The sequence below is a fragment of the Lottia gigantea genome, assembly GCF_000327385.1.
Source record: "Lottia gigantea unplaced genomic scaffold LOTGIsca_19, whole genome shotgun sequence".
NCBI classification, from domain to species: domain Eukaryota; kingdom Metazoa; phylum Mollusca; class Gastropoda; family Lottiidae; genus Lottia; species Lottia gigantea.
In genome coordinates this window covers 2,488,485-2,547,119 of record NW_008708358.1, presented here as the reverse complement: position 1 = coordinate 2,547,119, position 58,635 = coordinate 2,488,485, and the positions used below count along the sequence as shown (strand labels likewise).

The 58,635-nt window shown below is 36.0% G+C and overlaps 6 protein-coding genes across 6 annotated transcripts; all 6 read right to left on the bottom strand.

The window, feature by feature from the left end:
* Nucleotides 1-12,535: 12,535 nt before the first annotated feature.
* Nucleotides 12,536-13,717, bottom strand: LOTGIDRAFT_159197 (hypothetical protein; the record flags this gene model as incomplete). Its single annotated transcript, XM_009052837.1, has 4 exons — nt 12,536-13,005; nt 13,138-13,299; nt 13,502-13,590; nt 13,707-13,717. 4 exons carry the CDS (start codon nt 13,715-13,717, stop codon nt 12,536-12,538), a joined length of 732 nt encoding a protein of 243 aa, XP_009051085.1.
* A 13,591-nt stretch (nt 13,718-27,308) lies between these two features.
* On the bottom strand, nt 27,309-30,872 carry LOTGIDRAFT_231437 (hypothetical protein; the record flags this gene model as incomplete). The annotated part of the gene is made up of 6 exons (XM_009052836.1): nt 27,309-27,966; nt 29,303-29,373; nt 29,651-29,781; nt 30,062-30,124; nt 30,370-30,447; nt 30,714-30,872. The coding sequence occupies 6 exons, from the start codon at nt 30,870-30,872 to the stop codon at nt 27,761-27,763; spliced, it is 708 nt and encodes a 235-aa protein (XP_009051084.1). The 3' UTR covers nt 27,309-27,760.
* Nucleotides 30,873-31,183: 311 nt separating this feature from the next.
* LOTGIDRAFT_231436 (hypothetical protein) lies at nt 31,184-45,247 on the bottom strand. Its single transcript, XM_009052835.1, has 6 exons — nt 43,768-45,247; nt 43,192-43,404; nt 34,615-34,776; nt 33,242-33,393; nt 32,810-32,920; nt 31,184-32,532 (listed from the first exon to the last, which is right to left on the bottom strand). Exons 1-6 carry the CDS (start codon nt 44,399-44,401, stop codon nt 32,305-32,307), a joined length of 1,500 nt encoding a protein of 499 aa, XP_009051083.1. The 5' UTR covers nt 44,402-45,247; the 3' UTR covers nt 31,184-32,304.
* A 2,879-nt stretch (nt 45,248-48,126) lies between these two features.
* LOTGIDRAFT_187475 (hypothetical protein) lies at nt 48,127-48,834 on the bottom strand. Its single transcript, XM_009052834.1, has one exon. The coding sequence runs from the start codon at nt 48,760-48,762 to the stop codon at nt 48,208-48,210; it is 555 nt and encodes a 184-aa protein (XP_009051082.1). The 5' UTR covers nt 48,763-48,834; the 3' UTR covers nt 48,127-48,207.
* A 701-nt stretch (nt 48,835-49,535) lies between these two features.
* LOTGIDRAFT_231435 (hypothetical protein) lies at nt 49,536-55,956 on the bottom strand (the record flags this gene model as incomplete). The annotated part of the gene is made up of 13 exons (XM_009052833.1): nt 49,536-50,057; nt 50,582-50,731; nt 51,050-51,129; nt 51,466-51,568; nt 52,049-52,137; nt 52,429-52,553; nt 52,817-52,972; nt 53,339-53,500; nt 53,952-54,060; nt 54,324-54,392; nt 54,708-54,868; nt 55,294-55,412; nt 55,795-55,956. 13 exons carry the CDS (start codon nt 55,954-55,956, stop codon nt 49,908-49,910), a joined length of 1,635 nt encoding a protein of 544 aa, XP_009051081.1. The 3' UTR covers nt 49,536-49,907.
* Nucleotides 55,957-56,374: 418 nt separating this feature from the next.
* LOTGIDRAFT_231434 (hypothetical protein) lies at nt 56,375-58,083 on the bottom strand (the record flags this gene model as incomplete). The annotated part of the gene is made up of 3 exons (XM_009052832.1): nt 56,375-56,776; nt 57,178-57,291; nt 58,023-58,083. 3 exons carry the CDS (start codon nt 58,081-58,083, stop codon nt 56,409-56,411), a joined length of 543 nt encoding a protein of 180 aa, XP_009051080.1. The 3' UTR covers nt 56,375-56,408.
* Between the last annotated feature and the right edge of the window lie 552 nt (nt 58,084-58,635).

Here is a 58,635-nt window from a genome sequence, read left to right as displayed (position 1 = left end):
TATGGTATGGTATTGTATTGTATTGTATGGTGTAGTATTGTATGGAGTATTATTGTATGGTATGGTATGATTGGATTTGTATTGTATTGTATTGTATTGTATTGTATTGTATTGTATTGTATTGTATTGTATTGTTCAGTAGCGGTATTTATTCCAGCAGTACAGTATCGGGGGATCGAATCCGGGCAAGGGCGCCTAAGTCCATCCTAAGAGAGTTTCTGTTATAGCGGGGATGAAGATTAACAACATCGCAATCCCCTCCCTGGGGAAGTTATTGGTTTTGGGGGTAACAACTTATTTCTTACAGCGAATCTATTATTATTCAGTAGCAGTAGACGTCTACTTATTACAGCAGTACACGTTTTGGATCCAAATACCAAGGACATTACTATTCTCCAATTCTTCTTTTCCTTTTAGAGCAGTTATTGGTTTTGTGGGAGACGAAGGGTAACAACCGAACAAATGAATGTATTATTATTCAGTAGCGGTAGATATCTAGTTATTCCAATAGTACAGTATTGGAAAGGTCGTGATGATTTATATCAATAACCCTCCGAACCAATCAATACGAGCTAGTAGAGAGTTGAACTGATTTCAATCACTTGGACATAATGTTTATACACAACTCTTTTTAATTCCTTTTATAAACCAGTCCAAAGTGCCAGTGAAAAATCGATTTTTATCAAGTGCTTCTATCCTGTACGAGGTCGACGTACTCGGCGTTGCTGAGATAGCTGTTTGAAATCACCAAGAGAAAACCCATTTATATTGTCATCAGTTAATATATAATGATAATGATACTTTACCTCTGTCGCATTCCTATATAATGAATGGTGTTACAATAAGGACCAAGATATCATAAATACTTGACCAAAGCAGCCCGAAATGTCTAGAATGCTGTTAATGAATGATTTGGTAATGAAAAAGCTTAAAGAACCGAACACATAAAGTTTAATATACGTAATCCATTTTTGATAATTTCTTTTATCAAATACAAAAAACCTTTTTTGGCATTTGAAAGTTTTGAAAAGGGTAAAGGCTTTATGACGTTCTCCAATCAATACACCATCGTCTTCTCCAAGCTGCATGTGGTCCAAACACCCAGTCCCGATATACTCATGTGAACTAAATGCAATTGAACAAGTACGGCTGAAGATATCTTTTGACTCAAGTTCGTCTCAAAAAGAAATTCCCAGAAATTGAACAACATTCACACCAGTCTATTACCAATGGTCAAACCTTAGCCTTGTTGCAGTCTTAAATGGACAGTTGTGCGATTTTGGGGGTTGATTTTAGTCTTGAATATATGTAAATACTATTCAGAAGTACGAAAATCACACAATTCCTTTAAAAATACTTCAAACTAAGAATTTTACTCACTATTTCTATGTATATATCTTCTATATATCACAGAGTATCTTAAATTGACGAGTGATTTTAACATTCAAACACAGATATTTCTGGACACACACGTCGATGAGTTGTGAACACTAATAGCGGTAAGCTCAGATAACAAATTCCAGGCAAAAGTATGATTGGTCAAAAGAATGACCTACCTGTCCCTTTGAAATGAACATTCGTTAATGAACAATTGTTAATGAAATTCGTTTAATGAAATTAAAGTTTGATCAATCTACCCTGGTACATCCTTGGTCAATCTAACTAAAATTACTTTACAATTTCGTATCTTTTTTAGTTTTCAAATATTTTCAGTCTTGGGTTCTAGAAACTAAATTAAAGTAAAATGCACCCCTCAAAACATCAGGCATCACTGACCCCCAACCGCCTTTCCCTTCCAAACTGCGGATGGTCAAATTTAGTTATGTAGCATTGAAGTAAACTTCATGTAAATTAAAGGAACGTTTGGCCACTCGTTGATCAATAAATTCAATGCAACGAGTGTGACCCAGTCAAAGCCTGCAAACACAATTATTCACGGTGGAACTTGATCTTGGCGAATTTTTATTGACTTAGCACAAAAGGCTAAGTGAAGAAAATGGAATAAAATAATATAATTGAATCATATTCGACTCAATGGATAGCACGATCGTGTTAAATTGGGCTATATGTTGCTGATACATCACGTTTCAAAATGGTGAATATTGGTTCTATCTAATCCCTGAGACTAGGATATCGTAAAGTGATATATAATATTTCTATGCTTCCAGACAAATAATACATTAGCATCAGGGGTCGCGTCTTTACAATGTCAAGCTATTGCAACTTGCGATATAATACCTTGACTAAAATAACCTCTGTTCTTGCATCACGGAAGTTTGTAAATATACCGATTCCTAGATTATACAGCCAATCCAATTAAATCGCTTCTTATACAAACTTCTGAAATACAAGAATAGCGGCTTTTGCAGTCAAGGTATTAGACCAGTTCGTAATAGCTTGACACTGTGAAGAGGCACGACTCTCTACAGGTCATCATCTGGGTCAAGAGCCTTGGCGGGGGTTTTGGAGTCCTGAACTGACGCAGGTTGACCCTAATCAAACTGAAAGTTCTAAAAGTCCTTTCAAAACATGTTGGATTGATGATTTGAGACAGCGACACCCCCCCCCCCCCCATTCTCTCCCCAAAAACTCTATAAAAAGTCACTTTGCAAGACAAATTTAGATCCCATCAAAAGAGAGGGTCAAATCACTTGGTCTTAAAAACTTTAATTCGGGCTATTGTATGTGACATGTCTACCTCCTCCCGATTTCGTTTCTAGTGCGAAATTAGTGCGTGACATATTTGTACTCTGTGATAAAACCACAATGGACGGCATTTATCTCATTTTATACTGAGCTCAAGTATCTGCGTCAATAAGTAGGGTAAATTCCTTTTTCTGAATATAAAAAGTAAACAGTCTTTTAAAAACCATAGCCTAATTACTAATGTTTATAAATTCATCCGCACGTATACAGAAACACTATTGAATGGACATTTTTACATCCGGGTTGTATTCCTGCTTTGCTAGAAACGTCAATAGTTGATATAAGAGGTGAATGATTCCTTTAGGAGTATTCCATTTCCGCTTCCGGCTTAGTGAGAAAAAGTTTCCTACTTTGCCTACTCCGATTCAAGTCAAAGTCCAGACCAATTGAGAGCTTCACACCGAATGCCGCAATTGATTATGGAAACTCTACGAGAGCTAAAAGTCATTCTATTGCTGACAGTTATAAGGTGCAACCAATTAAATAGTTTAATTTATAATAAAGAAGGAAGTAAGAGTCCTCCAAGGTCAGCACATGTTTAGTAAGTCTAATAAAATGTCACAATATTATGCACCAGCAAAGCTGATTGGTTTTGGATACCTTTGGTGGAGTTCCAGGTCCTTTTCGCATATCAAATAATAGTCTCTGAGCGAAGTCGAGGTATACAGAAGAATCACAGCTAAATACACTGGTGTTTTCTTGAATCTTTTAAACCCTTTAAGACAGTATACTACCTACTATCCCAATTTGAATTCGAACCGACATCAGAAAATACTGAGTAAAGTTTTGATATAATAAGACATAGAATCAACGCCCTGTTCCAGTTTAACATTTCCAGTGAAGGTCGGGGGTTTTGTTGCCGATTAGAGTATTGAGTAAAATTTCGCGTGTGCCCATGCTTTCACGACATGATGATCGCGTCCCTTACAGGATTTATAATATCAAACAAGTTTGTCGCCGATTGTTTTATCGTCTGCAAGACAGGCCGTTATCATCCAATCAGTTTCATTTTCTTTTCAATTGCAATCTTCGCACGTGATTATCGACAATGTCGAAAACGTCAGAGTGGAGATCTTTGTCTCCTCGTGTGCCCGTGCCTGTCGTCGAAACTCCAGACAAGACTCTAGTACATGTAGTCTTTAAAAATCTCCGACCAAAACCACGAGCCAATATAAAAGAATATAGCCAGTAATTTAGTGATCAAGGACAAGCACAGGCTTCATATCAAGGTAATTGTCCAGCATAAAATTTGTCACGCCAGGAACATGCTAGGATCAAGCAGGATATAGCCAGTTATTTTTAGATATTCGGAGAAAGTCAAGGGGCTTTGCATCAACGAAATTTTCCAATGTAAATTTTGTCAACGAAATCACGCTTGGACCACGCTTACATCAAATTCCTGAGCGATATGTTCCAGAAAAAAACTGTCCATGATCAGGTTAGATAGAGTAGTTTTCTGATCAACGTAACTTTCCAGTGCAGCTTTCTCCAATGGAAGCACGCCAGGATTAACTTAAAATCCATTCCCCGAGCGATACATTTCAGAAAGCAATTTTCCAGGAAGATTGTCATTAATAACAGGATGTAGTCAGTACTTTTCTGATTTTCAAGGACTCAACGTAATTTTCCAACTTTCGTCAATGAGAGCACGCCAGGAACACGCCAGCATCAGAATATAATGGAGTAGTTTTCCATCTCATTCAATCAAAGAATAATGAGAACTAAATATGGGTTATTATATAACATACGATTACATCAGAACACACATTTCAATTATTCCATTTGACAATTAAACATTATCTTAATAGATCCATTCTTTGAGTTCTGGTAGAGCTGGAATTTCCGGGATATGTTGCTAGGTAACACTGTTTCGGATCCTTATCTACAACAACCCGCCAGGCATCCGGCTTCAATGGTGTACTTTTAAAGGTAATTCTAGTTTATACAACTCGCTACCGCTTGCTCTATAATAAACTATTCTGTGACATACGAATGTATAAGACAATAACGACACCTACAGGGGTTTTACTCGTTTTAAATTTCAATTCTCAATCAAACAAAAACTTTGTCACTTAGAGATACATCTGGTATATACTTTCAACCGCGACTTTCGACAGTTGGAAATAGAAAAATAGTGCACTAAAACTGGCAAAATTACACAATGCACGTTATAGCAAATCCTAAAATTGCCAGAATGGAAGCAGAAAAGATGCACGTAAATAACTAGCAATGCTTAAATTAGCAAGCCAATGTACAGAATTTAGGATTAATTCTGATCCATCTGTTAATCACAGCTTTAGAAGTATAACAGAAGGATAACAGCCGGATAACAGAAGGATAACAGCCTCATTGTTAAGGTAGAATTGAAGAGATTGTGGGAGGATTATCACACATGTTAATATATGTATTAGTTTAATTAAAAATAGCACCACAGCAATCATGCTGCACAATATAATATGTTCAGTATTATTATCATAAAAACATGTCGTCTTCAGCTTCCTGATGTTCTTTTGAGAATACACTTTAAGAACGTACTTCTGTGTCTTCCACTATCATTGAATTCGGTTATAAGTTTCGATTCATAGAACGAAATAATAAAGTTACTTTTCAGTGCGAAAGCGGTATAAGTCATTGGCGGTCAAGATTCCTGTGCACTTTATCCTGCCCTATATCCCCAAACACTAAGAACACTAAGACACAGGCACACTAAATCCTACTCTTTAACTATCTGAAGTCAATGCCCTCAGTCATTACCACTACATATCACTAATTGTCCTATTACCCCAGTTTCAGCCATTATAGCACTATCATTGGTATTATATACATTCGCCAAAGTCACAACCACAAAGCATTAAGCCCTTAAACCTCAGCACACCACATCCTGCCCTTTGACCCTCCGAATCCGGGGTAGGTCATTAGGTTCCCGTCATTACCACTATAGTCTCCACTAATTGTCGTGTTACCCCAGATTCAGTCATTACAGCCGTGGCAATATTATTGGTAGCAGTCAGAAATCGATTTGAAAATGTCACTAGACCATTCTACTTTAATAATTAATATCAGAAATGGTAAAATATAAATTGACTGTCCCAAGTTCTAATTTTCCCACTAACTCAATTTCAGTCTGTAGGCTTCTCTTTCTCATAGTTTGCGGTTTACAGAGTATACGGTCACTAGGTTCTCGTCTTACGTTCGACATGGTTTTAAATATCAATTGACTGTCCAAACAAGTCATATGCAGTCTGGAGTATTTCCCTGTTCATTTGTCATAAAATATTCGACATCGTTTTCATGTCTCTTGCCAGAGTTGAACACGAGAGTTTAAATTTGCTATGGAACTTCTCAGTAGAGATCTTAAGGTGCCCTAGGACCATAGCGATTGCCAGTTGCGAATAGTGAAAGTGATCATGAGTGCCGAAAGGCAACTCACAACTTAATTGGGATCTAAACTGATGGCCCATATTCCTTTCTGCCACCTTGCACACTAGTGATCGCTATGGTGTTAGGGTCCATTTTTTGTTATATACTGTCATTCGCCACCATAGGTGAGCAGAGTTTATGAGCATTGCAATCGGGGCTATCCTTAGTAAAGCAATCTAACCAATTGTGCTTCGTTGTTGGTAAAACTGTTCGATCCCTGCAAGCTCGAATACCCTACAAAAATGAATGCATGGTATCAAACACACTGTTTCTTGAATTAAACCCACGACACGATACATTGTGGTCCTTCAGGAGTCATTTTAAACTCAATGGCCGCGGATTATCATGCGCCAATTTAATTAACGGTTTAAGATGTCCCTGGACACCAATCGTGAGTGGACAATGTGATGACCTATAGACCGGTATTTAATACAACTGGCTTTCCTTATAGTTGGTTTATGATCGTCTTGAGAGTAAAGTGCTTCAAACAATATTCACTGCTATCATGCAATCTTCTTTACTATACCGTATATACTCAGCTAGAAAAGAAACGTCTAAGTTTCATACTGCCTTTAATTGGTATGAATAATTCTAGACGTTTATAATAATAAGTTTAGTATTTTAGCATGAATTACTCACATGAAATGACATATCTTCCTCTTGTAGTTTCAAAAACACCTCTAGCTATCACGATTTTGTGCGAAGAAGTATCGAGTATGGAGTATTCTTGTCTATTCTACCAATACTTATTACTTAAAGATGAAGAATCGGCAAATTTACTTGTATTTTTTTTATATATCTATAAGTGCAATTATTATTCATTCTGATTAAAAAATGAGTAGATTAATCTTGATTATGTTTTAATCGGACCCGGAAGTGCATAATAACTATCCGGCTGTACTTCTAGCGCTATGTTTATCATATCCTGTCTTAAGTTTATTCTTGTTACAATTTTTAAGTCAAATGTCAGGGAATATCGATTCAGTTTATTTATAAATGTATATAATATGCAGATTGTAAACATCGGTCATGATGGTTTTTTTTGGAGCCGTGATGGCTCAGTAAGTTATTCGCTTGCTCGCTAACATGCATGCCCAGGGTTAAATTTCGGCATAGGTCGAGATAATTCCTCGATATTTATACCCCGTTTCCCCTTGCAGGTCTAAAAGAAAACAATAAATCGAGCCCCCGTGTGCTACAGACTGTTCACGTTAAAAATCCCTCGAAATCGAAAAGGGGAAGCTTATCTCGCTGCCCTGGCAAAATTTCCATCATTGCACACTGCATGGCGTTGTCCGTCTTTATTATCTCAGGTGCAGAAACGAAGGAACTCCTTTCATTTTATGAAACTTCTTTGTAAATCTAAATCAGACACGTTAAGTGACGAAGACAAACCAACATATAAATCACAAATATCCCTGACCGTATGGGTTGGATTATTCGACGAATTCAATGGAAACTCAGTCTGTTGAGTGTCATTCAATACCACCCACGCACATTCAAATCAATTTTATTTTCATCAGTCAAACGTTCTTATGATCTTTGAATTATTTCTAACCATAAAGCACATGCTTTTAATTCATTATTAGACGCAGATCGAGTGGAAATTTTCCTGGAAATTGCGTCAAATAAGAGCCGAGGAGGATGTTTTGTGTAGGATTGGTATCAAAAGAAACATTATTATGTATGTGAACACTCTGAAGAGATGAAAAGTTCAACCCAGAGTGCTAATCAGTCAAACCATAAAAATAATTCATTGTACAAATAACAAATTATGGTGGACACAGAAGTTATGTGGTTTCATTCACTGGTCAGAAAGAAACGACCATACTTTGATGACAAGGTTATAAGGAGGATCCTGTATACCAGATGCTCCTGGCCAAACCTTAGCATTGATCTCTCCCTGATTGACCCCATTGTCAACTTTTCAAGAACAGTGGGAAAGACATCTTCCTTTAGCAAGGGTAGAAGACCAGAAGTAGGAATATACAAGTCTCCTGTGTAGCATCCCCTCAATTTTAAGTCCCATGTATGTTCCAGATAATTCACACAGGCCTGAAAGATATAAGTCGTAGATATCAACTATGGACGAAGGCCTCAAGGCAATCATTGGAATCATAGGTCCAAGCCTATAGCAAAAACGTGCACTTGAAATTGACTTTTCAGCTGAAACGATGCAGTGTTTCCCAGTACAATGCCAGTACATGAAAAACGTGTTCTATGTTTGTCTTTAATATAAAAAACTGAGTCAAAAAGAAAATGTAAGGCAAGCAAAAAGTACATAAAGATAATACATGTAATTGTGAAAACACGTCTTGAAATTGCTTCCTTAGCAACGGTTGATTGTAGATGGAAGCTAAACACGTTTTCTCTCGGCAACACGACTATACTGTGTAGTTTGATAATAATGACATATATTAACAATAAAAGAATTGAGGGCTTCCTTTTCACTGTTTCTAGCCGTACAGTGTGAAGTACGTCATCATCTTTACATCGTGCCCTAGTCCGGAAAGCTTGCTATCCAGGCAGTGATGCAAGTGGGTCATAATCTGTAGCCTTCATGAGCTCTGGTCCGGGGAGCTTTCAATCTGGTGTTTGAAGTTGGGGCTAACATGGAAAAGTTGACATGGGAAATCTTCAAATACAGCGTAAATTTCGTCATCATCAGACCTTCAAGTCTAATCCGATAACTTTCAATTTGGTTTTTCGTTTGATGATGCAGGTCGGAGATGATGACAAAGAGATGGTAAATGCTTTGGATGGACAAATCTACAGTAGTTAATAATACTGGTCAGGGATTCCGACACTGAAAACAAGGGTTAGGCTGTTTCGCGACTCTGGCAGAATAGGCAAGGCTGAAAAAGCTTGCAGTTGTATGATGTTGGTGGTCGGGGATCATCGTGGAAATAATCCTAATGATTAGTTATGCAATTCAAACAACTTATTAAATTATTTATCAGTAACATAACTTTTGTACTATATGACTAACAGAATCAAAACCAAATATAAAGTCAAAGACTTGGACTTATCAGATGACTATATTGCATAAAAACCAGGAGTAAAATATAAAGTCAAAGACTTGGACTTATCAGATGACTATATTGCATAAACACCAGGAGTAAAATATAAAGTCAAAGACTTGGACTTATCAGATGACTATATTGCATAAACACCAGGAGTAAAATATAAAGTCAAAGACTTGGACTTATCAGATGACTATATTGCATAAAAACCAGGAGTAAAATATAAAGTCAGAGACTTGGACTACACAAGCAAGAAAAACTCTTGAAAAAATCACAGCAATATTTCAGGATAAAAAATCTAATCAATTTATTACCATCATGTAGTATAGAAGCAGCGATTCTATAAATAGACTAATACCACAGGCCAGATCATGACGTCATTGACATTATTATTAGAATCGTCCTTGAGAATGACATCGATATATGGACAGGGCAATTGAATAACAACTTTCAGGTCGTAGTTTTATATTTGTATAAAATCTGTGAGGAAAAATAATACTTGTCTCGAATAAATTCATCACAAGGTTTTGAATTGAATCTGACTGTTTCATTAAGTGCATAAAAGTACAACAATGAACATGTCTCTGAATAAATGCACTAGATAGTTTGACGTTGCCCGATTTTCTACCAGAATGCACGAAATTCACCACAAACGTATTCAACAAGAAAATGACAGAATTGACATCCACAATACGTCGTAAGATCAAGCCCGTATTATCAAACAATTTAAACTCAATATTCTCTTGGTATTCTTTTATTTTCTTTACTGGTCAGACTTGAACCCACTGGCTATAAAGGAATACAATCTCGCGTTTGATTTCCGCGTTGCTTTAGAAAGGTTCTTTAGTAAGCCGATTTCTTGCTTCTGACGTCATTGACCCAGTTCCATGACTTGCCTTGGAGGAGGACTCCAAATTAGACGAGAATGATCTTTAATTAACAGGCTTGTTTCGGCATAACCGATATAGATTCCATTCACTCATGCCATTCACGGAATATGGAATTGGGTATAATATTATGGAAAGAAATACAGGAGGCGTGGAGGATAGGTGTAGCGGGGGAGTTGGATGGCATTGTCCTGATCGTGTCATCAGTCATTTTAGATAGTAGTGTTGGAATAATATGGTCTGGATTATATATGATCGAGAAGTGTAAGAGCGGCTTTTTATTTTTGGAGGTGGGATGAGTGGGGAGGAGATGATAGGCATTAAAAAGGTGATGAAGGTATGCAAGAGTGGCTGAAGGTTTGTTAGAAACTCTAGCAGTGGCATCAAAAGTTTCCTTATTGCTGTTAGTGATGGGGTATCATCTTTTATATTATAATTTGATCCGGTGAAAAAGGTATGAGTAAAGCGTGGCAGGTTGATAGCCATTAAAAAGGTGATGAAGGTATGTGAGAGCAATGTGTGACATTGACATCAAAAGCTTGCTGATTGCTTGTAGCGATGTGATGCGGTCTTGGGCAGATGGCACAAGCCGTTTCTTCATACATTTGATTTTGGAGGGTTCCAATTGATACAGCATTGACATTTACTGTTATTTAATGCAACAAAAAGCGGAAGATAGCAGCATTCATGAAATCAAACAGAAACCGTGCACAATGTTTACGTTTCCGTTTAATTTTCAATTAACGATATTAAAATCTAAAGGCTGAGTTAATTAATTGCAACGAAGGTATGGTCTATTGGTTTGTATGACGTCATCAATCTAGTCATTAAGAAAGATGAAAGAGACTTAATGAATGAATGACGTGAACGTAATGACATGATCGTCATTGACATGATATCGATAAATTCATGATGGTACATTCCATAAACCACGAGGCGAATACGATAAACTTAAAGTACATTAGCTGGAAAAGGACCTTAACCTGCCATGCGACAACAACTACCTGGTCTACGATATCAGTTAGCTGCAAGCGGACGTTCACTTGTTATCTACGAATCGACCGGCTAAAGGTTCATTGTACTTTACAGACGACCCTCAGTTCTCAAAATCTTTGGTGCAAACGACTGTCCATTACGTGGATCAAACAAACGGAGTTGGCTCTGATCCTGTATCCTGTCACTGGCAGTGCGAGTATGACAATTTACCTGCTTAAACCATATTCAATATGAAATTATTGGACTTAAATATTGCTGGAATGGTCGAATGTTATTGTCTGGCTTGCAGCTATTCTTGACAGACATTCTTGTAGCAAGTATAAGAGCATGCGATTCGATGTAAAGCCTACAGGCGGAAATTTGTAACTTTTCTGCAGGTATGAGCATGACGAAATAAGGAAATGAGACCATAATGCATCACTCGATATGTCATTTCCGATACTGCTTATATAAGTAACTTCAAGCTCTAGAACGTCTTTGCAAAAATCTCCAATGGAGAATAACATTGGCCTCGGGACTGGCAGATGAACTAATGGGATTCAAATGTTCTAATTGAACAGCGATAGAACTAAAGGACATTATATAACCGATTCGTTCAAGATCTTGTTAAAATTATAGTCGTCTACTTCCTTCAATAAAAGGCCAACAAATATGTGACAATTATATTCTGGTGTTGTATTTGCATAGAGAGATTATAATAACACTATTTAGCTCTGGAAGAATTATTTTTATCTCATCATTAAAGACGACGGTCAGTCTCTCTCACTCACATTGTCGCTAAATTTAGTTCAGATGACGTGCGTTCGATTGGTCTCCCTGACAAGTTAATGATAAAGCACAAAAGAATTATCCCTTTTCACGGCTTATTGTATTTGGAGAACCATCATTTCATTCATTATGTTTACTCCAGATCGAATTTTCTCAAATTGGTTATTATGAAACAACACATAAGAATTTTGACAGGATGAGATTTGGATTGTTGGGGATTGGTCATAATAAAATCGAATCAGAAGCGTGCTGGGATTTCGAATTTGGAAATTGTATTGAAAAGTTTCCACAAAGTTTTCCAAAGATCTTTATGACCTCTGTATATGTAAAATTGTCATTCTTTTGTGCATATATAGTGAAATAGGGAGCACCCTCAGTTGCTCAAGTGTGGGTATTGTAATAAATGAATAAGCCATCCTTCGCCATTATCATCCTGAAATCCACACAAACCCATTCTGTCCTCATTTGTATGTAGTTCAGATGCGAATTAGGCAAGTTGTGTTTTGTGTCAAAGTGTTGGATAAAAACAACAATTAGTATGTATGCCAATATAAATATATTTTAATATATTACCCCAAAATAGAATAATATAAACATTCAAAAGATAAACATGATAGCTTCTGTTAAATGTATGATATAAATATACTGTATAACGTGAAAGACAATGTTCCAAAATAGTTTCAAAATTGGACTACTTTTGACCAAATGTAAAATGATAAATATAGTAAAAGTTTTTTAAAATCTGTGATTTCTTCTCTGAAAATTTCCAGGTACACACAGCTTGGACTGTCCATTGTTGTTATACAAAATCCGTTCCTCTCTTAACGTTGGTAATTGTCTGGCAAACATTTTCTTTCCAAACTCTCGTCTTGAACTGTTGTATTGGTTCAATTTATACGTCCAGTAGGGGCTGTTATATCCATGACGAACTGGATAGTCAATACCGGGGAGCAGGGCCCAAATTGGCACATCTAGAGGTGACTGGAAATAAGGTTCGTCACTCCAGTTGGCAATATCTATACCAGATGCTAAAAATGCAGCATCATCTTCGCCATTGTCTGGAGTATATACCACGGGTTCTTCTGTTTCTACAGGGTAGTCGATCCCTGGAAGCAACATCCAAGATGGAAGACCAACGAGTGGTACCTGGGTCCATGGGTCCTCTGCCCATATCAACTCCGATTGGAAGTCGTCAGTCGTCAGATCTGAAAAAAAATAAAGGTAATTTAAGAAACCTTTAATTAAATGTAAGTTTCTTGAGATCGAATCCGTTTGGCTGAATTTCAAGGTGAGGAGGGGGGGGGGGGGATGGCAAAATTCCATATAACTGGACCTACCTTCCATCTTGGCCCAGTCAGGAACCTCAACATCATCACAGGGAGTCCATGGTTCATCAGCCCAGTTGAATACATCTTCTTTAAACTCATCCTGGGAGGATTTCTTGTTGTTGTTATTGTCGTCTTTGTTGTTGTTGTTATTGTTTTGGTTTGCACCAAGATCTGAAAAGATAAAATATTTTATTGTTTACTACAATAGTATGATTGACAAAATCTTTTATTGCGAAAATAAGTTTCTTTCCAACCTTCAAAGTGGATAATCGGTAACTAATACCAAAGTTTGACCAGCAGACGCAGAAACAAAATATTGTTACTAAATCGGTTACTGATATTTTAAAAATTTAACCATAAAATTTACACGTACCATTACTAGCGGAGAGTTGGTCTCCATATTGGCTCTTTGATAGAAACTCCAATAAGATCTCATCCACTACGTAGCTTATAACTGGTAATCTGAAAATTACAAATAGAAACATTAAATTTCAAACTTAAATCAAGAATTCTTCCATTGATGATTTTAAGAATGAAATAACGATGTCTGGGAATGGCAGTGCTGTTGATTTACTTACATGATCGCCATTGTTTATCTGCCACACAGAAATATAACTTGTAAAATATTTCAGAGCAGTGTTAAAACGCTTCTTTTCACTTTGAAAATCCAAAAGCTAATGACTTTTAGTCCGATTTGACGTTAGGTTCATTATGACGTCATAATAGATATAAGTGAACAGGACACAGTGGATTTCCCCAAGGAAACCCCAAGATCGTCCAAGTCCATCTTTCTACGAAAAGTAACTCATTTTGTCCAAATAAGAAATGAAAAACGTGTCATTCTTATTATCAAAAAGACGCATTAACCCTAACGACGGATTAGAATAGACGCAAGCTTGATACTATACGTGGTTTTTGAAAATATATCTGGAATTTAGGCCCGTTTGGCCGGAATAAAAGTTTCAATTTACTTCAATATTGTGCATTAGCTTTGATTCACTCTGATTATGTATTGGGATGAATTGAGAATATAGCATCCTATTTGTAATTTGAGAAAGGATATCAATCGCATTGTTTTTTTTGTTTTTTTTACATTCTGTACGCTTGATGTATGGTCTGTACCCCTTCTTAAGGCTAGGTCAATGTTATATCTTCAATTCAATTTTTAAAAGAATTTTCAAGATCAACAAATCGACCATTCTTTTCAGATGTTGTTTCAGATGCACTGGTCTAATAATAGTATCTGAAAGTGAAGGACAGAGTCATAACTGAAATCACCCCATGTTGGTTTTCGTTTGCAATTACAACACCGATGGTTTGGGGGGAAGATTAAGAATAAAAAATACTTACAGAATAGTCATCTTTTTCTTTCAGAATATGTTGAAATTGCTAAAATTTCAGTGATTTTTCTCTGAAGACTAGCAGCGTGACTTTCACTTTGAAAAGTAAAATCTGCGAGTGTGACGTTATTATACTTGTAACGTCATAATAAGATATCATGCCTAAATGCCGATATTACTTCGCAAAATTCTTAAGATACAGACTTGAAATTCAGCTAAAAAGTCTTTGGATTATCTTGTTTCTTAAAATGTTGAATATATCTTAGTTAAGATTTAATGAAACAAGCCCCCAAGTGTCATGGCAAGAGAAAAATCTCTCTATCCAATGCAATATACTTGCAAATAACTTTCTAATTGTGGTTGCGAAATACCTTAAAAATTACAGAACAGAAAGGTAATTATAAAACGTGCGAAAATTTTCCACAGCAGAATTGATGGTAATCTACACAAAACCCTAATTGATGAATTGTATTTTAAACATTTATCTATGTTTCTACGTTAAAAAGTCATTATTGCGTTAAAGCGAAATAACGGAAGAAGCAAATAAATGTATTTTACAATTAGAAATGACAGCATTGTGTTTTGAACAGAACAATAATAGAACATAGAATTGTCGGCGTTCAATTTATCGATCCGTGTTTCCGTAACAGTGGGAATTCTGTAAAATAGGTGTTTATTTCTGGCATATTACACTCAAAAATGATATACACGTACAAGATATATCATTAGTTAGTAAATGAACGGTTGCTATATTGATATATAGGTTGGCTGGGGTTAGGTATTGGCTAAATAAGCATCACACGCTATGTGAACTCTCTCAAATGGATGCTGAATTGATGGACGAATTCAGAGAGTAGAAGTACAACGGCAAATGTTCCATTAAAACGTGGTATTCATATTCAAGATTAATTATCATTCAGTTATCGAACGAACTATACAAACACAAAAAACGAAAAACTATTATTAGGTGGACTTTCAGTCAAACGGCTAAGAAAACGGTTTACGTATGTAATAGTCGGTTTGTTTTTTTCTGAAGCAAAATTTGAGGTGAATTCTGTATACCATTCATTACAAAAGCGGAAAAATGGAAACTTATACTGATGAAGTTTTGTAGCCTACATATTTTCATCAGGTCAAATAACCGCCATTGTCTGAACTTTGAAATTAAAATCATTATTGGTTCAATCGCCAAAGATGGAAATTGTTATAACGTCTCTGACACACTTATAAATGACATTTTTATTGAAGTTCTGAGTTTTATGTTAGAAGACAGTTATAAATAATTCAACTCAGAAAATATCATATCACATAGTAACAGCTGCCTTTTTTCGTTACGTTCATAACGCTTCGTTTGGTTCACTTCATTCATAACGCTACGTCTATAACGCTACATCCGTAATGATACGTCTATAATGCAGTGCTTATAACGCTACGTCCATAGCCTGCATCCATAATGCTACGTTCATAATGGCACGTTCATAACACTATGGTGCCTATAACGCTACGTCCATAACACTACGTCCATAACGTTACGTTCATAATGATTCACCCATAAGGCTACGTCAATAACGCTACGTTCTGAATGCTTCACCCATAACGCTTCACCTTTACCGCTACGTCCATAACGCTATGACTTATGTACTCACATTGTTGATGTAGGAATATATCTTCGAGGGTAGAGGGTATCAGTTCATTTTCTTCTTCAAAATAGCTAAACCTGATTTAAACGATGGAGATGGCCATCTCACACTCCATTATTTCCGCTTCCTTCCATCGATAACATCCGGAAACATCTTTTCAGGACTGTAAAGATCTTTAAGATTTGTTGGACTAGTAAATGTATCATATTTATCTACTCATGCAGATAGCTAAATACGTGGTTGTATAATCTGTTTTGTTGGAATTTATATAACTACGTCTCCCTAATGACAGCCAAATATGGATCATAGACGAGTTTCACGAGCAAATATTCTCATATCGGTGTACCGTATTAGTGTTAAGGAATTTAATTTATACTGAATGTCCTCAGGGATTGGCTAAAAATCAAATTGTTCCATCTCTTAGTCTAATAATCTTTTATATTGGCGTAAAAATATCGAACTGTATTCATTACAAGGTGAAGGTCGTTTAATATTGGAAACCAAGATGGCGGCTAATAGAACGTATCGATATGTGTGAAAGCTGTTAACAAATCAAATTTTGTCCTTCACATTTTTTCTGAGACTTTGTCAGGCTATTTTTCCATTTATAATAGAAACCATATTTTATGGTTATCTATATATAGCCATCCGACGGTGTTAACTTCAACACCATTTTCATTCATATATATGAAAAACGTTTTACAGTGTTAATGGAATCGCTCCATGATCTGTTAATTCGAAAACTAATTTTAGCACAGGTCCTATTTTTATTCCATATATTTCATTGCCCAGAGGAAAAAAGATAACAAAAGATACGGAACCCAGATTTCAAACTTTAATGAAAACTGTAAAATGTTTGCTAATCAATTAGGTTGATTAAAATGATATACAACCTTCTGATTTCTTTCGTTTTTTGTTGACGTTGTGCAAAGGACAATTTTGTGAAATCAAACTTTTTCAATCCAAGACAATAAAGCACACCAAGAGTTGTTGTTCGGTAGTGTAAAGTCATCACACGACTGACATGTGAGGAATTCGCTTCTTTTTGTTCATTGACTTAAAACATAATCAATTATTCGGTTTAACAATTTATACAGCTAATATTTTCTTCCATGCAGTAAGTTGTAACTGTTATTCTGTTCGAACATAGAGAGTTTCAAGCCACGACAGTAAAATGCAACAAAGGGTTGTTGTTCGGTAGTGAAAAGTCGATGACACGATTAATTACCAGTTAACTTTATGCTGTACAAATAAGATAAAACTAATTAGCAAAACGATAATTTGATTGATTTTACGAATACTTTATGTGAAAGGCCATGAAAGTTCAACCAAAGATTGTTGCTCGGTAGTGAAAAGGCGATCACTGACTTGATAGGAATTACCAGTACACGTGTCAACTGTCATGGCTGAAAATGTCCGAGCTAATCTTAAACTCTTATACAATCGGGCATTGACCATGTAAAACATTAATGTCGGTGCTAATAGGATCGCGGCTACTGACAAATTCGATTCGTCAATAACAACGTCTGACAGATATTAGGGTAAAGAAAGATGGCGATTGAAGTAGGTAATCTCGTTTTAAGAAGTAGGAAGTTACAGGCTGATCTTTTCAGTATTAAATGGTATTAAGCAGCGTCTCGAGGACAGATGAAGTAATGGTCTGATGTCGGTTCACCCGGTTGCGCAAGATGGCACATTTTCAAATAATCTACAGTATACATGAACTTTTATGGTAAACCTTGGAACGTGTTCTTATGGCCGCGCACCTTACAATCTCCTTAAAACTAGCCATCCAGAGAAGAAAGGCCAATGCAATTGTCCTAGCAACAGTGGTGACGCCAGCCTTCCGAGACTGGGGGTATAAATAGGGCTCAGACTAACTCAATGGGATAACAGATAATCTAACCAAACCAAACCAACGACTACCATTCGACTACCAATCAACAAGAAATACCATGATCAGAACGAGTTTGGAAGAATGAAGGAGACCGAGTAACTCACGCCACACCATCCAGGGCCGAGTTTCACCGCCATGTCAGTCGACCCGACCAGATCTAACGAAGAATCAACAACCAAACCAACAACACCGAATCATCCAATTTGATCCAATCCAACTACCAACTACTACGACAACCAACAACTACCTAGTTTGCGATATCAGCACCCGCTGGAAGCGAACGTTAACTTGTCATCTACCTACCTACTCAATGGGGGGACAACTGTTGAGGCTTAATTCAAATTTTGGCTACTCTGTGGTGACGTCATAGTCGAAAGCGTCTTAGAGAGTTCTCTCAAGACAATTTTAGAAAAATGAATTGATTTGGTGCACTCTGACATACATAAAAAGGTAGACTTTTCTAAAAGGGGGGGGGGGGGGCATATGCCTCCACCCAGCCGGTGCCTAACAATAGTTCCTTCACTACACAGCATTGCTTACCTTTATTAACCTGTACAACCCCAGTCTATTCCATTTTAGGAACGCAAAAATGCAGAATAAACAGTGTTTGTTTGTCATGTACCTTTTTAATCTTTTTGGGTGAAAATACCACAAATACTCATGATTTATGATTTATGATTTATAAGGTATATCCGGATGTGTCATGTCGGAATTGCTGAAATTAGTTTATACAAGATTTGCAATAGAAGCTACATAGGTCATCAATTCACATAAAAAGCCAACAAAACATCTTAACAATCCCTTTAATGGTATATAAGATTATAATGTACTGGTTTCATGAAAATACAAAAGAAACCCCTGATAAAGGGATTAAAGGTATAGTGATGGCAAAAGACAAGTACACTGATGAATACACATTGTATATTCTTTTAAAGGTCTTGTTCGAGAATCTCAATTTTATTTGTAATTTAAGTGTTAGTGTTCCTTTAATGACACTGTATTGCTTCATCGTCCAGTACTTCCTCATTGAAAATAAATTGACAACTACCAGGCTATGTGTTTAATTTGAAAAGAAAGTCAATATATTATGTTATTATATACATAATGATACAAACAAACCAGACATGTTTTTAATATGACATTTTACAGATCTGACCTATTTTTTCTTTCTCTTCCAGACAATTTGTTATGAGTAAGTAAATAAATTTCGAAGAATGTGTCAAAAGACGAAACCTTACGTAAACTGACGAAAAATGGCGAATACTGTTAGTGAACATCAATAGGATTGTCTACGATATTAACGAATTCAATCGGAAATTAACAAAAATCAACGAAATATTCCGAATAAAGATTGAAAGTAACGATCATCATTCTTATCAGGGAACAGAGTTGTTTTGTCAGTTACGTTTACAAAAATATATTCAATCAATCTAATGAATTGAGTACGATATTATCGGAACCGAACGGAAATCAACGAAATCTTTCGAATATAAACAGAAAGTGTCGAACATCATTCCAATCAAGTAAAAGATTTGTTTTGTCAGATTGTTTGCTAAAAATAAAAAATATCTTCAATTAATCTATTGAATTGTCTACGATATCAAGAGAATGGATAGGAAAAATTACGGAGATCAACGAAATATTCCGAATATAAACGGAAAGTAACGAACAGCATTCCAATCAAGTACAAGATTTCTTTTGTCAGTTTAATTGATAAAGACAAGAATATATATTCAATAGTCTGTGATATTAACGGAATCAACCGGAAATTAACGGAAATCAACGATATATTCCGAACAAAGACGGAAAGTAACGAACATCATTGCAATCAAGTAAAAGATTTGTTTTGTCAGTTTAGTTGATAAAGACAAGAATATAAAATTGTGTTATTGATTTATAAGACAGACGATATGTAGTAACATGTTTCTACTGTATACACTACACTGGTTTCTTTCAAACTCTAGATCTTTACACTTGAGATGCCGATGCCGAGTCTACATACGGTTGGTTGATAGATGACAGGTTAACGTTCGCTTCGAATTGCTGTCGGTAATGCAGACGATGCTGTAAACAAGATAGTTTTTGGTAGTATCAAGTTAACGTTCGCTTCAAGTGGAGATGCTGATATCACAGATTGGGTAGTCGTAGTAGTTGTTATGTGGATTGGAGTATACAATAAGATACCCATTATATACCTATGTGTTTTGTACCATTTGACCATAAGAAAAAGAGTTGATGACATTCAATATGTTTTCGAGACCACAAACATGGCGAGACATAAACATTGCAATCGCGCAGATATCCACAAAAACAGTCAATCCCCTACGCCTATGCGAAAGCTGAAGCATATTGGGGTGTTTGGCAGCTTCATTCACAATTGTGACTATCCCCAGTGTTCAACCGTATTAATATTTATTTTTTAATATTATGAAATATGTTTTGGTTTTTCCGTTAATAACATTAGAGGGAGTAATCCTTGTTTCGTGGTCTTCACTTTGTTTTAAGATAGAATAAAATTCTGATTTTCGAACTTATTTTATCATAAGCTATTTTTCAAAATATCCTCTATACTATATTGCTTTGAGAAGCTGAAAACGCAAATTCTTCAGATGATTCCATTATGAGGTCTGAGACAAGATGTATCAACTCGGCTTCGTTTCCTCATAACTTTTAACGCTAACTGGATGATTTTATTACAAAACGACTCGTTACTGATGCAGTGAGAGTAAATCAAAACGCAATAACTGGTAGCTGTTTGATGAAGCAATCAATGGTCGACTGAATTATTTGGAAGTAGAGAATCTATCAGGTTTTTTGTTCAGTCGAGCAGAAGTCGATAGTAGAAGCTGAGTTTCCGCCTACTCGCCACCTACTTCCGGTTACTGATTAACCGTGAAAAGTCCCCAGATTTGAACTTGAATGTCATGGTAACTTTCGGCAGTGGCTCAACTACCACAGGGACTAAGGGACCCCCACTCCCTGGAACAAATACAGGATCATACCATATTCTTGGGTAGGGGCCCGAACCCACTTAGGTCCTCAGGACCCCACTCATCATAGCCACTGACTTCCGGTTAACGAGGACTAAGAAATATAGGATACCCACAATGCATTACTTCTTGTTTGTCTAAAAACTATAATGAAGCAATTCACATGCAGTTGAACAGCATTGAAGGCCATGACCTTGCCATTGATTCCTCCCCAGTAACTTCCTGTTATAGCAAACTGTGAAATATATGCATTACTTCTTGGTGATGTGGAGATTATAATTCCACCACTAACAGTTTTGCAATCCTGGACGTGGCCTTGTCAAAGCTTCCTGTGAAAATATACCCATCCCACAATGCATTGCTTGTTGTTTGTCTGAAAATAGTAACAAGAACATTCCAGACAAAATAAAGTTGATGTTGTTAAAAGTTTGACTGTACCGATACGCCTAATTTTACCCAGAGGTATATTTAAATCCGTGGCTAGAATGATATATGTGGAATCACCAAGTTTGTTCTGGAATTACAGGAATCACAGAAGCTATACGCCGATCTAATTTATAACAAATAGAATCTATAAGTGTACACTATACACACGAATACATCTGTAGGTAAAGCTATAATTTAGACGACCTATATGCCTTTAACTGCATATATAATACAGCCTCATACAATGTAAAAAGTAAGGTTTTTTGTGAAATTAATTTGTGTTTTTGTGGTAAAAAACAGATATTTGCTTTATGAGAACAACCAGACCTACAACCTACACATTATCATGTTTTTCATTTCTTTGTTCTGATGCCTTCGAGCTGGAATCTGCACAAGTTGCACTTTAATATCTAAGTTTAAGCTCCACTACCACAATAACTCTGGTGGGGTATCCAGAAAAGCTTGACTAGTCAATATTCCAAGATCCTCTGATGGTATATTGCTGTAGGTTTATTCTGTGACAATCAAATTGGACATGGCACCATTTTCAGGACATGGCAATGTTGAGCTTCAGTGTTCAAACCCAATGAGTTGCTGCTGGACGTAATTGATGTAAACAATATTTCAAATGAATCGGCTCTGTATGGAAAATGAGTTGGCGGAAGGAGTTCCAGTGTTACATCGAATACAATGTCTGGAAAGGGAGGTGTGGTATCATGAATTTGAAATTCCTGAACTACTCACTTTTATAGACAAATATGATCCATTTCAGGAAGTTGAGAGTGGTTAGTTCTCAGGAGGGCTTGAGGTAGGACTTCAAAAGATGTAATCCGTGGAACTTCTTAAATTACTGATTCGATTTGGAGAAAATTGTAGAAATGTATAATCTAAATTCATGTTATTACGATGATTGCCTATCAAGATGATTTCTTAGTTGGCAGTGGCGCTTCTATTAATTATTGGAAATGGCCACAGAATTGACAAAGGGGAAAGGGGGAGGCTTGGAGATGAGGGGAGCGTTCAATGTATAAGGTACGTAAAATAAAATAGAGAAAAGGGAAGATAACCCTGACTTACCAGTGAGGCGTCGCTGTCGTGATCCTCAATAACCACTGAAGACGTCTGGCGTTTCTTGACCCCCTTACCCGAGCCGCTAGAGGATGTCCTGTCCCTCATATTAGCAGCGGAAATGATTTAATCCACACCACAATGACGATAATCCATCTTTAAAACACAAAATATCACTATCAAGGAGGAATAATCCAAAAACTCATTCCAGAAAAACGTTCATTAGATTCTAAAAGGGGATATACTCCGTTGGCGTATAATCCATGTTCACCACAGTTACTGAAATCACAATGCGACGAAGCCAATAGTTATTCCAATGATACTATTCGTAAAGCGAATCACAGCCTTTCTGTCTGAGACTCGAAGAAGCGACTAATATACACGAATATCTGGTTAAAATTATTCCACCTTCGCTCGACACAAGTTTGTTTTATTCCTATTCTGCCTAGATCGTTGAATTTATTGAATAATGTAAGATGTAGTACGACGCGGATGTCTGTCAGCAATGATCTCTTCACATTGGTTTAGACTAGGAATTAACGACAATATATTCTTCTTGTCTTCAGACTTGTGACACCACGATGTTAACTGTGGCACAATCAGAAAATTCACATCATATCACATGATTCCTTGACATTCTGTTGATCCCATCAGCGTTACGGAATATATGTTATACACTGAATCCTGATGAATATTGACATGTAGAATAATGAACACAATCACATTGCAATCATACACTTGTAAAACATGTAAAAACTGGTCGAATGGCTCAATAATATTCAGATCGAGTTGTGCTAGTACAACTCCGGGTATTATCAACTGTTGATTTCAAATACATGTGATAGAAGGCTGTGAATGGAGTTAGTTATTGACGACGTATCAAAGCAGTGAAGTTAGTTCTATGTCTCTGTAGCACCGATATTGATTTGTGACAATTCGCTGGAGATCTGGTGAGTTTAAATACAGCTAAATCGATAAGAGTAGTGAAAAACTTACACTAGTAAATACTGGTAAATATTATTCACTCAAATTCTATCAACGGGTCGGAGATATAAAAATGAAAGAAAATGACATGACATAGAGTTTTACGTCTTACTTCTCTGTCGTTGAAGAGGCTGAAATAATATGAAATTAATTGGAACTTTAAGTCTTCTATGACTTCCCTAGATTGGGTTTGTGTACTGTACACTGTCTGATTAGATAACACCATGCAGTGTACAATGAAGAGAATTTGTCCAGGAAAACGACATGGGCTCGAAATAATACGGCATTTTACATCCTCTGTATCCTTTCCTGCTTGGACTTAAAAAGATGGGGTGTTCAACGCCATGTGCAGTGGACAATTGGAAGAATTTTTCCAAGACAGCAATATTGACCCATTCTTTGAACTATCAACTGATCTTAAATGCACTCTGTCTCATACTTTTGTGTAAATGTTCTTTGTCCAAACAAAAGTGAAGTAGGCAAAATGTTCAGGACATGCAGTGGAGCATTTCTTCTTAACATTCGGTTCTCCCATTGACTCGTGTTTGCTGTTCTTACAACAGAATGAGCATACCTGATTTTTGATGAAATTTCGGGACAATCATCCTTGAATCATCAGATACAAAATTCATACACGTGTCATGTTGAGTTTCATTAACTTAAAATTTAATTTAATGGCACTGTAATTATCCACAATTTTTATATAACGTTTCTTTAGAAACAGGGGTCGGTCAAACCTATGATAATTCAAGGTTTTTTTTTAGTTTAATAACTTCTATCTGTTTTATGGAAATGGGAATTATGGTTCGAAGTTTCTGGGGTAACTGAAAATAGATTCCTTCATCCCAAATTAGAAATATTCCAAATTAAAACATTTTCTATTTTCATTTTCCCAGAAAGGAAATACTTTTGATGTGGAACCATTTCTTACGTTTTTCCTTTTAAAATTGAGATTGAACCTTTTAATTACTATTTCTGTACGATGCCGACGTAATGCTGACGTATTTCAGATAATAGAAGATAGAAGACCAGCGTGATATTGAGACTCGAAATGAAATGTAATGAACTGTGTGTAAATATGGGTTGATCTTGATTTAGAAAAATTCCGTGACATTGAAATAAAAAGTAACTAGTTGAAGAATAAGTGGTTAAAAGAGGGTCTTTGTGCAAGTTTGAATGGAGACGGGAGTAAGAGGTCATATTATGACAGATTTTTCAGGGTTTAGATTATGGGACCCAGAATATGTAGACCACAGAAACACTGTGCTTTGTTTGAACGCTTTATAACTATACTGTCATGATATCGCTAATAAGAAATAACTACACGTGCGAAAGTTAAGAACCTTGAAGTGACAATATTCCATATTCTTATAAGAAATTGTAACGGAACCGTAAGGCAGATTTAAATGCTGCAAAATGGTATGGATGATATTGAACTTTCACCTAAAAAACACACAGGTGCGGTACGGTGAACGGTGCGGGATTAGAAATACATTAGAATACATTAGAAAACAGAAGAAACGTGTGCGGACCCGTACCTCGTGTGTTCACTTCTTCATTTTTCGTTTGTATCGATTATTCCGCATTCCGAAAACAGAAGAAACGTGTGCGGACACCGTACCTCGTCTATTCGTGGCTTAATACGTCTTCAGTAATGTTAAAGCATGTTTCCACAAATGATATCCGAGTATCAATATTCCTGGAGATTTATGTCAGGATTATGCTGCAACAAACACTGTTAAAAGATCATCAGCTGAATGAAAGGATATGTCCAATTTCATTCCTAGCTTTATACAGAGGTAAGTCTATCTTAACATTGGCACTATTATACCCTGACTGCAATAGACACCTTTCTTGTAGTAGAAACTTCTTATTGCAGTCAAGGTATAAGTATAATAAGTTCGCTATAACTTGATAAATGAAGCGTTTTGATTGGATTATGCGCTAGCGAATACAGCCAATCAGAGGCCTCGATAGAAAGTCTGTGCACACAAAGCCATAGCCTAATGTTTACAGTCTTTCTATCGAGGGCTATGATTGGCCGTATTCGCTGTAGTACAATCCAATCAAATCACTGCACAGCCCGATACAAGATAGTGGCTATTGTAGTCTAGGCATAAGTAGTCTTCGAAGATATCAACAGTTGTAATTGTGAAGATGAGGTCAGTCAAGAGAACTGTAGCAAAGAATTTATAAAGCCTGTAACCAAAGGATTCCAGGTGGTTAAACGTCCTTAGATGATATTTGTCTTTTCTTAATTAAACATTACAGATCACCTCACTGCAATCGGTGGTATTATGATGTATAGGTTAGTCAAGAGAACTGTAGCAAAGGATTTATAAAACCTGTAACCAAAGGATTCCAGGTGGTTAACCGTGATATTTGTGTTTTCTTAATTAAACATTACAGATCACCTCACTGCAATCGGTGGTATAATGATGTATAATTCGATTGACTGGTTGAATCCAAGTTCCCGCCCCTCATGATACATTGGGCTATCTATGAGAAAAGATACATTCGCCTTTAAATGATCCAATACCAACTTACGGTCATAAGCAATTTATTACCATTTCGTTTCATCACCAAGTAATACACAATTCCCGAATTTGTACGATCAATGATGAGGTACTCGTGACACGAGAAAGCATCCCCTTATCAAAGGTTATAAGAAAATGATAATTTTATAAGACCAAGCTATTATGTAGGAAATATTATGACGTTAGAGTCCTATGGGAACCTAATTCAATTACAGAACATACAGTCTTCATCGATTTTCTTACTCAAGGCTCCTTCACATGGACTTGGATCGAAGAAGGTGTATTTTTATACGGCAATATAGTATAACGGTTGCAGAGGAAATCACGATTTCAAATTGATCTATTTATTTACACGTTTAATCGAATGAATAAGCTTTAAACAAGTGACAAAAAGATAATTTGAAATATTATGGGTAAAACCGTGTTTATCTTAAGTGGAGTTGGAGTATTAATAGTATGGGCGCAGAAATCAAAAAACTCTAAAATGCTAGAATTGAGTGTCGGGAACAGATGACTACCACGACTCTGATTCAAGCCTTATATTTATATGTGACTTATGAACTGTAACACGCAATATTCCGATGCTCGTGTGAAAGGGCCTTAAGTCTTAATAGAGCAGCGAGCTGGATAGTCCGTTAATGATAATAGACAATCAGATTGACCTTTGACCCGACATGACAAATAATCTATCAGGCTGATTAATTAAGAGAGAATACAGAGTATGGAATTAGATATTGACTTGTAATTGAAATCAGAACAAGTGTATATGTATCAGTGATAATAGTTCAATCAAGCAAAAAATGAAATCAATCGGAGTTTTAAACCTTTTTTGCACCTGGTTGGGCACTGATGTTTTACACCATGTAAGTATTAGAAATCAGAAATGGTGTATCTGTACTAATGAGTTCAATCAAGTTTCTGTGTTCAGATTGCCGCAAGCATTAATGAAATGAGATCAATCGTCCTTCTTTACAGCACCTGATTGGGTATTCCTTACAGCACCTGATTGGGTATTCCTTACAGCACCTGATTGGGCATTCTTTCCAGCACCTGATTGGGCATTCTTTACGTCATCTGATTGGGCATTCTTTACAGCACCTGATTAGGCAATTCTTACGGCACCTTTACAGCACCTGATTAGGCATTCCTTACGGCACCTTTACAGCACCTGATTGGGCATTCTTTAAAGCACCTGGTTGGACACTGACACGACGTCATAGAGTGTATAATGAACAATTAAATGACTCAGAAGCTTACATTCTGCGTTTCTGCATAAAGAGCAAATGAAAACAGTCCCAGAACAAAACACACTTTAATTCTTCAAAAACAAAACCCGTAATTATAATACAGTAAAGACAATAGGCCCTACTAGGGGTTCAGTGAAATGCACATCCAGGACGTTTCGCAACCTTGAGCATACCCGAACGATGTTTTTAATCATCAATGTTTAACCGTAGACGTTTCCGAACCTGAACAAACGCAGTCTATTTTGTTTAAGGGTAGAATAAATAATATTCGCAAATATGAAACCCAGAATATCTAGTGTTTATTATCACCTAAACTACCTTAAACAAAATAAGTATGTTTTTATGCATTTATCTTCCATGTGCATATCCGCCCTACAGATCCTGCATCCAACCACGTAACTTTTCAGGTTAATGCAAGTGACGCTCACAAAGGTACAAACCATATTAAACTGAGCGTGCAATTAAATGCAACGAGACAATTGTCCTCTACGGCTTTCTATCAGCTATCGTTTAGGTAGAGCTTTAGCCTTGGTTTTCTTGCCTTCCATCATCTTCGCGATGTACAGTTCTTGTTGTTTCTCTACGTCGATTTCACCAACTTTTTGTTTGAATTTGGACTGAAGTTGTTTAACTTGATCCTGTAATCTTCTGATTTCATCGTCTTTAGTTTTTATCACCTCCTCGTTCACTCGACATCTTTTCTTCGACTCTGGAATATAAATCGTTATTCGTTTATGAAGGAGTTGCTTCGTGTATTTGTAGCATACTCAGCCCTCGCGAAGTGAATATAACATCAATATGGGTCAATTTTCAGACGAATTGTTTGTGGTATTATCACCTTGTCCGGGACAGGATTCGAACCCATAACATCTAGACAGGAAAAGGAGGATGACCCTTGAGCCCCTTCATATTGATGATACAATATCAAGAAGTGTGATTGGTCAATACTACAATAACAATATCCAATCAGATTTATAGAAATATTCAGTAATAGAATACAGCTTAAAAGTTACAAAATGATTTCTGAAATCAAACCACCGATCAACGAATTCAACAGACATGTAGAAAGTACCTAGCAAGCTAAAATCAGTCCGATCTCCACCTTAAAAGACCGGAGAGCATCAAGTCTCATTGATTACCGATGTTTTCGTTTCTTATTTAAAAAGTGATCAATCATTTTACCGCAGCCTCCAACTATCGTCTGATTCATTGACTATTTGTCACCTGACTTAGCCAGTGAATTAACATAGCTTACAAGATTAATGGGAAAAGAATTACCCTTGTGGGAACGAACGTCTGTAACTTGCCTGATGGCCATGGACCGAGATTGTTAAGTGTTAAGGCCAATTCTTGTCATCTGTAAACAATTACAGACCGCCTGTACAATAGCGGCTATTGACCATGATCGTTACTGAGCCTCCAGACAAGCTTGTCATTTTCGATGTTTGATTAAACTCACAACAATTTATTTTTCATGGTCAACCATCGTTCTTTGTGAGCAATCACTTGCTTAAACTGTTTCATGATACAGTTTGTTACATCTTCGGAATGTGAAGCTATTACGAACACCGACTCTTCACAGTGTCAAGCTATTACGAACACCGACTCTTCACAATGTCAAGCTATTATGAACCTCAACTCTTCACAGTGTCAAGCTATTACGAACACCGACTCTTCACAATGTCAAGCTATTACGAACACCGAGTCTTCACAATGTCAAGCTATTATGAACCTCAACTCTTCACAATGTCAAGCTATTACGAACACCAACTCTTCACAATGTCAAGCTATTACGAACACCGACTCTTCACAATGTCAAGCTATTACGAACACCGACTCTTCACAATGTCAAGCTATTACGAACACCGACTCTTCACAATGTCAAGCTATTACGAACCCCAACTCTTCACAATGTCAAGCTATTACGAACACCGACTCTTCACAATGTCAAGCTATTACGAACCCCGACTCTTCACAATGTCAAGCTATTTTAGACGAAGTTCGTATACACTTCATAAAAAGAAATGAAGAAGGCTATAACAAACCTGTGAGTTTCTTCTCTAATTCTCTATTATAGTCATTTGATTGACTCAGTTTATTTTTGATAGACTTGTATCTGAAATATACAATGGTTAAGTTGAGTTTTTATGGTGACTATAATTGCTATAATAAATTCCTAGAACCTAACGCGGTCAATCAAATATCATGTGATGGAGAAATTCTTAACGAAATACTATTCACTTAATAGAAAATTTAGCCAATGCTGATTGGGTAAGTTCTAAGCAATGTTTAAAATACCAGAACATTATATATAACAATTTCTACTGATCATTTTCTTAGAAAAATATGTCTAAACGAAATGGAGGTTTACGTCCTGTTGCTACACTACTTACGAAGAATCGAACGAAGCCTTCTCTCTTTCCAGCTGTTTTGTTAAAATTTCAATTTCTCCCAGAGAAAAATCTAATTTATCCGTTACTTCTTTTAATTTATGTTTCGTTTTATTGTGTTCGAATCTCTCTTCCTACAAAAAGAAAGAAACATGGGCCGTTACAGCATAAAGAAGAAATTATAAATCATGTTTGGAATGAACGATAATCTGAGAAGAAATCTATTAGTACTAACTAAAGATCAAGTAAAGGTCACTGGGCATTACCGTAACTAAAACCAACGGAATATATTTTTATCAATTATTTTCTGTAAGATTTACATCATGCTACATCCAAAGAACGGCAGTTTGAACATGGGAAGGGGCATAACTCCATTTAGCATTGATAAACAATTAGTTATTGGCTGTACCCTACCTTTAACGCCGAGTCAACAACAATAAAATCTTCTTTTAGAATATATCGGTCTTCTATACTTTTCTAAAAAAAACATATATAAAAACTTTTTTGGGAGGTTTTTGGTTTCTTTTAACATACTTTGTGCCATTTTAGTACAGTATAGTTTCATAGATCGGAAGGGGTTTCTATAAAACAAATGTATTTTAGATCAGTATACAGATATTAAACTGATATTTAGAATGCTTGCTTGTGTTAAAGCACATACACTGTGCAAATGTTTTGTAATAAGGATTTTGAGATATCGAATATCTAGCACCACTAAATACCTTTAAAACATTTAGTTTATTTTTCTCTGTCTCTCTGGCTATGTAGGTTTCTTCTAGCTGTGAATTCTGTTGTTGTATCTACAGAAAATGGGTACCCGGTATCATTTACTTTGATATATCTTGATTTAAACTAAAACCTACTTGAATAAATTTAAACAGTCATTCCGTAGACGTATTCGGAGACGTAGACCTAATTAGTAGTAAATTTGTAGAGATTTTCGAACATAACTTTGGACTCAAAAGAATAGGACGTGACAGTAATCCAAATCGAGCCAAAAAGAATGTGCTGATGTAGTCTCGATTATCAAAACACAAACAATGTAAAAGTAGAGCAACGAACTTACACTTTCGTCCAGATGATTCAACATTTCTGCTTGAGATTTGATGACATCTTGAAGCTGCCTCTGGATAATGACATGAGTTGGAAGTCTTTTTATGTCTTTACAATCCCCATAACAGCCACATTTTTCACTTTTCAAACTTCTATCGAAGCTATCGGCCATTTTGAATTAGCTTCATAACTCTCCCGATTAACCAGTCTCAATGATTGAGGGCTGTGACTATTATCCGAAATATCTATATAGGTTGTGGCTTGAAAGACTGGATGCTTTCAAAACGCAATTATTTTAATAAACAGCTTAGAATCCAAAAGCAAAACCCGTGGACTGTCTTCAGCCCAAACCACAAGTAATATAAACATGCTTAGTCATTATTACATGTTTACACAAGTGTTACGTCTCTTTAACCGATTTTCCCGTCTTCATTAGCCCACATGGTGCAGACAAGTAGGACAATAAATCAATACGATTAATTTGTTTATAAACTTTTTAATCTACAAGCATAATGAGAGAACAAGTTTACATAATATACAAACAGATTTGGGTTATTGGAGAAAAATCCTGCCGTGATAGTGGCGTTTCTGCGCCCTACACCCTTTCAATTTTTTACATAGGGAAAAAAAGACCTGTGCCCCCCTGGAAAATTTTGAGGTCCCTGCTCGGCTGATGTTTCCTAGAAGCGCCACTGTGCCCTGGCTGAGCAGAATGACCAGGGTTGGGGTATATTAAATGTATCATTCTTCGGTAGAAAATATGTACATATCCTATACTGGTTAAATATGAAAATATTCTATATACGCTCGTTTCTGCCTTGTCAACAAACGTCGCCTGAGGAGTCTGCTCTAAAACTACTCTATCAAGATGAATGACAAGCATTCAAAAGCAACGATTTACCTAAATATCTTTAACATATTGTTCCCTATCTGTGACAAGAACAATTATGGTCAACACACGTGGCATGAGAGAGTCAGCCCTATAAACATTATATAAAGATGAATGACGACCATAGAAAAGCAATAGATTTACTTAAAAATATCTGTGTCAAGGTCTGGGACTGAAAAACATTTACCAGCTTCATCCAACCGTAAAACTAAAATTACCCGCAGAGTCCTGACGTAATCCAAGTGTGTTGTCGTCAGATTGACCGCAAAAATAATCATGAATAATGCTCTATGATGATATAAAGAGACACTGCCATTTTCCAGAAATATAAATACAGGGCTATATAGTATTTTGAAACGTGTTCGATGTGTCTATGCCTATTTTGTCACTCACTTAACATATACAGCGCTTCTACGTTATTTGCATTGTTATATGACATTGTAGTCTACTGAATTTTAGTTCAATACCATTCTTATGCTGCGTTATTTTCCTGCTTGGGCTTAATGGCCACTCTGTCAGTGACAAAAAAACCGATCCACACAGATACGGTGTATCCATGTCCATTTCCAGTTTAATGCCTTCACCAGTAAGAGACATTCAATAATTCACTGTACAGTCTAAAAACGTTTCGTTTCTTGTAATAAACTAAACTAAATTTGACTTGATATTAATTTGTCATAAAAAGTGCCATTTTGTATAAATACAGTCAACTGCCTTATTCCTCATTCTCGCCTGACGACTTTTTATTTTTGACTCTTTTCAACTTCTTTCGTTTCAGACTGCGAGCGAAATTTTTACCGAGTTTTATCAGTTCATCTGAATCAAGCGACACTTTAACAGGCGTGACACCCGAGTCTATGGGACATCCTGCATCCGTCACACTGACGTCATCAATTGAAATATCACCCTGGTAACCACTTTCTGTGATTCCTTCAAACGCAATCTGCAAAAAAAAAAAAAATAAAAAATAACAGTTTTAGATGTTTGAAAGAGATTCAATAAAGTTTTTTTCTGATACGGTGATATTGTCTATCAACAAAAAAAAGCGCCAGAATCCCACTACCATTCTTGACAGCTCGTGATTTTGTAATCGTCAAATCCATTTTAAAGGTTAAATCTATTTTGTAGCCCGACAACTCTGACCCTACCAAGTTCATCTGTGTCGTCTGAGCGGAAGTTGTCGAGCTAAAATATTTTCCAATTGCTTAAAATATCCATACCTGATAACCAGCTCTAGCCAGTTCTTTAGGAATACCAAGACGAGCAAACGACCAAACATCACCTTGGTTACCAAAAGCTCTCCATACAGAATCTAACTCAGCACCACGGGCCTGAAACACAAAGGTGGGATTCATAATTAAATCAATTAAAAAATTACAATCTGGCAATTTGGTCCTAAGCCTACTTCCGGTTCCTTGCATGAATAGTATCTGAACTTCCGGTTGACTATTCGTAAGCTAATTCTTTTCTTGATACACAATATAAATAGTAAACTTTCAAACTATCAAAAATGAATCATGCAAGTGCAGAAACGAATGGAAGGACATTCTGAACAAAATTAACCGCTGTATCTAGTTCTTGCATAGCCAGTTGGTATACCCATAAAGAAGCACTGAAAAGCGAAATAAAGAATGCAAAGCAGAAAATCTTACCCTTGCATACACATTAAGAGTACCAACATGGCGGCCATTCATATGATAGTAGAACTCGACACACTGTTCAGTCAACCCACGATACAATGGTGAAAACATTATAGCATTATTCCCTTTTCCTTTAGCCGAGGCTTCTATATACATAAAGTGACCTGAAAATTAAAAAAAAAGAAGTCATTTACAAGATCCTCTTAACAAGATGTTACGAAAGTTGATTGCTTTCCATTTTCAAATGTTCAATATCTACAAGAATCTACAATATTATTGTTTGGTGGTTAAAAGAATGAAAAATGTATTAGAAACTTTACGTCTTAATCTTTCGATATTTTAGCAAAGATGTTAACCCAAAAACGACGATTCAGGTCGACGAGGTCATTCCTGTATCAGTGCAAGTATTGCCCCATTAAATATGACGACAATTTGTTTATTTAAAACCACAATTTGTTTTAGATGGTCTAGACGATAACTTTGAAAAAGTAGAAATGTATGAAAGGTCATTCAACACAACCAAATGTAAATCACTGCATCAGATAGTTTAGTGTGTTATTCATTAAGCATGAAACAGGTGCTAAATTCAGTCGCCGTGTTGATTGGACCAAACGTGAGACCTGATATCGCAAAATATGAACCTTTCGAAATTCATTGAAAAACAAACTAAAAGGAAACATTTTTGTGATTGTGTGATCCTCTTATATGAGATGGATATTGAAATAACCCGTTTAGAAAAGATTGAATTGGATTTTACGATTCATTTATTCAAAAATTATCATCCATTCAACCGAAATAAAGGGCATTTTTCAGGGTGTTAAGGCCTTTGTGACTTTAAGAGGACATACTGAGGTTTTGTAACATTTCTTTTTAATAAATTCAAGCCATAGAGTGTAAAATATCTGTTTTATTCACTAGGTGTTCTTCTCTGTTTTTTTTTTTCGGGTAGGTATGTATAAGCTTGATTTAGGCTATAAGCACCAACAACACTGGAAGATTGTCTGGGATGCCTTAATGCTGATGGTAACATGTCATGAAATCGAGCTGCATTTTTAGCTCTTAAAATAAGGGGCTTCCATCAGAAATTGGAGTTGTCCTAACAGAAAGTAGACCAGATCGGATGGAATCAAGAGTCACAAGCTTCTACAGGTTCAGATATTGCCAGAATCTAGTATGACCTAACAGACTAGCTGTTCGGGTATTCTGGAATGCACTAGTATTGATGGTATGGTCATTTGGAAAGGAGTGGGTTCATTAACGACATTGGTACTATATCCTTTGTCAAAAGATATTGAAGCTTCTTCAGTCAGTGCTGTACTGTAATGTATTCTTGAATGATTTATATCGGTAGTATGGTACTATTTCGAGTGCCAGAGCGTACCTACCTTTCTCACTGTTACACGTGTGATCTTTAGTTGGTCCAGTATTGGCTGAAGGCGTCGATCCTTGACCTCGAGTCCAATCAAAGAAATCTTCCACTGTACCATTGATCTGTGTGAACCCACATAAATTAGGATCTTCAAAACCACAGAATGTTTCCGTTTTTGCTGAAATTAAAAGAAAACAACATTATTGTTATTCAAAAAGAACAGTGTTGGTGAAGTGAGGGTCACCTTCAAGATTTCTTCGGAAGGCACTGGTCGTGACACTTGATTTGTTACTTAAAGATGAGTTCAAGCCCAGAGCACTTAATCATAATAGACGACAATCCGATTTGATCCTTATGTTACCTTCTCTCGTTTTGAATGCTAGTATTAATTTAATACAGATACTTAATAACTGATTCAGATGAAGGTGTCGTCCTATTTAGTACTTGGCAAATGGGATAGCGAGGCGATCAGCATGTTTGATTGTCATGTTTCGATACATCAAACGTCAGCCAATATTCAAAACGACAGGGACCTCATTTTTTTTATGACAAATAAAGACATCTGAGAACTTAACATCATCAAAAGAAGACGCCTTTCGCCCAGGAGCCTTATTTTTCTAAAACTTAACTTAAATAGAATCTAGATTTCGAGAAATACAGTAAACTAAATTTAAAATCAATTTTAGATGACTTGAACACTAAAATCATCTTAAGTTAAGTTTTCAAGAATAAGGCCCCTGTTCTCTTTATCTCTGCCCTTTCAACGAAAACTATTTGTGTGAGTGTCTTTGTTTTTGATCAGTGTGTTTTGGAAAGTATACCTTGAAATACCTGGGGTGAAATTCAGCGAAACAAGTTGGTGTTATCAGTTACATCTATTAGTAAGTAGGGGTAAATAAGGCCATTGAGTCGAGTAATTAGCTATGATATATTGCCCCAGCCCCCCGTCACTCAAACAGTAACTCGACTCTAATTAAATCCCCTCAAATACATTGAGTTGAAGGTAAATATCAGGTGACAACATTGTAACATTACCCAGTGTAGAATAATAGAATATAAATCTTCAAACATCAAAATATTTGTTATACTCGTGTTCTAAATGACATTTTTTCTAGAAAATATCAACCGTGAGTAGTGTTGAATTCCTCGTGACCATTATATCGTGACTCAGCTGATATCGATTGGGAAGGACGGGACAGCAAGGGTTGAAGAGGGGAGGGGGGGGCTCCTCTCCCTCTCCCTCCAGAGATAAAATCTAAACAATGGCGTTATAATCATCCTGTTATGATTTTATAATACAATAATTAATTCATTCAGGTTTCTAATTTCTTTTAAATCGTTAACTTCGATTATCACACGACAATCTGTTGTGTAGCGGTGTCTGTCCTCATCAACCTCTCGGGTCAAAAAGATCAAACATGTTGCACGATGCAATGCATGTTAAAACCATTGTAATATTCACCGATATATTTAGAAGGTATTTGGCTGCAAACTGTGATAAATCTCAGAAAGAAAATGAAAGTAGAATATATAATGAAAGATATGCAAATGTTTTTATAAACCAAGATAGAAATACAGAGAGAAGCGCATATTACAATAAAACATACAAGATACAAATTTATCTCAATCGTCTGAACTCATTTATTGCTATAGCAATGTTAATGATTACATTTTTTAGTTTAAAGTTTTTGATAGCGGGAACAATTGTATAGAGATAAGTCGTATTGGCGAGACATGGTATAATTATGTACTTAGAACACCTCATCAGTGGCGGCGCCAGCCTCCCGAAACCGGGGTACAAATAGGGGAAAGATTGACTAAGTGCTAATAAACCAACAGCACAGAATCATCCCATTTGAACTAATCCAACTACCAACTACTACGAATACCAACAACTACCTAGTTTGTGATATCAGCATCTCCTGGTAGCGAACGTTAACTTCCAACTAACTACCTAACAACCATGTTAATGGTGCGTTCTGACACTTATTTTGGAGCAAAACGTATGAAAATCATACAAACCAATTTTCCAGCTGTAAAGCTGTGAAGCTGTATACTTTTGTCTAACCTTATAACATGATGGAGGCAAGACTCTGGTAATGAAACATACTCTCGAGCACCGTCTCTTAGATAAAAAGCTATTTCAGTTATTAGCTAAATAATAGTTTTTAAAATATGACACGCTAGAACTTGACTACAGTTGACTAATTATTGATGTACTATGTACACTATTTTAACGAACGTTGGTGGTGACAATACGAAGTCAGATATTTTCTCATACAGTACTTGATCAACTTAAAGGGTCTCTCCCTGATAAACGTTATGGTATATTAAATGGTATCTTGATCCATCGAAACAACGCTCCCGCCTTGTCAGTTGTAGAGATACGACAAAACACAAAGTAATTTTGATTGGAGGAACAGCCGAATCAGACAGTCCCCATTCAAACCGGGAATATCGTGTCTATCTAGCAAGCACCTTGGCACAAAAGCAAACATGAACAGTTAATCCAGAAACATTCTTAATCTGAGAATACTTTCTACTTTCATCCAATCTTTTTATACCATTTTCTTAGATGATTTCTCTGTATGTTAGCTCCTTTAATGTCGAGCTTGATACTTGAAATAGTTCAGATAACGTGCATATGTTATTTCGATATACATGTCAATAAAATAATCGAACTGAAATGAACTTGTACTTGAGAAACTTCACTGGCATGATAAGGTGTAAGATGTTGTCTTTCAGGACCAGTAACTGAATCAAAACATTTTCTGAAGTGATGGCAATTTTAAAGTCATTCACCACATGCAATTAAAGGAACATTCCTAAACAGTGCTCTGAAGGCAGTAAAACTGAAGAGTGTGGTATACCACATAAGTTGATAGATAACAGGTCTATCTGATCAGATAAGTTGAAAACTTACTATTAAATTGTGTAACGTCTAAATCTACTAGTAATCCCATCAAAGCTACCATTAATTTGAATTTGAAACCTCAGGTGCTTCCTTTCAATCAAATTAATTAAATGATAAAACAAAAATAGGTACAGACACCTATTAAATGATCTTTATGTCTGACAGTCTTACAACTTCTACAGATGATGAAACAGATATGATGATAAAGTGCTAACAAGTGTACAACAAAGCAAACGAAAGAGTGTGGAAGCTGTGACCATTAGTTATATTTCTTGCTGTAGAAATTGTGATTGAGTGAAACTTCAAAAAATACCAACATTAGTTAAAATACTAGTGTTTGTCGTGGATAGTAACGCATCTTTAAATGAACCTAAATTAATTAAGAGACTTGAAAGATTGTCTTAAAAACAGTTGTTGAAATTTCCTCACATATTAAATATCTTTATCATTTCAAGGTCAAGAATCTTGGCAAGGTCAACACCGTTTAACTCTTTTTTTCTTTTCAACCCTCTGATAATTATCTCGATTTATCGCCCGCAATTAAAACATTTTGTTTTCGTCGGTTAAAGAAGTTTTGTACAAACGAGTTGATTTAGTAATCAACTGATTAAAAATTTCAGACAAATGATGTTAACTCATCGTGCAAAACATCCTTTCACGAGAAACATTGGCACTAAAACGTGTTTCTGAAAAACAGAATGGTTTCAGCTCAATGCCTCTATAGTGCACATATGCAATTAAAATGCGATTAAAGTGTTTTATTTGACGAGGCTGATCATATTATATCAGCAAGTGTTTCGGATTTAAATTCCATCATCTGGGAATTTGAAATTGCCAAACTTGACCAGATTATGGTATGACACAAACCATCCAAACCAAATGGCGTTTGTAAGTGTCATCATATTCTGACCAATTGCTAGGAGGTTAATTGGAAAATTGGAATGGGGCAAAGCGAAGCTATAAGCATCTCTGATACAGATACAAATCACCGTAACGATAGAAAAATGATCCTTCACTGGACCAAATTAGCAACTGTAGAAACAGGGTAACATTTTGAACCTTGTTTTCCGAAGCCCTTAATCCCCATTCATGAACAGGATAGATAGACTAAATATAAGGCTGCATTCATGTATAAGTGTTTGGCTATATACTCACAATTTTTGAAATAATACAAGAAAAGTCCATATCGAAATATGCAGACGTACAAGTGATAATTTCATACAGATGTTTTTTTTTCAAGTGTCCTCCAGATTTCTAAGTACACGCACCTGTTTCTCATCATATTTCTTTATAAATGTCTGATATGAAAGGATATTTCAAGCTTATATTATGTCTTATTATTGTTCTGATAATAAAAGCTTATTTTCAACTAATTTTATGATGATCGTGTTGTTGTGCATGTAAAGCAGATGAATAACAGACCTGTTTTTTATGAATAAAAATGCGTTCATCTATAACAAATATCACGAGCATAGCAAGTATAATTTTATACTTAAATGATTTTAATGACGATAAGTGTTTTTTGTCATGATGACATTGCGGTGTATCGTTGGACGAGCTAATATTCAAGAAGGCTTATAATGCAAGTTTAAAAGATGGTTGAATGCACCAAAAGCATCATCTTCACAATGTCAAGCTCTTATGAACTCCGTCCTACTACCTGACTGCAGTAGCTACTATTCTTGTATCGCGGATGTTTGTAAATGCAGTGATTTGATTGGGTAGTACGCTATCTAATACAGTCTGTAACAGCCATAAGGTTTACAGACTTTCTGTCGATGGCTCTGATTGGCTGTATTCGGTGAATCCAATCAAATCGTTACATTCCGTGATACCAAAAGATTGGTAATGCAATCAAGGCATAAAAAAAGATCGGAATATTGTGAAGATGGTGCATCCACGCCTAATTGTTATGTGCGTGCCGTAGATTTCGACGATATTTGAACCACCACAATGAGTTGATGTTAGTAACTTATTTATTGTATGTCAAGTATTTAAGTTAAAAGGTTACTTTTGTTTGGTATGTCTAGAATGACGCGAGGAAATGGAACCATGTAGTGCTAATTGTGTAAATTACAAATTTTCTATAAACACACATTATTCGTGTATATAATTACAAGATACTGTTCATTTTGCATAATTTGATTACGATGTGGGTGTGCATAACAAGTATGCTTGCCAAGGCACCAATTTAATTTGCATCTACTCAGCAAGTAAGTGATCAGGCGATATGAACAGTTACAGACTGTCCATATGACCTCGCATTCTTTGAATAGGTCAGCCATTTTTTTTGCACCTGGAGTAGATCATTGGTCACATCTCGTAGAGACGTGTCGATGTTGCAGACCTTCCGCGGTGCTGTGGTTCCTATATAAATTGTCCACAAATGGTCAGAAAGTGTGACGATATCTATCATTGTCGAAAATATAGTGCTGGAGGAGGGGAGCACTTTCCCTCTCTAAAATATATAGATGCAGATAACACACACTGTAAATTCAGCTGAAGTTTGTCATCAAACAACCAACGAACAAGGGGGTTATGTAAACTGTTTTTTACCAGCGGACAAATGAATGAAAGGCTGATATGTTTAATATATATGAGGGAAAGTAAGATAAGGTTATCATTATCATTATTTATACATGTTTTTTATCTAAATACTTCACAATGATAAGTCGTATTGTCATATAAACATATAAAAACCTGGGTGTTTTTTAAACGTATTTTATTAATGTCTTCCTCGGGTTAAGAGATGCTTCCTTCTGATCTGTCGGTTGGCGACCCGTATGATTATCAGAAGATATCCCGAGTCCAATCTGAATCTGAAACAAGGGCAGCCACATCCGGTATTGACCAGTAAAGCATGCAAGGGTGTTAGTAATATAAACTGGAAATATATCAAGATCGATCGTCGTTTGCTCAGATACATACCTTAATGTTTGTTTCAATGAGAGACGAATCCGATAGAAACACCAATATCGTTCTTGAATTGAACACCGTGATATCCAACAACCATGCGGCGGGTGTGTTAGCATTGTCACTAGGATCATTCCGAGATAACATTAACGTGATTTAATGAAAAATGACAATAAGTGTGACCTGTTTTTCTACGAGTTTACAAGAGATGTCAGATATAATGCACGTTTTTTTAAAGGTTACGTTATGTTTATAAAATTTAAAAAAAGAAAGATAGATATTAATAACAATAACATAATATACTGTACGCTATAATGGGCGAAAATGAAATAGAATATGAGTTCCATCAATATATATGTGTCATTTGTTATAGATTTTGATTTCTGTAATTTGTTTCATAAAAGAGTTTTTTAAATCAACATATCCTCTACCTTTTGTGTTTCAGCAGAGTTTGAAACTTCTAACATTTTGAAATCAAAGCTATTTTCAAATAGTTGATTGTTGAACTTTGAAATTGTCATTAGGGACGATGTGACTTTTGAAAATGACATTTGAACTAAACGATTGGGGTGATTGTTGGGTGGACAGAAACCCAAACCGACCTTCTATCAAGGAAGTCAAAGGTTAACAAATCCATAAAAACCCAGAATAATAGGTTTTCAATTGGCATAATCTTTAGTACAAACGTTCATATAGGTGTAAGCTGAGAATGAGAGAGGACCAACCAGGCCAGTACTCTCTCCTCAAATCCCCGTCTATTTTGTGTTGCACGCCATTCTTATATTACCACGTACTACTTGGGATCTGGGAATATACAACGAATAAACCTGGAATTTCATGTATTCAATATGTTCAAATCCAAATAGGTGTTTAATGTTTAAAAGATAACCGCAATTACAGTTTTAATGTCAATTGAAGGGTATAGAAGAAACGGTATATAACTATAGATAACAAGCAGACCTTTTATGTATTACATTTCAAAGAAAGAGTGACGTACAAAAGGTCTAACAATTATCAAACAGCAATCGAAAAGAATTAACTCTCGTGATTTAGAATGACAACCGCACTCAAGATTGGATGCCATCTTTGATTTTCAACCAATGAAAAGGGGATATTCAAGGACAAGACCAATCAAATTCCGATTGTAGAATGTACGGACACGAATCCAAAAAGTTACATTGACAAATTGACAAAAAATACAAGCGAAGATCTAGATCTTTCTGTCAAAGGCTTTCAAACAACAGTGTATAGCACGCAACATAATACTGACTATACCTTTTCATTGAAAATATCGAGAAAGTTACACAATACCTTGCTACAAAAAATATCCATTACCTTCAACACAAGTTGAATTACAAATCTAGAATGGATCGGTGCGTAACCGACACAAAAAACTTAACAAAGAAGAATAGAAATTCAAATTAGACAAACCTGGTCTCTCTGACAAGACCCTTCGAACCCGACACAATCGATTTCCCAAATTCTAAGTTTAAGATTTAGAAATGAATGCTTGTTATATAATGAATAAGTTTTTTTTTTAGATTATCATGACGATATAAACACAACATTTTATCAGTTTCTGCTGTATATGAAAGATATTCCCCTCCAGTAATTCGGTACTTGAAAGAAATCATTCATGTATACTTTGGAATTTTTAAATATAAAATTTATTATCTTATACACCGGTACATATAGCTATTTGGAGGATAAATCATTCGCTAAAGCCAGACAAAATCTGTAAATCAGAAATCTGAAAAGGCATATTTTAATCATATATCTGATGGACTATGGAGGTTTTATTTCTAAATTTTTGTTATTTCATGTATCACGAACATTTGTGTTTGGAAACGCGACGTTTTCAAGTTTTCATAGAAACAACCAAGTCAGCGGCTAATTTTAAGCAATCCTGACCAGTAAGTTGTTTGTAGTAAAAAAATACTAAATACAGTTATGTATCGTGGACATTCCTGTTTTTGTTTTTTTTGGAAACATATTTTTTAATCTTTACATAAAAAATATACATGTCGTAAAAACCTAAACATGCCGAATAAAAATAATTTGCCCAACAGGTTAATGCCTCATGTTTATAAACCGCAATATGTTTGAGTAAAGGTACCACATCTCGGCTATAAAGGTCAACCCATCAACAAGACCAAATGCCAATAATTCAATAGGAAAACATATTAATGTAAATATATGTTGGATGGCTGTTGGTTATTTGTAATAAGAGAACAATCAATGAAAATTAATATCATTCTTCAGATTCTAACGCTGGCCATCATGGTTTGTCTAATTACCGCAAACATCCAACACAAACAGTTAAATATATATAAAAACCGTTAACAAAATATTAAAGCGCACATTAACGAAAAGGTATGAAAGGTAACCATCGAAAGTTAATATGATTCTTCAGATTCTAAGGTTGGCTATGATGGTTTGACTAATTACCGCAAATATTTTGGAATCATAAAATGTATTAATGAATCCGCTTATATTGCACATGTGGTATGACTAATTGCTGTAAACATATGGAAATGAAATGAAATGTGGTGGGATTTGTTCTACCAGCCAGTTCCTTTTTTGGTTTAATAAAGACGGGCAAAGCCGTCCAATGCGCAGTGAGGCAACATTTATTGATCCAGCACGTCAAGAAGCGACAGAGCGACCCGTTACGCGGACACAACAATCAAATCAATTTATAACATTCGTATTTGTTGGTTTTCCATGCAGGACTTCATGGAACTAAAATATCAAACTATTTCTTACCGTTGTAGCAATTGATGAGTTCGTTCTCTCTGATCTTGAGAATGCCCTTCTGATCATGATGTCGTCTCTTCAGATGACCATGTCGGCGTTTTGTCTCCTGTAATTCTTTCTCCGTCATATTTTTCTCCAAATAGCAAGTTTCTAAATCTTCTTTTATTGTGGCTTCAGACCTCACCAACTCGAACAATTGTGTCTGCATTGATCCAGTTTTACCTACAAGGAAACGAAATATATAAATATCCTTAAATCTATTTTTGATAAAAAATTCAAATAAATTCTTTGTAAGATATAGAATCTTATTTTAAAAAGCTTGTGGGCATATCAAATTTGAATGTGGAACCAATGCTAAGGAAAACCGCCAATCAGGACCTTGGGCTCTCTTTTATTTTGGTGATGTTTGGGTGATTCGGGAAATTGTGTTTGAAAGCATATGTTATGACTAATCAAAAGCATTTGAATGTGGAAGAAAACCCTCCACTACTTCTACAGTTTTTGGCTCTGTTTGACGGTGTTTGTGAGATTCTGGAAATTAACATTGAAAGTGTAGACTAAAACACCTAGTTACTGTGCGCTTACCTTCACAATCTGACGCTTTCTTGCCAGAAGCATCCAATCGATAAGTCTTGTCCTTCAGTTGATTCCGTAATATCATCATTTCTCTCTGCATGTAGGCGATTTTATTCTCGGCATCCAGAAGTTCTTGGTTTGTGTCAAACAGGTCCAACTGGGCCTGTTTTAATTCCTTATTCGTTTCGTTAAATTTTATCTCTGCCTGTATAATTCGGGCATTTTTTCGTTTGATGTCGATCCTGAGATTTGTATATTCCTCGTGTAATCTAGACACAATTTCCTTATTATCCTGATTCTGGAATTTCCCTCTGGAATTGAACACGTGATCAATGGGACTGGAATTCTCGTCAAGTCCGAGTAATTCTCTTACGGATTTCTCCAAACCGTCCAATCGTTTCTCATGATCCACTCGGACATCGGAAAAGGTTCGTTCCATCATGTTCATTTTGGAAGAATAATCCGCACTGTCCATCTGCTTGTCCATCATTATCTGATCACCATAGCGACAATTTCCCACAGGCACTAGTTTGATTTCATATGAACAGTCGTTGTGCGTGAAACCGCAAACAGCTTCGTTGCTGAACACAAAATTTAACAAATTTAACAAATTTATGACAATTATTAATTTCTGTATCGCCATTTTGATTTACACTTTTTGAAATAACTATATAAATAATCTATATATAACAGAAACAATCTGAAACCAGTTATGGTTATGGTTTAGAAAAGGCTCTATGATCCATTCTCGTCACTTGTAACGTTCCAACTAGCTCGTGATAATCCGCGTACAATACATTCAGTACATTTCACTGTATGGGATTACCCCGATTGTAAAGAAGAAAAAAAATTGCCTCGAAGTAAAACTAGAATTAACCAAACGCAATTTATTACTCTACACGCTTCGTAACTTTTCACTTTTTTAATTTAACTAAAACTGTAGGGTGCCTGTGTGGAATGTATCAAAATATAAGTAAATAACCAATTCCAATGCCAGTGCTTTCGTTAGTTTTAAAAAGTCCGAACAGGAACTCTGATGAATAAAGCTTTTATTGATAGGATAAATAAATCAAGCAACTATTCGTCTGGTCTTTTTCAAATTTTTTATGTTTTCTTACAAATTAATGCCTTGAAGTAAACTTCTCTAGCATGAACACATCACAAATTAACAATATTTCCTCGTTAACCGAAAACACTACAATGGATTTCTGATGTAGCAAAACCGGATTTAGCAATGTTTCCGATCACTATTCAAAATGGAATGTAACTCTGTCGTTTATCTTTATTTTACCCTGAATTAAACTTTACATATGCCTGTGGTCACGGTATGAAATTCGCTAATATATCATTACTAGAGAACACTATTTCAAAATGCAATTCAGCAGGTAAATTCGTTACATTCTCCAGTGGCGACTTTTTAACATTTATAAAATGTGGATATTGAGCTGCACACCCTATATGCTATCTGTATGACATTCTTTAGAGTTAACCATCCACTCAGACAGATAGTAGAGGGTAGAGAGTCAGTCGTTACACATAGTGTAAAGGCGGTTGGTCTAATATGCCTCTATACCCTCGAACTCCCCCTGTAATGTCCGATGTAGGCCTATTAAAGGGATTGTAAAGAGGTTATCTAAAATTATATGTGTACTGGAGACACTGATAGCATCGGTTAGCACCATTCACAGGCGTTTGAGAGTCTATCAATTCCACAAAAACTAAGCATTTATACGTCACTATCGGAAAAGCTGCTATAATATTTGTTAGTAGCTTTTGAGATAGTGACGTCATTTACAGTGTCTATAATTTCAGGAAGCCTAGACGAATGACGGTAAATTGGAATGATATAAATAGAAGCGTAAATTGGTGGCCCTACACCCATAAGAAGTTTAGAATACTTCCTTCAACATTCAACGTCTGTGCATGTATGTTTTCAAGTTGTTCATATTTCCATTGAATACTCCATCTTCTTTCCTCATTCTTCTATTTTAAGTAGGATTGAGGACATTTCGTGTTTTACACCAACCATAATAGTAGAAGATAAATTATAACAGAAGAATATAAATACGTACAGTGAATAAGAAAGCGTGGTTTATAAACTATTATAGTTATGTCTAGTAAATAAAATAAAATAATCATTTTTAACCGCGGGTAGCCGTAGTGAACATTGTTGTGTTTAAAGAGATGCGTTAGGCGTAACTGATTATTCAAGTGCGCTTTGTAACACTTCAGTGAAGAACTCCTACACCATTACGCATGTCCTAAATGACATCAAAGTGTTTATGATTATTATTATTCTGTATGGTTAGTAGAATGCGATGAGGGTTTCAGGCCCAAGTGTCAGTGATATTGAATATTGTATTCAAAGAGCATGCAATAGAACGACAGTGGAGCGCCAAGAGAAATATTCACGATACAGTATTGAACATTTCTCACGTAATGAAAAACCTCAGCGTAATTCGTCTGTTAATAACAGAAAACTGAAAGGATATTACCACAGAGTGCACGGGCACCAGACAGTGCTATAATAGTTGAGAGTTTACAACCACGAGCGAGGGCGATGACATCACATATGTCGTCCTATAGTCTTCAATTATTACATGTAAAATCTTTGACAAAGATTTGTAAAGCTGTATAATATTATAGTTCCCTTCTGTCGCAAGATTATTTAGAAGAAGAAGGTTTTTCACTCGGGCTTAAAATAACTGTGACCACGTCTCACATTGCGGGGATTAATAGTACTGATAGTCTAAACCACAGGTGGCCTTTAATTTGTCGACATTATTATGCGTAGCCGCGGTTGTATTTGTTGGAAATAAAATTAAAAATGAAGAAGGATAACAACAATAGAACTATATAATAGTTGACTGACTTCTAACTTACACAAAAATATGAAAATCAATGGGAGGTGTCCACGAGATATTACGATTTACTTTTCCAGTATCTCATAGCAGCGTAAAGTAAGATTGGATACATAGTAGCAACATTTACATTAAATCATGCGCGGTTATCAAACAATGATAGCAATTACTTAAATGTAACTGGCGACGTTTCAATGATGATACAGTAAAAGCTCTCTACAACCATTTTTCATTCAATTTCGGGACTTTGGTGGTTTTCACCGCCAACTGTTCGTTGAGTTTGGAAACGAAGTTCCCCAGTCTCTTAACACACGCCCTTACGGAGAACATCCGACTACATAATGTATACCTGTATATTTAAGAACATGGGACGGCATGTCGACAATTGCTTGTCAGACTAGTTAGATATATAACTTATGATAAACAATATATTAAACAATAACAAAGTGGTTTTTCACCGTAGCAAGATTATGAGGTTAATTACAGCAGGTTTTTATACAGGTTTATCAACATACATATATTGTTTATTATAATATTAAATAACCCTAGGCTTTTTAATCATTGGCCTGTAATACCTGGAGATGAGGGGGAGTACCGTACCATTTGATCCCTTAACCTCTTGCAACCTTTGACCATGATTTGTGCACTATCATATTTAGGGGGCGGGGGGATGGAGGATGTCATAGGGCCGTGGCTCCCTCCCCCTTCTGGGGCCTTTCTGTCCTAGCCTCGGAGGCACCTCTCATTTTTTGACCTCTCCTGAGGAATTTCTAGATATCTACATTTTATCTAACAGACAATAGTTTACATAAATGTTATTTGTTATTGGAGAAGCGACCAATATCATAATCACAATATTGCCTTATCATTGTATACCTATTGGCATCATAGGCGCTAAGTTTAATTTAATCTTATCTAAGGGGATCGGCTCTTTCTAAACTATATGTTGAAAGATAAATGGTTGCAATGAAGGGAAGTAACTTTCCGAGCCAGACCACAAACCGTTTCAAAGAGAATGTGACGCACATAACTTGATGCGCTGTATCTTGGTCTTCTCGACGCTGTTATGGTTTGTATTGAAGAGATAACTCATAAAAACCCATTGACCCAGACCACATAGCTTTAATGCTATATTACTATAGACGGTCCTGATGAACTCGTACTAGTGACCACGCCTAAATGTTTTGTAAAATTTAATAACTAACTTTAATAGTTCAATAAAACAAACATAGGAATCCTATAGCTAATTGTCCGACAAATAGATGAACACAACGGTCGGATTCCCTGAGATCATATCTATTAATAAATCACTATTAACAATCTACCAATACAATTGATACAAATGGAAGATGTCCTTCACCAAATATTTAAAAAAAAAATTAGATGCGCTGATCCTTTCCAAACAAAATATTTCGAAATATGAAAGGGATAACAAACTAACTACACTTTCTCCTCTCTGAGAATTTTGAATGCACACACAGTTTCACAACTCTTTGTATCCAACAGGAGACAGAGCTCGTTACAATGGCAGTTTTCTATAGATATACGAGAGAGCTCACTCCTTGATGCAGATTTCGGATCTTTTGTATTATGCATCTGGATTTAACGTTTTATAAAAGGATTTTAAAGCATCATGATGAGGCTGTCGTAAGACAATATGAGGTCGTTTTTCTCTAACAATACTAATCGTTTTCTCCGGAGACCAATTGTGCTTCTTCATCAAATAACAAGACACAAGTGTGGTACTACGAGTCCTTCCTGCTTTACAATGGACGTACACACTTCTGTCTAAGTCTTTATATTTCGCGATGAAGTCCAAACCTCTGGTAATGTCCGCCTCGGAGGGGGTACCAATAAAATCAACGATGGGTATCTTCAGCTGTTCGACATTCCTATCCTTCCACTCGGCTTCAGTGTACATTACATAATTCATTTCATATTCTTCATTGAGCGAGATTATTCCTCCGACATTTTCTGTCTTAATAATGTCGTCTGCGAGAGTTTTAATAGGTATGGCTCCGAGGATCACAGTGTCGTCAATCCGGTTGTACCACTTCCGAACCGATATCTTGGACAACAGTATATTATAGGATAAGGACGGGTAAAACACTATCCGAGATAAAATTGCACTTAAAGTCAACATATTGAAAATCAAGTCTCAAGAAGTTAGTAGGTCAAATTAGTATGCAGAAGTATATAGCAAGGCAATTAGAATTTAGCTCTCTGCAGACGATAGTCGTACAGCAGATGTTAAAAATCTAGGTGATAATACCAAATAAGGAGTTCGTATTACAAACCGTTAAAGATCGGGAGAAATTCTAAAATCTTGGAGTTTCATACATCGCGACAATAAGTTTGCTTTCAGGTAGTGTTCTTAAAAGTCTGCTTGCTAAGACAACAGGCAGCAGAGATTACCTGAGGAACTGGACCTGAATTTCTAAACTTGTGCTACTTTCACTTTCTCAATTTCGGTTTGAATTCCCATTACAACGCTCAATATAAGTTTCACTTTGTGTACATAATAACAGATGTGAGTTGCCTCTACACTTGAAACTTTCGAAAACGGGTAGAAACATTGATAAATTACGGCTAAATATTAAAGATTCTTAACATTTCAAGCAAATATCTCCATTCCATGCCATTCCATCCACTAACAATATAAATGTCACGTGATAGCCATGTGGTAAATTTAGACTTTTACATCCAGTCTCTAATTGACGAAATTCATTGAATTAATAATCAGACCACAATTACTTCATGGACCAAATAATCCAAAAAGTCTGTTTTAGAAGGGATAAAAGCCTTCAGGAAAAGATAAGTTGAAAGATTCATCGTGTTATGAATGGCTAGGGAAACCTTATTGTTGGGTGGTTTGGTTTGGATGATGAAAGAGGTTGTAAAAACAATATATTTTTTGATTGGGTTTGATATCATATCTTTTATAAAATCTTTAATAGTACAACATGAACAATTATATCAAAACAAATGTTATCTCTATACTTAAAATCCTATTTGTTCAATGATGACATTCTGTATGAAATACAAATATGTATCTAAGGGAAGCGTTCATTAAGATATCAAATGAATGCTTGTTATGATATTTGATTAAAAATATGGGTTTGAGGGTGGGGTTTTAGCCCACTTCCTTTTCAAACAACTTTTCTGACACAAGTAAAGAACTGTTTGCATCAGAATAGTAAAAATTAAAAGGTCCAGCCTAAGATCATTCTTAAGAAAAGCTCAAAATCATAGACGTAGTAAACTGGTCGATAAAAATGTCTATTTTGATTATTTATTTTGTGACAATAAAGAAAGAAATTCTACAATAGTTCTAGTTGGTCGACCAGACATTCCTTTCCCAAGATAGGCCACTTCATCTTTATTCATCATGACACCAGCAATATCTAAATGTAACCAGTTCTTATTTTCTACAAACTCCTGTAAATATAACAATAGTTTGTATGTATATATAGTGATTGAACAGTTATTGATGGATAGGTTGTTCTGAGTACTAATTCTGAGAGCAGGGTCCAATTCCACAAAAAATCTTACTATCAAATTTGTCGCTAGTACCAGGTACCCAAATGAAAAAAATTAACCAAAAATATGAATATTTCTATCCCCCTCATCTCTTATTTCATTGTAATTCCAAGTGAAAAGGTTCATCCACCTCTTTTCCCTACCACATGGTGTTGGGGTGTTCACGTAACCTAAGTTTAAAATTTCCCATTTACACTTATGCTTAATGGTAAGATAAAATCTTGATGTACAGTGTCAAGATATTCTTAGCTTTGTTTTGAATCTAAAACACAGTTGTAGAAATTGAGAAAAGGGAGCTTTAGCCTAACCTTAGCACTTCAGAAAGCCCTACCGAGCAAAGATCATCCCTAGCTGTCTGCTTAATGACTCATACTTTCACAAGGATTATTAAACCAGTTATGGCATCAGAATGTTAAACCTACCTTTAAGAAAGCTGCAGCCGTACAGGATCCACCAGACCTGCTGTATTTACCTATATTATTGACATCAGCTAAATCACTAGTTGTAACTTGGCTAGAGTAGTGTTTAAATAATGGCATTCTCCATACTCTATCTCCAGTTTTACCACCAGCCTGTACAGAAAGACAATAAGAGTTCCATTAAATTTTTGAGCCAAAACAATCACTAGAGCAAAATTGAATCCTGGAAAAAAATGTAAACTTTTTCTATAAGGACTGCCTCTATTAACTGGTGAACCAAAGAACTGCTGTTCAATCAACATTACCAAAGCAAAAGACATGTATCTGGGGAACCAACAAGCCCTCTGATCTGCATCACTGACGAGCGAGACCAGATTTTAAAAATCCAAAGATATATCTCGACCTATGCATATTCTAAACAAATAGTATATTAGGTGTGTTCAGGGATTGAAAACAAAGGGAGATAATCACCTGATGTAGGAGGTTCCAATGATGTGTAGAGTCTGTATAAACACCAGTACAGGCTGAACCTAAAGCTACATCTACAGCACCTATCAATAAATAATGACAAGCTATTATAATAAAGATATTATTATTAGTATTACAATGTGTCATTATTACAATGTTTGTTTGTCTTCATAGAATGTAGTATTAACACTCGATATCATGGTGTTAATTATGTCTTGATTTTTTAGTGCACATTTTTTCAAGATTTTTTCCAGATCTATTTGAAAATGAAAAAGGTGCGCATTATATTCACAAATATATGATATAGGTAATATCAATAGAAGTGGTACAGTTCTGATATGAGAGCTTTGACTGCACAACTCATGCAGCAGTAATCATTGATAGAGAACAGTTATCTGTAATAAACTATTAACCCCTACCAGTTAAAGTAGCCATATCTAATATTAAACTAGGATTAAAACTATCAGCATATGTCAGGGCATCAGCTAATATCAGCCTGCCTTCAGCATCAGTATTATCAATCTGAAATGAGACACATACTTGAACTGACAGAATACATGTAGTAATAAGAATGAATGAATGAATGAAAAGATTGATGCAAGAATAGATGGATGGATGGGATGGGATGGGATGGGATGGGATGGGATGGGATGGGTGGATGGATGGATGAATGGATGGATGGATGGATGAAAGGATGGATGGATGGATGGATGGATGGATGAAAGGATGGATGGATGGATGGATGGATGGATGGATGGATGGATGGATGGATGGATGGATGGATGGATGGATGGATGGATGGATGGATGGATGGATGGATGGATGGATGGATGGATGGATGGATGGATGAAAGGATGGATGGATGGATGGATGGATGGATGGATGGATGGATGGATGGATGAAAAGATGGATGAAAAGATGGATGAAAAGATGGATGGATGGATCATATCAATATCATCACTAATATATTTTGAATGTGGTTTATTACAGAATGTTTCTAACCTGTATAGTTTTTCCATTCATAGCAGTAACTACATCACCAGGTTTCGTTGCTCTTCCATTGATTAGATTCTCACATAGTGGTATAAACGCTAGCAACAAATATAAAGAAAATTAAGGGCCCGGAATTCTGTATACAATATGTTAATAATTATGTTCAGATTCTTTATTTTGAAATAGTTCATCGTAATCCACATTAGAATGAGGCAAAGGGTGGTGTGGGTAGACTCAAAATACATAATTGGTCGCCATTTCGAAAGAACTCTAAATAACTTATCAGCTGACTTCATTCAATCAGATTTATAAAGTTACCTTGATAAGCAACAAACTGACATAGCAGTGGTATACCTCATAGAATATACATTATGCTTTACATCACCTACCTTTGATATTAATGGGTAATTTAAGTTTGGCAGCAGCTAGCAGAGTTCCTGCTACACATGCTGCCCCACCCATATCTCCTCTCATTTTATCCATATCTTGAGAAGGCTTGATAGATATTCCCCCACTAAAATCAGAATAATATTTATTGACCAATAAAAAGACCTGACAAATTTAACTATCTAAAGCTTAGACTGTGGAATTTGAATTTTCTTATCTAAGATTCAAACCCTGTGCACTCAAATCTAACAATGAAAACAACATGGCAAATACAAAGGTGATCAAAGACACACATACACAAAAATGTGGCATCCACAAGTTTTCTCGTCTTGAGGCAGACGTCAATCTAAATTGCTTCCTACTATTCTACCTTTTCTAATGACACCTTACCTATCAAATGTAACCCCTTTACCAACTAAGGCTACAGGTGTTGTCCCCTCCTTGCCTCCATTATAGTCTATCTCTAGAAAAACAGGGGGTTGGTCTGATCCTTGACTGACTGATAAAAACGCATCCATTTTCTTAGATTCAGCCCAATATTTATCTCTGAAATGGAAAATGGCGGACTCTGAAATTATGGCCACAAATTGGATGAGACTTTTCTCCATAGCTAATAGATTACTACAAAAGTACAAAAAAGATACAATCATTCTTTACAAAGATAACAACAAAGGTTAGCAGGATCCTGCTTCCTAGCTGGTCCTTGGCCAAACCTCATGTCATTGGACTTTCCCAGATAATCCTGTTTACAGCTGTGCCGAATGGAATATTCATGAAAGATTTCCCACCATTTGTCCAGTATAACCATGCAAATGCCATCAAATTCTAACACTCTTACTCACTGTGCTACAGACATTCCTCGCAGATTGAACTCAAAGTGCTAAATAGATGAAAATTATCATATATACATACCTTATTTGGACAGAAACTCCACTCTCAGTTCCCAGTCTATTTTGAACAGTATTGGCAAATATACTGGGTGTCATTTTATTAGCTGGTGTCTCCATCAATAACCGTGCGAAGTTCTGACTGTTTCCTAATATAACTCCTTTCTTCCAGCTCTCCTGATTATCACTTTAAGTAAATTATTTTGACTGTTAATTACAAATTATATTTTGATTATTGGTGAAAATAGTTTGATGATGAGATTTCAACAAAAACATGTTAGTTGCCATAAGCCTGTATTCAATTCTCGAATTCATAATTTCAATAACCTAGTAGTGTTTATGATTACCAGGAATCAATTTCCATTAAGCAGTCAGCACTTAAGTATTTGGTTCTGCAACAAGATTAAAGACCCAATAATATTGGAGTTCTACTACACTAAGTACTGTAGAGGATATCACTAGCATGGCAGGGCATGCTCATTGTCTTGGCAATCGGACATCACTTTGAAAGGTTTATCATATCTTCTTCACTTTCAGAGAGTCAACATAGCAAGCATGCATGTCTGGTATAATCAGGTAGCTATTTCTCTTAAAGGAGTAAACCATTTGAGACAAGATATCATAATAATAACTCTCACCTATTCTCCTCTACAGAATATAGATCTACTTTCATTTTATCTTTTTTATTATCTTTCCCCTTTAAATCATCATAGCTGAAGAGTTTTAATACACTTCCTTCTGCCGCCGCTAAAACAAACAAACAGGCAAGGTAACATACACCCACAACAGTAGTTGTATTGCATCTTATCGAGGGCCTAGATGTAAAAAATTCAGGATAAAGTCCAGAACACAACATAGAAGTGGCTATTGCAATATCAGAACAACTAACAATCTATATGAATCATTTCTTAAAATGTTCTGTATCAAATAAAAGCAATTAATATTATATGATTGTTCCCACCATAATGGGAATTTTGATTAGCAAATTACAAAATGAGTGCTGTTTTTACCTCTGGCATCTCCACAAGGATCAACCTGAACTTGTTCCTCTCCTACATCTCTCAATACAGATACACCACCTACATTGAAAATAGATATTTTACATCTATTCATTCATACATACAATGAATGTTCCGAACTCGTCTGGAAGTGTAGACATGAGAATAAGTTCTACTTGTCCAACTTGAGTTAGGACGCAGGCTGAAATAGGTCAGTTGTCTGAAGAGCGCAAAGTGTGAAACTCTGAGTAACAACCATGTTTTCTTAGGTTCTGTTTTAATATTTCTAGGATGAAACAACAGATAAAAAAATACATGTCAAGGTGGGCTCAAAGGCTCTGCAAATATCTTTGCTTTCTACTGAAATAATAATTCAGGATAAAATTGTTCTTTTACCTGCCACTGCAGCTCGTATATTCTCCTTTCCCTCCTCCAACTCTTCATGTTTGTTAAATTTCACACCATGTTTACCGAGATTTACAACAGCTACTGAAGTATACTCATCATTAATATCATATAACACACGATTTTTACCAGTCTTTAATTTCTTACCACATCTATAATTGAAATGATAAATTTACAAATGATTTGATCATCGATGTTTCTCTATTATTCATGTATAACTAGTGACTATCCATTTGTTTGGGGAAGTTTTCTAAATAATAGATCAATGTGCAAACTGATTTTAAAATAATTAATTGAGGTGGAATTATTATTCTTTGTTGCATCTATGTTTTTCTTGTGTAAAATTAAGGTAACTGTAGTGAAAAGGTAGGTAGGTAGGTAGATGACAAGTTGACATTCGCTTCTAGCGGATGATGATATCGCAAACTAGGTAGTTGTTGGTAGTTGTTGGTAGTTGTTAGTAGGTTTGGTTCAAATTGGATGATGCAGTGTAGTTGGTTTGGTTGTTTATAAAGTGATAGTGAAAATTTGAAAATATTTATATCATTACCCGATGCCATTAAGACCTGCCACTTACACTTTCAGAGCCTGTTTAATTTTTCCACCAGTTTGGTTATCAAAATATTGAGCTCCCGGAGTGAAGGTGATATCGTCTTTCTTGTCATCTTTGTAGACCCCAATTACCAGTCCTTTATTCTAGTTAATATATAAATCATTTCTTACAATCAGTTAGAATATATGAAGAAAACACATCATGCCGTCTACATACATGTGTTTTGGATAAAGGGTCTACCCTCTAACCAGTTAGCTAAAATTAAAATTTGTTCTGTCATTGTTACAAATCTTCAAAATTTTAATTTTCAATTGCATGCCATTTGTGTGTTGTATGTTCATCCATTTTCATTTGAAATGGGGTTAAGCTCACAATGAAAACTAAAAGATGTCTACTTATTGTTGTCTGTAGCCGATAAAAAGAGTTATTCCCCTTCAGCCAAGAAGCGTATATATATTTTGTAAACTATTTATCTACAAGAGGTGCAGTTACTATTCTAACAAAATATACATGCTCATGGATTACCCGTATTGAAGTAGATGACAGACATCGTCTACAAATCTTGAGCTGGCGATAAATCGTTAAAATACTGCGACTTTTCAGTGAAACTGAGTTCATGGAGGCTGCCATGACAGTTTCGTATTCTCGATTAACAGGTCTCTTAAATGTTATGTTAATCCGAGTCATTCTGTTAGTTTCGAGAAGTTTTAAGCTCACGATTATTATACGTGTTCACGAGCAATGGATAAACACGCATAAATACGATATCTTTTGAGATTTGGGCTTGAGGGGAAGGGGAGGGGGAGGGGGCGGCATGAACCAATGTCAGACCCCCTAAATACGCCACTGCGCCTGACCTATATGTAGTTACAAGTTAGACTTATGAGTTATATGAAGGCCCGTATAGCTACAGGAGGGTAAGAGGGTGGGGGGGGGGGGGGGGGATCGCCTAACAATCAAGTCTGGCTACGGGCGTGTTTATAGGCCAATTAAATGAAATTACTGAACAGAAAAATTGCATCTACGCATGTTTATAAATCGAAACAGGTCATGTATCAATTATATACATGAATACCCCCTCTAATGATCTATAGATAACAAATATAGTTTTTCATATTTTATTATTTATTTTTCAGTTATTACAGAACACTAGGGCATGTACCCTTCTCAATAATTGTATAAGAGCCGTCAGACCTGACCGACCATCCCGAGATAGAGGGGATAGCCCCATATGTTACATCAAACAGGAGGCATTCACCATTGGTACCATGGTTGAGGGTCAAACAATTACCCATCTGACTGCATTCGTCAATGCATTCTTGTTCGGTTTTATCAAACCCAACATAGATGATCGGCGAAGAATGCAAAACGCAGGAATCGAACTGGTTCAGTGCCGAGACAGCACATCCAAGGGTGTTGGAGCATTCGGTTTGACAACTAGCTTGGTTTGAGTTCGGTACAACGTTTAAACTTAATATATTTATAAATCTACCCCGTATTTTACAATCTGAAATGCAAAACATTAGAATCTGAAATCTGATTGAAAATCCGTTGACAAAATATCAATACATAAACTTTAATTCTTACTATACCTTCTTAGCAGAATTTGTGGTAGCACCTCGAAGAAGAGCTAAAACTTTTCTATACATTTAACAAAACGGTCCTCCGTAAAAATTCAACTTGCAAGAGATATAGTATTAACTAAGCCAGCCAGAAAGCCATGCTTGTAACCAGAATTTGCCCTCGTAGAAAAATGGTTTGCACCCCCAATTGTACCCCCACTTTATTATCCAACCCCGGCGTTTGTCCGCCACCACTCCCACCCACATGTTGGGCCTATTCGTACCCCTAATATCAGGAGGCTGGCGCCCCCACTGCTTTAGATTCGAAAATTTTTGATAAACTTACCGATACAGTTGAAGCCATTATCAGCCAAAATATATCCAGAGAAACAGGAACAGGTAAAACCAGAAGGTTGGGTGTTACAAAGCATTTTACATCCCCCATTGCTGACAGCACAATCTGAAAATAAAATAGATATGGGAATATCTAAAGCACAACAATCAAGTACAAATCTCAATCGATAAATCAGAGTTCACAAGCCGACAATATCATCAAATAAGACTTGTAAACTATGGTGGGACCAGATATGACATACATGTATTTCATCGCAACGCCTTGATGTATATACGGCCCTGCCCTTTTAATGTTTTTTTTACCAATCTTACTTTAGCCTCAGAAAGGGGAATTATTTTAGCTAAGCTTATCAGTAATAGTTTTCACAGCTGACTGTCGAAGTTTGAGTCTTCAAATCCATGTGTGCCATACGCGTTTGAATGTTTAAAAACGAGTATGGTATTGCTCTACCACTGCATACAATTCAAAACAACTCACAAAGTAAAAAAAACCAAGTCGTACTTTCTGCACCACGTGGGCTAATGAAAAGGAGTAACGCCATGTAGGGAAATCTTGCTAGGACAGCGGTATTAGCTTGCTCTTTTTAGATTTTTAACTGTCGAGGTATCTTTAACGTGCACAGCCTGTAGCACACTGAGCTTCGGTTTATTGTTCCATCCGAACGACTAGAATCTTTTTCAATGCTACATCATCGAGAGGGGGAAACTCAGAAGGTATCATCTAGATCTATGTCGGAATTTAACCTTAGCGAGCAAACTTCTCACTCATTGAACCATCGCGGTTCCCTAAAACACAGAAAAGAAAGCCTCTCTGAATCCGTTAAATTTCATACTTACTGCTGGAGACAATAGCGACCAACTGACAGACAAAAAAAGCTAGAATCAGAGTAACGTTCATCTTGAAAGTTTCAAAAACATCTGTTTATTTATTAAATAGCTTTTAACTTATATACATTTCAAATATCGATTGAATCATTCAAATTTAAATTTTAGACAGGACGGTGGAAATACAAACCTAGATTTATTTACACCCTATTACAGATAATGAAGAAAGAAAAATTAAAAGCAATTAGTTAGAAAGAGAGAAAGAGACAGCCAATTTAGAAAACAACTTAGGTTTGCAAGTATCATTTTTACCACCTGGTACTTGACCAAAGCTCTTGGCATTGATCTTTCATAGAGTATCTGTTCCCATTTACTGCTGTGTCGACTGAAATAATGTTGAAAGATGACTTATTAAATGGTCATCAGACTGATCAAGATTAGAACCCACGACCATCATTTGTTCGACATAACCAATCAAAATCAATTTTCCGGGACTCTAACCAACAAAACCCCATAAATGCATTGCCAAAATATTACGATCCTTCCATCGTGCACGGAATAGACCCATACGTAGTGAATGTGCAGATCAAAAACGGGACCATAGAGCCTTAATATGATCCTGCTC

Bases quoted from the DNA above. Each gene is read 5' to 3' on its own strand.
- LOTGIDRAFT_231436 (XM_009052835.1), bottom strand. From the start codon at position 44,401: ATGGCGATACAGAAATTAATAATTGTCATAAATTTGTTAAATTTGTTA. The intron at 34,777-43,191 runs GTAAGAAATAGT...TTTTAATTTCAG, and splicing joins ACTCATCAATTGCTACAACG to CAAAAACGGAAACATTCTGT. The intron at 33,394-34,614 runs GTAGGTACGCTC...TTTAATTTTCAG, and splicing joins CACGTGTAACAGTGAGAAAG to GTCACTTTATGTATATAGAA.
- LOTGIDRAFT_187475 (XM_009052834.1), bottom strand. From the start codon at position 48,762: ATGTTGACTTTAAGTGCAATTTTATCTCGGATAGTGTTTTACCCGTCC.